The sequence below is a fragment of the Cryptomeria japonica genome, chromosome 1 (genome assembly GCF_030272615.1).
Source record: "Cryptomeria japonica chromosome 1, Sugi_1.0, whole genome shotgun sequence".
Classification (NCBI taxonomy): Eukaryota; Viridiplantae; Streptophyta; class Pinopsida; order Cupressales; family Cupressaceae; genus Cryptomeria; species Cryptomeria japonica.
The window spans coordinates 661,575,095-661,647,183 of NC_081405.1; the positions used below are offsets into that span (position 1 = coordinate 661,575,095).

Here is a 72,089-nt window from a genome sequence, read left to right on the forward strand (position 1 = left end):
CCTAAGAGTTCTATGAGGGAGAATCTGATAAAGGAGAAACACAATGGAGGATTAGCTAGACATTTTGGTATTGACAGAACAGTAGCACTGGTGAGTGAGCAGTACTATTGGCCTCAGATTCATAAGGATGTTAACAAATATGTGCAAAGTTGTAGAGTTTGTCAAGTTGCAAAGGGTAGTAGTTAGAATGTGGGATTGTATAAACCTTTGACAGTACCGATAAGACCTTGGGAGGATATAAGAATGGATTTTGTACTTGGATTGCCTAAAACACCGAGAGGGAATGATTCTATATTGTGGTAATGGATAGATTCTTGAAGATGACTTATTCATACCTTGTAAGAAGACATCAGATCATTGCATATAGTGATGAGCCTATAAATTGACCATATTATTTAATGTTGTACCTCAAGGTTGGAATATTAATTCACAACTTAGGGATTTATATCCACACTAAGCAACCCTTCATGAACTAGAATCTACATTTAATTATCAACCCAGGGACATGAACTTGAAATGAGACAACACTGTATATACACTATGGAAGCCTTCTAAGTTGTTATTTCAATTATGTATAGCAAATAAACTTAGAATAATAAACTAAATTGAAAACATGACAATGCTGGAAATAAAACTAACTACACAACACTAGTTGCAGGAAGACTGGTTATTTGCAACAATAGTGGCTGCAGGGTGACTGTTCTAAAACTAGCGAAATCAAATATGATGAAAACAAAACCTATCATAACCAACTCACTAATTAAAGTAAAACATAATGAATAAAAATCTAAACTATGATGAAATCATAATTCCTCAAGTGGCCCTTGCTTGAGTTGCTTCAATCTGTCATTAGCATTCCATCTTCAATAGACAAGCTTCAATGCTCAAATAATCTTCTTATTGCAAATCAAATATCACATGGACATGTATCACACTTGCTGATTGAAATTAGACACCATTAACAAGACTCAACACTAACTAGATACTCTCTACACTATTTTCAACACTACTTTCACAACTCAACAAAATATCACATTTATGCTTGAGGCTTGAGAGTTGAAGTAATTACAAACTCAACAACTTATTACAAATATCATTTATCCTTGATAGAAAGGAGATGGCTTATTCTACTCATGACTAATAATAAAGATTAAACTAACAAGAGTTGAGAGAGTTCTAATCTTCTTCGAACTCTACAACTATAAAGTACAGTCATGGTTGAACATGTGTACAAAACATGTTATAATTATTTATGAATCATCAAATATTATTTCCACAATATTCTCCAATATTCATTCACTTTAATAACTCCAAATACACAAACTCATAAAGAGGTAGAAGAGTCCAAGTTGAATTAGAACTCAATCCTTAACTGCTGCCTGGAAATCTGGTAGTTTGTCTCAGTCAACTTCTGGTAAATTCTTCTCCTTAACTATTGTGAATCAGCTCAAATGGTTTAAACCCTTTTTAGATCTCCTTTTATTATTTCCAGATCATTTTTAAAATCTGAATTTTGTTAAGAAATGAGTGAGATATTGCCATTTTACTTAAATGGGTCTTTTGGCTTTTTCTGCACTTTTAGTCAACTGCTACATCTATCAATTGTCAACTTGCTCCTCCTTTCTTCTAGTTGTATGAATTACTCAAACCACTCAAAAAAACACGTTAATCCTTCTTAAGTAATTTACATTCAATAATAACCATTTATTATAATATGTTACATTTATTTAACATCAACTAGCTAGACACACATATGCATATAAAACACCATTAATCCTAGTTAATGCTTCACAAAACCAAGGTAATGTTTGGAAATTAATTGAAAGGACATTATAAACATGAGGTAAAATATTAAATAATATGGTCAATTTATAGGCTCATCATGTAGCAGATCTATTTTTCAAGGAAGTAGTGAGATTGCATGGATTACCTAAGAGCATAGTTTCAGACAGAGACACCAAGTTTGTTGGCTATTTTTGGAGATCACTTTGGAAGAAGATGAAGACAAATTTGAAGTTCAGTTCCACTTTTCATCCACAAACTAATGGACAGACAAAAGTAGTTAACCAGAGCTTGGGAAACTTGTTGAGATGTTTAGTTGGAGATAAAACCAAAAGTTGAGATTTGATCCTTGCACAAGCAGAGTTTGCCTACAACAATTCAGTAAACAGGAGTACTGGAAGAACACCTTTTGAGATTGTTACTGGAGTGTATCCTAGAGGTATATTAGAATGGAGAGACATTAGCAATGAAGACCAAAGAAGTTCAGAAGTAGAATATTTTACAAGTCACATGACAGCTTTACATATTCAGGTTAAGCATCAGTTGGAAGACATGAACAACAAGTATAAGAAGAAGGTAGATGAGAAGAGGAGACATAATGAATTTGAAGTTGGTGATGAAGTGATGGTATATCTAAGAAAGGAGAGATTCCCGGTTGAAACTTATAACAAATTGTCGACCTTGTTGGTTTTACACGTTAGGTCTTGATCCCTTTTTGGGTCGACCAGATAATTGAGCATTAGAATGTATAACAATCGAAAAATGAAGTAGCTATATTAAGCATAGAAGATAGATCTTAATATTGAAGGTCTTGGTTGTGACCTATTCGATACTTTGAGCATGTTCTAGCAGGCCTGTGAGCCGATTATGTTGTAACTTGGTTGTTATTGGCTGGTTGTAATCAACTTTCTTGTTATAATACAATCTATTCTGCATTGCCTCCATCATATCTGTGTGTTTCCATTGTGTTTAATCATGTTGACCGGTTCAGATTGATCTCTTTGAGGTCCCTCCTCACCGGTGACTACTTCATAAACATCATTAGTCTTATGCTTACCATAAATTGAAATAGTCTCTCTTGCATAAATTGGTGCACCCTCCTCACCTACAAATATTACTGAACCACCATCATAATTTTTAAAATCAATGAACTTTCCTCACTGGTCATATGATTCTAACATTTAGAGTCAATTATCCATACCTTGGGCTTTGCTTTCACATGCAATGCAGTCTACTCATTCTCTAGTTTTTTAGTGTTCTTCACATCTTCCAGATTACTGGTTCTTACGTCACTCTTCTCCTCTATAGCTAAAAATAATGATTCTTCATTTGAGTCATTTCCATGTTATTCTTCAGACAAGTACATCTCCATTGAGCATATATTCTTTTTAGGTTTGTCTCTATCATCTATTATTTTATTTCTATTATTCCATCTGTGGTTATCTCCTATGGTTATCATCATCGGGTCTTCTACCATAATATTCCTTATAAGTACATCTAGACGCATAATGAACAATTCTTCCAGAATTGAAACATTTAAAGGGTAACTTAACTTTATACTTTCTACATCCTTGCTTTAGTTTTCTTACAAAGTTTGCTTCTATCACATCCATGTCATGGCTTGATTCTGGTTCATCTTCAATCTTCCTGCTATCCTTGAATGCAACATAGTTCTCTTTTCGCAAATCATCTAGCTCAATAATATCAAACGTGTACTTGTCTATATCATGGCTTTCTTCAATAGCATACTTCTTAGGTTTGTAGCATTTATGTAGTGTCAACATCACTTTTCTCGCAACTTTACTTTCTTCTAATTTATCACCAATACCCTTAATTGCGCTCACAATCTCATTTACCTAGTGTATATAGCTTTCAATATTCTCATCATCAAACATTCTTAGGTTCTCAAACTTGTTCATTAGATTTGTCAACTTAGCTTGATTTATCTTCTCATCACCTTCATATGCACTACTCAATTTTTCCCATATCTCTTTAGCAATCTTCAACCCAACAACTTTAGCAAATACTACATCAATTAAATAGCTAATGATTGGAACTTTAGCCTTCACATTATTCTCATGTGCCATAATCTCATCTAGAGTTTGAGGACCATTTGTTGTAGTAACTCATTCTTGATACTCTCCCATATTCCAGTTTGCAGAGACTCCTAGTGACATTCCACTCTTTCCTTCCAATAAGAGTAACTCGTGCCATCAAACTTTGGTGCTTTTAAATTAACATTTTATGTTATTTTAAATCTTCCTCAAGCGGTTAAGCTTCTCTAAGAGGAACTAGGCTTTGATACTGATTCTTGAACACACCATAGGACTAAGAGAGGGGGTGAATCAGTCCGAATCTCAAAACACTTTACTTCTAATCTATTGAAATTCAAACCACATTTAAATTGTTACTATAATTATAAAACATGAAAGCACAAAGCACAACATACACATAAACATTATATTTACATGGAAAATCCTAAATAGGGAAAAACTATAGTGAGAATCACACTCATGATTTGAATAATTGATTACAATATATAGGCTCAAGGCCAAGGAGCTCGCTGCCCCTGAAAGGAATTGCAAGACTAAGACACACAACCTTATGACAAGATAAAAAAGGACTTGCAGTGTTGAGACTAGCTATCTCAGGGCAAGATACAAATGAATGCGCTAACTGCTAAAAGGAACACACCTTCTTCTTATAGGTGTAGAGGATCAATGAACTAAAATGAACAAGATCTCCTTATCATGAAATTATCTTTGAACCACTATTTCAAGTGACCAATATCATGACAGACACACTTGACTTTGAACTCTATCTCAGACTCTTCACAATCTATCTTTCACAATTCTACTATACCCAATTTGCTTGTGCATCATTCATATCTACTTCACATTAATTCACATGCATCACATACTCAACTCATACATCTATACTCATATATATACAAGATAATTCATTGAAACCCTAGTTGAGGGTTGACCATACACAAAATAAACAATATTACATAAATTCAGCCACTCGAACCTAAAATATCCATTGTGGTCCACTCTAAGAGATAGAGGGGACCCACACACATCACAACAGATCCTTTCCAAATGATTCCAACAAACCACACATGCTAACACATCCTCCAAGGTTGTCAACAAATGAAACGTGTAGAGAAACAATGTAGCGCGCCAACCAGTCGGCCCAAAACCATCTTTCAATGCACAAAAATAAATGTGAATCTACACATGCCATGATGAGAATCATATCAACCTTCAAGCTCATCCACCAAAGCATATCCAAACAAAAAAGACATGATCTAGATAGGATACACCAACACAATCAACCAAAAACCATACCAATTGACAACATTGAACTCATAACATCATAACTTCACTTGCCAATCAAACCATCACCAAAAAACTAAACAAGAACAATATACAAACCAAATGAACATGTCCTCCAAGCCGCAACACTTGAATCCACAAATCAAAGATCTGCTAAGCATTCTCTAGATCAATTCTAACAAACTACCATTGTCAGAAACAACAACAACCAACTCTACCATCTAAGCAACAGAGGGCTTGTAAAATTGATAGTACAACATACACATATCATAAACATTATATCCAGAACTACACTCTATAATCTTCACATACTAGAGGAATGCAAAGCATTCTTTCATTGGGACATTAAAGACTCTTTCTTGCATATTGTAACTTCCACTACACCAACCTTCAAGAAACACCTCAGTATCTTCACCAGACCATACAACAATACTAGAACATTTATTGACGGACCATTTGCAACACATAATGACATTAATGACAACACAAGCCAGGTTGACATCAATGACAACACAACACAGCAACTCAAGTTTCCAACATGACTTTGGGGTTACAAAGTAAGATGTTGTGATGAAATTTATGTATGGGGATTTGGAAGGGGATCTATTTAACAAATAGAACACTTTTTGGTGTTGAAAAAAGGATGTGGTATGGTTTTCAATTTTTCTCTCTATGGTCTATAGTTCATTCAAAAGGTTTGATTCATATGTTCTTGGAGTTGGGATTTATGTATAGCTAATTAAATCAGTATGTTTTTCAAACATGTTAATTATCATTTACTATTCTTACACCTCATTGTTTTTTAGGAACATTATGGACCTTCCTCTTAAATCTCAAATTTTTATGTGATGTGAAGAACCTGGGAAGGCTAAGTTTTCTTGGTATGAAGATAAAGGGAGACAGTATAAAATTTGAAATTTTGTAAAGGGAAGTATGCTATCTTAGTTTTATAGAAATTCAATTTGCAACTTTGTATATCAATGTTGGCATTTCAATAGAAGGAGATTGTTGATATTCATTAAGGATATTGAGAAGGTTGTTGAAGATTATTGATATAACTGAAGAAGGATGATAACTATCTTTATAACATTATTTTGTCATTGATGTCATGACATTGATATTTTGATTCAGTATGATGTTGCCATAGCTTGAGAAGATTGATTTGAAGAGAATTAAGATGTCAGTAAAAGACACAGAAAGAATGTGATGAATAAGGGGAGAATAAGTTATTCAATGGGCAACTATTACCGAGTTAGACAATGATGAGATCATGATGTTTAGATTGTTTCGATATCCTACATATGTTGTTGATTGTAAGGTTAATACTATACTGTCACCGAGCAAAGAACCTAGTCGGTAAACCCTAAGGTTATCGATATCGGCTAATGAAGGCGGAATGTCTATCGAGTAAAGTTTAGTATTTACCGAGTTGCAACCGAGTTATAATAGATCGCATTGGATGGATAAAAGCATTATTTAATGAAGGATGTTGATGAGCTGGAGATGAATAAATGATTGGTATGCCGCACAAGAAATTTGTTAAGGATCTACAGCTTTAAAAATTCAGGAGCTAGATCTACAGCACAGATTGAACCGCAATAACCTAGCACAAGTTCCTAGGAAAGAATGCAAGTTCCAAGGTGAGGTAAAAAGTTTTCAGATCGAAGGATACATTGAACCTAGTCAAGATTGATGAACTGATGGCTAAGATTGATCATGGGAAATGTGATCGAGGAGATTAAGCGGTTAGAAATTGTTTATAAATAAGGAATTGTTGATAAACAATGCATGCGAGCAAGTGTAAGCACAAGGATGCTACATAGTGATTACCGAGCACATAAGATTGAAGACCTATTTGAATAATAGAGTAGGGAGCCCAGCAGAGGGACAAGATAAGTCCTATGACTAGACAGTGTTGAGCAAATAAGAATCTGCTTTAGCATTTTAGATGTGAAGTTGCACATATATTTTATTACTGTTGTTTATTTTGTAAGTGACAGAAAATCTCTTAATAGAGTGGACTTAATAGTCTTATTTGAAAACCCTCTAGCAAGGTAACATTCTAAATGAGTGTTTGAAATCCTTTGACAAGGTCACTTCTAAAAAAGTGCAAGACTCTAACAAGTTTGAGGAAAATCCCTTAATCGGGTCACATCTAGCAATGTGTTTGTAATCTTTAATAGAATTTTCTTTTAACCGAGCATACTCTAGAAGGGTATATTTCTTAGTGGGTCCAAAATCCCACAGTGGTTTTTCCCTATTTGGGTTTCCACGTTAAATCTGGTGTTATATGTGTTATGATGATTATGTGTTTATGAGTTAGCATGTTTGGCAGTTTTTGGTTATATTGCTGAAGTATAAGTTACCGTGGTTGAATCTGTTGATTTTATAGAAGATTAAGTTTGTATGATTCACCCCCCCCATCTCTCATCTTGTTAGCTATTGGCATTAGAACTTTACAATTGGTATCAGAGCTTAGGACTCTGGAAGAAAAGTTTAATGGTACTTGAGGCAAAGATCCGAATATGTATAAAAGGGATGCACCAAAGCTGAACAAGTCAAGTTTCTCCACATGGCAGAAAAGGATGAAGCTGCATTTATCAGGAATTGGAGAATATGCAATATATTATTTGGAGAATGATTACATACCACCAAGGACCAACCCGATGACCTTGGAAGAGATAAAGGCAAAGCAAGAACATATTCAAGCTATGATTGAAATAACATCAGCATTGACCGACTCAGAGTTTAATGATCTAGAAGGTTGTAATGATGCAAAAGCAATGTGGACCAAGCTCATATCTGTGTATGGTGGTGATGAACATGTTTAGAGAGAAAAAGTAGATAGTCTAAGAGGTCAACTTGAATCCATGAGATTGAATGAAGGTGAGAACATAACTCAATACAGTACAAGGTTAAAGGAGACTATCAATCAAATCAAAGGAGCGGGAGGAACTATTGAAGAAAAGGATGTAACAAGTTGTTGAGAACCCTTCTACCTGCTTATGTCATTCGAGTCTCTGCAATCAATGAACTAAGGTCTGTACCAAAGATGTCAGTTTCTTTGGATGCTACTATTGGTAAACTACATGCATTTGAGTTAAGTAATTTTGATAACAGTGGGTCTTCGGTAAATAAAGTTGAATCTGCATTCAGTTCTTTTCATATTGGTGAATCTGATGATTACAATGATAGAATGAGTAAGTACTCTGAAGGGAATCACAGTGGAACAAGTGAAATATTTCATAAGAACATGGAAGAAGTGCACAAACTGTATGAGGAAATCAAAAAGCAAGAAGAGTTTGAAGCATTATTAGCCAGAAGGTTACCAAGAGGAAAAGGTAAGTATAAAGGAAAGCTACCTTTAAAATGTTTTAACTGTGATAAAATAGGACATATGGCTTCTAACTACCCTGCCAAAGAATCTAATGAAAAGAGAGAATACCGAGATAAAAGGCAGAAAGACAACCAATACAGAGGACACCGAGACTTCAGAAGGAGAGACAAAAAGACATGCCTAGTAGCTGATGAGGAATCCAACGATGATAAATCTGATGAAATTGACACAAAGGAAGTTGTTTATGTGGCTATTAAGGATGGATCAGATGAAGAAAGGTATGAAGAAAAAGCCCTAATATCTCACATAAATAATCATGATCCTTGGATCATAGACAGTGGATGCTCACATCACATGACAGGTGATAAACACAATTTTGTTAAATTAGAAGGCTATGATGGAGGATATGTAAGATTTGGTAATGATGCACCATGTCTGGTGAAAGGTAAAGGATCTATAACACTTCTTGACAATGCTAAATGTGTTGATGTATACTGGGTTGAAGGTTTTAAATACAATCTGTTGAGTGTAGCACAACTAAACAACACAGGATACCGAATAGAATAGAAGGGATGTGTCAAAGTTCATGACAAGCATGGAAAGTTAGTTGCTACCGGGACACAAACAAAAGGTAATGCGTTTCATCTTGACTCAACTTGGAACAAATGTCTATATGCAAAAATAGAAGATATCTGGTTATGGCATAAAAGGTTTTGTCATGTAAATTTTGATAATCTGATCAAAATAAGTAAGAAGCACCGAGTAAGAGGTCTACAGAGTCTGGAAAAACCTGAGAATGCTATGTGTCAAGGATGCCAGATGGGTAAGATGACAAGATCAAGCTTTACAAGTAAGTCCTACACTTCTAAAGGAATTTTAGATCTTGTGCATACTGATCTTTGTGGTCCCATGAAAGTTCAAAGTTATTATGGTGATAAATATTTCATATTATTTGTGGATGATTACTCAAGGATGATGTAAGTTATGTTTTTAAAAGAAAAATCAGAAGTTTTTCAAATGTTTAAATGGTACAAGGCAAGAGTTGAAAAGGAAATAGGAAGACAACTGAAATGTCTTAGATTTGATAGAGGAGGAGAGTTCACTTCTGATGAATTTAACTTATTCTGTAATGATCATGCTATAAAAAGGCAAGTATCTGCACTGAGGACACCTTAGTAAAATGAGATAGCCAAGAGAAGAAACAGATCAATTGTAGACTGTGCCAGAACCCTAATGATAGAAAAGAGGGTACCTCAAACATTTTGGAGAGAAGCAATCAGCACTGTAGTTTACACCCTGAACCGAGTACAACTGAAGAAAGGAACTATGAAGGCAGCATATGAAATCTGGTATGACAAGAAACCTAATGTAAGTTATTTTAAAATCTTTGGAAGTAGATGTTATGTTCACAAAGATGACAGAAATGGAAAGTTTGATCAGAAAAGCGAGGAAGGAACATTTCTTGGTTATTTTTCTAGAAGTAAAGCATTTAAATGTCTAATCAAATCATCTAACAAAATAGTAGAGAGTGCAAATGTGAAAATTGATGAATTTGCAGAAAGAAATGATGAAGGAAATTCCAAAGAACCAGAAAATTATGAAGAATTTGTTTATGTTCAACCTAGAAGTCCTACCGAGAAAGTTGCTGAAGAAAATGAAGATAATGTCCAGTTACCGAGTGATGAAGAAGATCATACAGAGCCTACCGAGCCTATATTAGCCAAATATGTCAGAAGACATCATGCATCAAGTCAAATTATAGGAGATAAGGATGATCTAGTGATGACAAGGAACAAACTGAGACAAAACACATGTCTGATATCTGAATTTGAACCGAGAATAGTAAAAGAGGCATTTTACAGTGAAGATTGGGTAAATGCTATGATAGAAGAGATTGATAAAATCAAGAAGAATGACACATGGATACTGGTCCCAAGACTGAAGGACAAAAATGTAATCGGTACAAAGTGGATTTTTAGAAACAAGCTAAATGAAAAAGGTGAGGTCATTCGGAACAAAGCAAGACTAGTTTGCAAAGGTTATGCTCAAGAAGAAGAAATAGATTATGGCGAGACCTTTGCACCTGTGGCCAGACTTGAGGGAGTAAGAACATTGTTGGCATATGCTGCTTTCAAAAATTTCAAGGTATATCAAATGGATGTTAAATCTGCATTTTTGAATGGTATACTAGAAGAAGAAGTTTCTATTGAATAGCTTGAAAGATTTGTTGAAGACAAGAGTAAAGATCAGGTATGTAAATTGAACAAAGCTTTATATGGTCTGAAACAAGCACCTAGAGCATGGTATGAGAGATTGCATTCTTACTTAATCAAGATTGGTTTTATAAGAACAAGTGAAAACAACAATATGTACATGAAGAATGATGAGGACAATGGAATACTGATCTCAACCATATTTGTTGATGATATTATTTTTGTGGAAATGATTCTCTATGCAAGAACTTTGGAAATGGAATGTGCAAAGAATTTGAGATGTCATTAATTGGTGAGATAAAATATTTTATAGGTTTACAAATACTGCAAATGAAAGATGAGATTTTCATTACTCAATCCAAGTACATAAAGGAAATCTTGAAGAAATTTGGAATGGAGGATTCAAAACCAGTAAGTACTCCTATGACTACCAACTGTAAACTATCAAAGAATGATGAATCTGCATTTGTTGATGAGACACTTTACCGATCCATGATTGGAAAGTTACAATATGTTGTGCATAGTAAACCGGATATAGCACATGCAGTAGGTATTGTTGCAAGATTCTCTACAGATCCCAAAGAAACCCATATGACAGCAATCAAGAGAATTTTCAGATACCTGAGAGGCACTGAAGATTATGGCTTAGTATATGAAATGAGAAATGATTTTGATTTAAAAGTTTACACCGATGTTGATTGGGCAAGAGACATTGATGATAGGAAAAGCACAAGTGGTGGAGCTTTAGTTTTAGGAGAAAGACTAGTGAGTTGGCTTAGCAAGAAACAAAGATGTATTTCACAGTCAACAACAGAAGTTGAATATGTTGCTGCAGTATTGAATTGCACTAATATAGCATGGATAAAACAACTGTTGGAAGGTATAAATAAGAAAGTTACTGAGCAAGTAACTATATTCTGTGATAATCCGTGTGCCATTAACATTTCAAAGAATTTGGTAATGCACTCTACGACAAAACATATCTCTATAAAGTATCATTATCTTAGAGAAGAAGTTCAAGAGAAGAAAGTTGTGCTAGAATATATCAGTTCAAAGGAGCAAATAGCAGACATCTTCACAAAGCCACTGCTAAGGGACACTTTTGAGTATCTCAGAAGCAAGTTAGGGGTCCTACCCCTATCTTCTACTCACTGATAGAGTTCGGTGAAAGCATCAATTCGATGAATCTACAGAATATTATGTGTGGATTGATGTTGATTTATGCACTTTAAGAAGTTTTCTAAAAGTGTGTAGGAAAGTGACCAGGGAACAAAATACAGGAAATAGTATTGAAGGAAAGGTTGTTCTTACCGGGACTAAGATGATACATGTGTAACACAACAAAAGCAACCACTTCACAGCAGAAGAGTTCATGATTGAGTTCTTTTACTTTTTGGCATTGTTGTCAAAGGGGGAGAAGACTAAATGGTAGACTAAATAGTAAAGCCCTAAAATGAAGAAGATAACAGAAGACTAATGATAGGGGGAGAAGATTACTGAAAAAGGGAGAAGACTAAATGCAAGATAACAACTCAGAAGACTAATGAAAGAGGGGGAAAGCCTAGAAGACTTCAGAAGAAGAAAACAACTCAAGGATAACAGAAGAAGTCTCCACAACAATCTGAATTCGAATCAATTTGAATATCTTGTTGGTATTGACATCAATGCCAAAGGGGGAGATTGTTGGCATTTCAATAGAAGGAGATTGATGATATTCATTAAGGATATTGAGAAGGTTGTTGAAGATTATTGATATAACTGAAGAAGGATGATAACTATCTTTATAACATTATTTTGTCATTGATGTCATGAAATTGATATTTTGATTCAGTATGATGTTGCCATATCTTGAGAAGATTGATGTGAAGAGAATTAAGATGTCGATAAAAGACACAGAAAGAATGTGATGAATAAGGGGAGAAATAAGTTATTCAATGGGTAACTTGTTAGGATTCCCACAGATACTGAGAGGGGGGGGGGGGTGAATCAGTATCTAATCGGTGAGTAGAATTTCTTATCTTAAAACATGCAGAACATATTATAACAGTGTAATGGTATGCAAGAAATAATCCAATAAACAGAATTAAAAACATCCACATGAAAAGCACACCATGACACAAGGATTTAACGAGGAAACCCAGTGTGGGAAAAACCTCGGTGGGATTTGTGACCCATAATATCCACTTACTGGCCAATAAGAGAATATTACTTACAAGAGGGGCCTGCACATGCAAGAAGGCCAATTGCCTAGAGCTCACTGCTCAATGGGAAGTCTCACTGACTTACAATGTGGATTTATACAAATCCAATATCTTGTACTGCTTTACAATAGCATCTATAATGCCTGATTCAGTACCGGTTGTTGCTCTGCTTCTTACATAAACCCTTAAACCTATATTTCGCATAATAGGTCTGCCTTAATATTTTTCCCTTTCACTTACATCACTTTCTTAACTTACAAAATGTCTACAATGATCTCTCTTATATATAAGAGTCATTTTACAACATGCCAAGTCGGCTTACAAAGTTTTTACAATAATAAACAAAATATAATATAACAAAATCTTGTCGGTGTCTATGCCGGTATACTTCCTTTCTTTGTGTTAGTGTCGGTGTCCTGAGTGCCGGTGTAGAGTCTGATCATTGATGCTGGTGAACTATCTTGCTAGTGTAATGCCTTGCCGGTGCCATAGGATTGTAAGGTTGCCATCAATGACAAAACCTTCAATCACCTACAATGTCTCATTGGAGTGTGCATATGCCAACAATCTCCCCCTTTGGCATTGATGGCAACACTCATGAGAAATTTCAAAAGTGTATCCAAAAATGTGAAGTCCAAAAAATGTTACCAAAAATGTGTGTGCTCCCCCTGAGCATATGATTCCTGTGATGTTGAATTTTCTCATCCAACTACTCCCCCTTTGGCATCAATGACAAAGGTTTTCAAGATGTCAGTAGAGTTTGTAGTTTCAACCTTGTAACTGGGTAGTTACAATTTGAAATAGATCCGCCAAAATCAAGTTTATACTCTCCATAAACTTTTTACTATCTCTTATTGTTGTCTCTGTTCTTTTAACTATACCGGTAAGATGCTGCAAATGTTCTACCGGTGTTTTTTGTCCTTGTATCAGTGCCTCAGATATTTCCTTCCGTAATGATGCTAGATAGTCCAATCTTGGACTCAGTTTTAATCTCAGATGCTTTGCCTTATTCACTATTCCCTCCTTTTCTCTTTCCAATTTAAGTAATTCTTCCTCAAAATTTGTTATCTTTTGTTCAAAAATTGATAATGTATCAGGTGAGTTAACAAAGTTATCTGCAAGTTTATTGATTTCATCCTGTACCTTGCTCATCTTCTTATCTATATCTACAGTCAAAAATTTTGTCTTACAGTTGTCTTTGTACAGAGTTTTGTACTCTTTCAATAAGTTACACAGTTCCGATAGAAGTATGTCAAAAGCTCTGGTATACTTCTTTATCTGCTCATCAAAGAATCTTTGCTTTTCAATTTCCAATTTATCGTTCAATGTCTCTTCCTTTAATTTCTCAATGTTTTCTGTGATATATTTACACAAGGTATCAAGTTGTCCTAAAGAATCTTTATTGTCTATATTACAGTTAGGAGCAATTACCTTCAAAATTGGTATTGTGTCATCTATTGCCTTATAAGCTTGTGAACTGCAATCTGCTATCTTTTTAATTGAATCTAATAGTACTTCAGTCACATTAGTTGATTTGTAGCCTGATGATGAGGAACCTACATTCTGAGTACCGCCAATGGAAGTAACCAAGCTTGTATTGACCTCTGGTAGGTCTGTTTGTGTTTGCATTTCCTTAAGCAATGGTTTTTCTATTTCTCCAGTTGTCGGTGGCACTGTTTCCTTATGAACCTGTTCCTGTTTTTGTTGTTGTTCCTGTTCAGGAGCCTTTTGCTCTATTTGTTTCTCCAGTTGCCGGTGGCACTGTTTCCTTATGAACCTGTTCCTGTTTCTGTTGTTGTTCTTGTTCAGGAGCCTTTTTCTCTATTTGTTTCTCTGTTTGTTGCATTGTCTCAGTCTGAGCCTGAGTTTCTACCTGTTGCTCTTTGTCATCTGTCGGTTTCTCCTATGTGTTATCAGTTTGCTCAGCTACCAGTGGCTCACAAGTCATTTCAGTCTTATCAGTTGTATCTTTGTCTACCATAATGTTGATCTTTTGAGTATCAACATCCACTGTATATAAGACTTCAGGATTAGGATTGACATCCTCTACATCCATACTTTCAACTGCCGGTTGATCTTTTGTAGTTGTTGTTGTTACCGGTGGAGTAATCAAAGGAGGTGGGGGTAAGTTGTCTTTAACCTTGATACTGGGTGGTCCACCAACTTTACCCTTACCCTTGTCTCTTTCTTTCTGATATACCTTTATAGGTTCGTGGCTCATGTATTCTTCTTGTTTTTCTTTTTCGACTAGGAAAATGTCCCATGCATTTTCTATCTCCTCAATCACCTCATTAACTCTTCCAACCATTAAAGCAATGTGCCGGTGTGCAGTAGAAAATACTGACCAGTTGGCTTTAGCAATTAAGTCATCAATTTCTTTGGGTGAATTCACCGGGTATACAGCAAGTAGCTTTTCTATCTTTATTTTCTTGCCAAGTTTTACTACTGCTTGTCTCCTTGCTTCCAGTCTCTTAAATAGTTCATCTCGTACTTCATCTACTACTTCCATCAAAAATTTCTTATACATATCCATATGCAATATAACACTTTTTCTACTTGTTCTTTTTCATCAGCTGTCAAAGTGTCATATAGTTTCTCTATATTCTTCAATTTTCCTTCCTCAGTAATTTCATTCAATAGTATGTCAAGAGGGGCCAAGTCCTTGTTTGTCCTCTTCTTCTTCTTGGGTGTCAATTTCTTCTTCTTTGGTGTAGCCTTTCTTACCGGAGATCTCACTGCTTGTTGTTTTTGTCTTGTCCTCCTAGGTGAGGGTGTGGTTGCCGGTGAGGGATCTCTTTTCCTTACAACTCTTTTGAAATTTGCGGGCATGTCATTCTCTAAAAATGTGCCTACCGGTGATAGGTGAGTTTCAGGTTGTGGAGCTGCTAACTCATCCTCTGTTATACCGGTTTGTTCCATTACTTTATCCTTGATTTCCTTTGCTTGCCTAGACCCTTTTCTTACAACTACCTCAACCTTTTTCACTCTTTTCTTAGATTGTATTTGGCTTTCAATAGTTTCTGCACTACCAAATACTTCTTTCTTAGGTTCTTTAGGGGCTTCCAGAAGTGCTTTAGCATAAGTTTCAATTATATGATCATCTGTTTCGTAGCCCATCTCTGTTACCCAAACTGTCCTAGGGATGACTGCTTCCATCCAGATCTCATCCTTCTTGATTACAAAGCATATTTCATCCTTATATTTGTCAACAATCTTTTGTGATAATCTGATTCTTTTCTTCATTTTGGCCTTAAGTGCTTGAAAGAAATCATGGATATTGTTTTCCTTATCTTTTCCCATATTATTGAATAGTTATGTTAGTTGTTTACCTACCGGTATATCATATCCAAGTTCTTTGTAGCCTATACCGGGAACCTGTTTGGTTATATGTAGCATCAAACATAGTAGCAGATTTCCAAATTTAAAAGTTCCTTTCTTGTCCTTCTTAATCTTGCCTAAGTTGTCAATTAATTCATCCTTCAACCACTCACATACATCAATCTTTGCATTATTTGTGACCATGTCATAAGCACTCTTAATGCATAAACTTGAAATTGAATTGAGTCTATTTGCATGGGTAGCTTTATATCCTAATATCATGCTGATAAATCTTACATTAGTATCTTTTACATCATTGACTCTTAAGGACCTTCTGTCGGATGTTTCACTAGTTAGGTTTATAACTAGGTCATTGGAGACCTTTTTAGTCTTGTCTGGCCTTTTACCGGTGGTTGGTAACCCTGTGACAACTTTCACAGCTTCCTTGGTGATTTTGTGAATTGCATCTAACCAGAAAAATTCACCATGTACCCTGCTTAAGACTATCCTAATCACATCCTTGGGGAATTCAGGAATGCTAAGGATCTTTGTAAATCCTAGGGTTTCAATGATCTTATGTTCATCTTTTATATTACCGGATTCATCACATATGACAGATTTAAACATGGTTTTAATCTCTTCATCTCCTAGTTCCTCAATGTTGCAATGAATGTAAATTCTGGGATCTTCAGCATAAACAACTCCCTTAGGAATTTGAGAAAAAGCACCTAAAGTATCATCTTTCTTTGCTAATTCAGGAACTAATTGAAATACGGGCCTAGGTCTTTTTATAACTTTGACAACAGTAGGGTTTGCTATATATTCAAGTGTAGAGGTGGATGCCATGATAAAATACCTTTTACTGCCTTTAGGATGGATGATTGCTTGAAGTGTTCTTGCCTCTTGCTTGAAAATGCCTTAGCTCAGAATCTTCGCGCTCTTCGTAGGTTTGAAATCTCGGTGAAATGAAATGGAGCGAAAACCTCAAATTTATAGTGTCTTTTTGCCATCTACCAGATTAAATGTATGCCGATTAAGTAGTTACTTAACATTGTCTGCCGGTAATAAAGTAATTTCCAACTTCTCATCTCTAACCGAGGGAATAATAGCACATGTGTCATTAGATTTCCAAACCCTCAAGGAAACTTTCTTCAATTCAATGAAGAACTTCCTGCCGGTGGAGCACTGCTCTGTCCTGCAGGTGAAGCATCACTCTGTCCTGCCGGTGAAGCATTGGTTGGTTCTACCAATGGAGGAGTATTCCCAATATTTAGATCAGCTTTTCTAATCCATTGTTTTGAGAATTCTTGCTTAACCTCTTCAACTTTTTCTTTACCTTTCAAGCTAGAACTTTTGTTGTCTGCCAGTGATCCTTTACTTCTACAGAATTTTGCAATATGCCCAATCTTGTTACATGCATAACAAGTTACATTATTCTTCTGAATAGCTTTCCCATAACCTATGCTGGTTTGTGTTCTGCATTGATTAGATAAATGTCTAAATCTTCCACAAACATAACATCTCACATTCATTCTGCAATTTTCAGAGTTGTGACCAGCTTTGTTGCATTTAGAACATTGACCGGTGGGTGTGTTGATATTCTGATAATTTCTAGATCTACATTCATTTTCTCTATGACCATACTTATTACAGTTAAAGCATTTTCCATTGAATTTATAAGTATTAGGTTGTCTTACTAGTTTGTTGTGATCCTAAGTATTTGCAGTACCAAAGCTTTCACCAACTTCAAAGCCAATTCCAGAAGTGTCACCTTTAGGTTTTTTATTCTTCAGCAAGGTGCCAAGTTCCTCTGAGCTTTTCTTGAATTTTTCTTTATGTTGATTTGCAGTTTCTAGTTCTCTTTCTAAGACTTCTTTCTATCTCATTAGTTCATTTGAGTCATTTTGAGTGTGCATCAGACCTGTCTTCAATAAATCATTTTCATAGCTAAGTCTTGTGTTCTCATTTGTTGCATCACTTAGTCTTCTGGTCAATTCTTCTTCATTATTCTTCCTATCCTCAATTTCTTTACAAAATCTCATAGTCATATCCTACATCTCATTCTTTGTTGTCATGTTCTCCAGTTTCAGCTTGCTTATCTGATCATTAAGTGATTCCTTTTCATCATTTTCAGTTTGCATTTTTTCACAAAGTTTTCTTCTCTTATTTCTTGCAACAGTAAGATTCTCTTGAAGTGCCTGAATGATATCCTGAGCTGCCTTTAGATCATCTTCTAGTTTGATATTTTTCAATTTTTCTGTATCATAGTCTGAGAGAGCTCCTTCAAGTTGCTTCATCAAATTTTCCATCTTTATCGGTGTCAAGATCTTCCTCAAGCTATTAGGCTTCTGAAAATAGAGGACCAAGCTCTGATACCAATTGTTAGGATTCCCACAGATACTGAGAGGGGGGGTGAATTAGTATCTAACCGGTGAGTAGAATTTCTTATCTTAAAACATGCAGAACATATTATAACAGTATACCGGTATGCAAGAAATAATGCAATAAACATAATTAAAAACATCCACATGAAAAGCACACCATGACACAAGGATTTAACGAGGAAACCCGGTGTGGGAAAAACCTCGGTGGGATTTGTGACCCATAATATCCACTTATTGGCCAATAAGAGAATATTACTTACAAGAGGGGCCTGCACATGCAGGAAGGCCAATTGCCTAGAGCTCACTACTCAATGGGAAGTCTCACTGACTTACAATGTGGATTTATACAAATCCAATATCTTGTACTGCTTTACAATAGCATCTATAATGCCTGACTCAGTACCGGTTGCTGCTCTGCTTCTTACATAAACCCTTTAACCTATATTTCGCATAATAGGTCTGCCTTAATATTTTTTCCTTTCGCTTACATCACTTTCTTAACTTACAAAATGTCTACAATGATCTCTCTTATATATAAGAGTCATTTTACAACATGCCAAATCGGCTTACAAAGTTTTTACAATAATAAACAAAATATAATATAACAAAATCCTGTCAGCTTCTGTGCCGGTATACTTCCTTTCTTTGTGTCGGTGTAGAGTTTGATCGTTGATGTTGGTGAACTATCTTGCCGGTGTAATGCCTTGCCGGTGCCATAGGATTGTAAGGTTGCCATCAATGACAAAACCTTCAATCACCTACAATGTCTCATTGGAGTGTACATATGCCAACACAACTATTACCGAGTTAGACAATGATGAGATCATGATGTTTAGATTGTTTTGATATCCTACATATGTTGTTGATTGTAAGGTTAATACTATACTATGTCACCGAGCAAAGAACCTAGTCGATAAATCCTAAGGTACCTAGTCAATAAACCCTAAGGTTATCAATATCGGTTAATGAAGGCAAAATGTCTACCGAGTAAAGTTTAGTATTTACCGAGTTGCAACTGAGTTATAATAGTTCACATTGATGGATAAAAGCATTATTTAATGAAGGATGTTGATGAGCTGGAGATGATAAATGATTAGTATGCCGTGCAGGAAATTTGTTAAGGATCTATAGCTTTAAAAATTTAGGAGCTAGATCTACAACACAGATTGAACCGCAATAACCTAGCACAAGTTCCTAGGAAGGAATGCAAGTTCCAAGGCGAGGTAAAATATTTTCAGATCGAAGGATACATTGAACGTAGTCAAGATTGATGAACTAATGGCTAAGATTGATCATGAGAAATGTGATCAAGGAGATTAAGCGGTTAGAAATTTCTTATAAACAAGGAATTGTTGATAAACAATGCATGCGGGCAAGTGTAAGCACAGGTATGCTACATAGTGATTACCGAGCATAGAAGCTTGAAGACCTGTTTGAATAAAAGAGTAGGGAGCCTAGCAAAGGGACAAGATAAGTCCTATGACTAGACAGTGTTGAGCAAATAAGAATATTCTTTAGCATTTTAGATGTGAAGTTGTAGATATATTTTATTACTATTGTTTATTTTGTAAGTGACAGAAAATATCTTAACGGAGTGGACTTAACAGTCTTATTTGAAAACCCTCTAGCAAGGTAACATTCTAAATGAGTGTTTGAAATCCCTTGACAAGGTCACTTCTAACAAAGTGCAAGACTCTAACAAGTCTGAGGAAAATCCCTTAACCGGGTCACATCTAGCAATGTGTTTGTAATCTTTAACAGGATTTTCTTTTAACCGAGTATACTCTAGAAGGGTATATTTCTTAGTGGGTCCAAAATCCCACAGTGGTTTTTCCCTATTTGGGTTTCCACGTTAAATCTGGTGTTATATGTGTTATGATGATTATGTGTTTATGAGTTAGCATGTTTGGCAGTTTTTGGTTATATTGCTGAAGTATATGTTACCAAGGTTGAATCTGTTGATTTTATAGAAGATTAAGTTTGTATGATTCACCCCCCACCTCTCTCATCTTGTTAGCTATTGGCATCAGAACTTTACAATCAATAGGTGTTCTTTGAAACCAATGGAAATAAAGGATATTAACTATGTTCTTTCTGTGAATGATGTTGACTTGGACCTTTGTATTCTATGGTTAACACTAGACAAAACATTGCCCAACAAATGAGAGTCCTAGAAAGGTATATGTATCCATCTTAGAAAAGAATAATTAGAATATGATACATAAGGTATTTAAGTATTGTATACATATTTGTGTTTTGTGAATGGCAGGTTACACTCATTGTTCTAGTTATAGAGGTAGACTATATGACAATAATTTTAGTCTATTTTGGAAGAGTTTAACTTTGGCCTTTATGTTTTGATATCGAGTTTATGCAAGATATTGTTGATTCTATGGAATAGTTATTATGTCACTATTTTGGCTGATGATCTTATCTTTCATGTGTGGATGAAGTTGTTTCACTTTGTTTATGATATGATAGAGGATGAGAAAGTTTAGTCAAGATGGTGGTCACCTTGGTAGTTGTTGTAGATGCTTTGATGAAGCTAATAAGCATAGAGGAGTTTAGTTAATACACCAAAGCTACGAGTTTCTCAATGCTTAGTAGTTAGTTCAGTTTTATTTGTTTCTCTTTTACTCTTATAAGATAGACAAGTGTGAAAATATTGGGACGATGTATTATAAACATTTCAAATCCTAATGTTTTGATTATTTAATTATTATTTTGTATTATTGAATGTATCTTTATGGAAAATGTGTCTCACTTGAGGTAGCACTTTGTCTCTTGTAATATGTATTTGACAATTCGTAAGTACCACTTAATGTTATGGAAGTTGATAAATGCAACAATCACAATCATAAGATGTGTAAGAGATTTCAAGATAACAAGAGTAGAGAGAGAGAGAGAGAGAGAGAGAGAGAGAGAGAGAGAGAGAGAGAGAGAGAGAGAGAGAGAGAGAGAGATGCCAATGCATGACTATATATTTCTAATAGATGGATAGGTTCAGAATGGAGCACTCAAAATTGAATCTATGATATGTTTCTATTGTTAGCTCACCATGATTTGAGGGTGTTGGATTTTGTACCTTGATTTGGGTGTCTAATTTTCCCGAGTTCAACATGTGTTTTTGGAAATAATTTATGGTTTTGATTTTGGATCTAGTCTATATATCATGTACATGACTTGTTGGTTTCAAGTGAAACTTAGTGATGCAGGAGCATCCCTGGTCTATGAGTAATCTTCCATCAACCAAAAATATTTCCTTTCAATTTAGTTCTTGTTCAGTTCAGTGTGCAGTTTTCTATGTTTCTACCGGTAGTTGCTTACTTTTCATTGCAGATCCTATTTTTCAGTTTCCAGGCTAGTTCATGTGCTTAATTCCAAATTTTCAATCCATTTGGATTCTTTTCCGGCTAGTTATCACTCCCGGTTTGACTGTTTCTAGGTTTCGGGATAGTTCTTGAGCTTACCAATTGGTTTTCTTTCATTTCCGAAGTGGTTTCTTGACGTGTGGATCTATTTGGGGTCTTATCCGATGTTCTTTGGCATGTGGCCAACCTTCCTGTTGATCCACACTTCTTGGTTGTTATTTTCCAGAGTAATTTATTTCATTCTTAGTGCCGACCTAGTTACACGTTTCATTTTTCCTGCATTGGTAAATGCAATCTTTTGTGGTTGATCCGGATATGTTCCAGATGGTATATATAAGGTACTATGTAATCATTTGTAGGAGAGATAATAGAGATAAAAATAAGGATTTAGATTCGTGATTAGTGATCCAATTGACTCTGAGAGTTTCAGATGGATTGTATCTGGCTTGTAGCCTACATGTAACTGGATGTTCTATGATGACTGTATGATGATAATCGGTTGGTTGCCAGAGGTTCTAAGACAATAATATGATATGTTTCTATAATCTTTCTATGTTTTATTGTTGCTTTCATGGTGTTACTCTTGCTTCATAAGCCGATCAGTTCTCTTTTGAGGATTCACCGATTATGGCTGCATCAATTGGTATCAAAGCTGGTTATGAACCGGTTGGTGGAAGAGTTGTTTGCGAACTTTGAGGCATTCTTTTGGGTGGACAAATCACCGATTGGAGGCAAGTTGTGCGTGTGTTCAATAGATCGTCAAGTGAGAGGCAATTGAAACCGATAGTCAGATCACCGAGTTGAGGCAGTTCACCGGAGCAGAGGAGGAGATGTCGCCTAGAAGGACGAAACCCCAGAGGGTAGAGCAGATGATGGAGGATTTCAAGAATGAGATGAGGAACGAAATTCGGAATGCATTGGCTGGTTCGCGGAGGAATCCAGAATCTAAGGATGAGTATGAAGAAGTCGGTGGAGAGGTTGAGGTTGAAGGACCGGAAGACAGAAGCGAGGAAAGATTCCTGAGAGCAATGGCGCAAGCGAGTAAAGTTCATAAAGTGGATGTTTCAAACTTTTTCGAAATGCTGAACCCGGAGGGTCTGATTGATTGGATCAGAGAGTTGGAGGATTACTTTGAGTTTGAGGATGTCAAGGACCCACAAAGAGTCTGGTTGGTACAAACTAAGTTGAAAGGGCATGCTACCTTATGGTGGAAAGAATTGCAAAGAGATAGAGTAGAGAATGGTGAAATGAAGATCACCTAGTGGAGACAGATGGTTGCAAAATTGAAGGCCAAGTTCATACCGAGAGACTATGAGTTGGAATTGTTTAAGAAGTTGCAAAATCTGAAACAGAGAAACACGATTGTGAAAGAGTATACTGAAGAATTTTACATGGTGATGATTAGATCTGGACATAGAGAGATGTATAGAGAAAAGGTGGCAAGGTACATAAATGGACTTGCATTTAACATTCAGGATGAGATGAGTATGTTGAGGGTTTCCACAGTTGAAGAAGCTTACCAGTATGCTTTGAAGGCTGAGGAGAAGGTGAGAAGGAGATAGCCGAATAACCCTAGAGGGAATGAGAGATTCAAGCGGCAGATAAGTACAAAGAAGCAAAATATTGAAGAAGAATCAAAGCCTAAGAGGAGTAAAGAACCAGAATAGAAAACACAAAGGAAAGACAATGGCAGTTCCAACAAGGAATTTCCCGACAAATGTTTCAAGTGTGGAGAAACCGAACATAGATTTTATGAATGTAAACAGGGAATGACAAGAAGTTGTGTGGCAAATGAGGAACTAGAAGGAGAAGTTACCGGAACTGATTGTACACCGAAGCAAGGAGAATCCATTATGTTTAGAAGAGTCATGATGGAGTAGAGCAGTGAAGATATCTTACCTACTCAGAGAAAGAGTCTTTTCCGGACTGTGTGCAAATCAGGTGGTAAGTGTTGCAAGATTATTGTGGATAGTGGAAGTATTGATAATTTGGTATATGAAGAGATGGTAGTGAAGCTTGGATTGAAAAGGCTTGAGTATCCTTGTCCTTACAAGGTAATTTGATTACAAGATGATCAGAAGTTAGAAGTAAAGGAGCAGTGTTTGGTGAATTTTGATATTGGACCTTTTAGGGATGAGGTCTTGTGTGATGTTGTATCTATAAGTGTTTGTCATGTCTTGTTGGGAAGACCTTGGTAGTTTGATAGAGGAGTTATTTATGACTATATAAAAAACCTAATCACTATTCAAAAGGATGGGCAAAAGTTCACATTGACTTCTTTGGAGGAGAAAGAGAAGGAGGTGAAGAACCTGAGTCTCGAGAGAAGCGGCATTACTGAGAAACCGGTTGCAGAGGTTATACCGGAAGGAGGCATGAGTTTGCAAAAGGATCTGATAGATAAGCCTAATGGACAAATAGAACCAGATGAAAGAAAGCTTATGGTGACGCACCGGATGAAGTCTTGTGGCATAAACAAATTGAAGTTGTAGAAGAAAGAAAGCAGTAAGCAGAGATAATGTGCAAATCTGAAGCAAAGGAAGAGAAACAAAGAGAGTAAAGAGTTAGAGAATTCGGTTGAGGTTCCAGAGGAGTTAAGGAGGAGGTTTGTAGATAAGGAAGATGTTTGGATTAGAAATGAGCATGGGGTCTTTATCCCGAATCCTTTTCGATGTTCATGAGTTGTCTCTCATGGAATATCTCTTTCTACCTGGGTTGTCTGATGCAGGAGCATCCCCGGTCTATGAGCAATCTTGCATCAACCAAAAATATTTCCTTTCAGTTTAGTTCTTGTTCAGTTCAGTGTGTAGTTTTTTGTGTTCCTGTCAGTAAGTGTCGGTAGTTGCTTGTTTTTCATTGCAGATCCTATTTTTCGATTTCTAGGCTAGTTCATGTGCTTAATTCCAGATTTTCAGTCCATTTGGATTCCTTTCCGGCTAGTTATCGCTCCTGGTTTGACTGTTTCTGGGTTCTAGGATAGTTTTTGAGCTTACCGGTTGGTTTTCCTTCATTTCTGGTGCGGTTTCTTAACGTGTGGATCTATTTGGGGTCTTATCCGATGTTCTTTGGCGTGTGGCTGATTTTCCTGTTGATCCGCACTTCTTGGTTGTTATTTTCCAGAGGAATTTCTTTCATTCTTAGGGCCAACCTAGTTACATGTTTCTTTTTTCCTGCATTGGTAAATGCAATCTTTTGTGGCCGACCCAGATATGTTCCGGAGGGTATATATAGGGTATTATGTAATCATTTGTAGGAGAGAGAGTATAGATCAGAATAAGGATTTAGATTCGTGATTAGTGATCCGGTTGACTCTGAGAGCTTTGGATGGACTGTATCTAGCTTGTAGCCTGCATGTAACCAGTTGACTACCGGATGTTCTATGATGACTGTATAATGAGAACCGGTTGGTTGTTGGAGGTTCTAAGACAATAATATGATCTATTTTTGTAATCTTTCTATGTTTTATTGTTGCTTTCGTGGTGTTATTTTTGCTGCATAAGCTGATCAGTTCTCTTTTGAAGATTCACCGATTATGGTTGCATTACTTAGTATTTGCAAGGTTATGTTAGATTTCATTCACAATTGATATCTTGTTGCTTGTGTTTGTGGCATTGTAGTATGGCTATAAATGTATAATTGAATGTGGTTGTTCAAAGGCTTCAGAGCATGTGCTAAAAATGAGAGTTACGCTATTAATTTGACTCCAAAGCCTTGTGGTTGAATTTCAACTCTTTCACCTAGCAAAGAGCTAATACTTTGTGAATATATTATATGCTTTGTTGTTGAATAATAAATTAGATATGTTTAGGAGGATAAGTTTTTCCATGACAAATTTGTATCATGCATTTTTCCTTGTTATCTATCATATAGATTTGTGACCTATTGCATTATTTATTTCCTTATGTTAATTTAAGAATTGTTTGTGTTTGATTTTCATTTTATGGAAATGGTTCCTTTTATTTGTCACCAAAACACTGTCTATAAAGTTTCATTTGATGCTAGTGATGTTTAAAGCTTTATTCCTTTCAGTTTTGAAATAAAACAACATAACACTAAATTCAATACAAACATGCACTAGGTATTTGGTTAGAAATTTTCAAATTTAAATTTGATCTATGATGATAAAAAACAATTTTTTGAAAATGAGTGATAAGGGAATCAAGATATAATGATGTCATTAGCTGAATTCTTGTAAGAATATATGACATGTAAATTTGTAACCCGGTTATTGTACTTCAATCAAAGCGAACCCAAAATGTAAGGGAAAAGAAGATGAGTATTCAGTTTTCACTATTGCCTGAGTTGTCTACATTGATTACCTATGCAATCTTAACTTTTAAATTCGCTTTGCTTTTTTCTTTTTCTAAACTACTGTCTCTCTGCATTTCAGATTAGTTCTTTCATGATGTCCTCTCACTATAAAAATTGTTAGTTTGCTTTTTGGTTTTTCTCATAATGCTCAAATGTTCCCTGGTTTCTAGTTGTATCTGAAAATTTATGGAGCATATCATGACACTATCACCCCCTCTCGTATCAGGAGATTTTGGGGTCATTACCCATCACGCCTTTATGGGGATAGTATGCATTATTTTCTTAGAAAAGTATTTTTTTATAGCATGTTTCTATGCTTTGTCTAAGTCAGTGCAAGAAATGACAGTGCTGTCAAGTGTTTTGAACATCAAATGGACAAATCATGGAAAATATAAAATTTCAACGATATTTCAGGAGATGTCATTCTGAACACCAATTCATTATTCACGTTGAACCAGAAAAGTGGTCAAGTGACAGAGCATCAAGAAGTTTGGGATCTGTCTGCATCATCTGCCTTGGGACAAGCTTATCCTGGGCATCAAGGTTATTGTATATTGCAGGTGAAGTTGGGAAGGATGTGGCTGAAGTGGCGAAGGATATAAAAAGTCTATTTATAAAGAAGAGAGAGATTTTCAAATATCTATGCAGAACCATCTGGTAACCTAAGGTTAAAAAAACACTTTTAATATTAAATGAATGTTTACAGTGCATTGTGTTAAAGCTAGTTTTAGCAAAGACAGAGAAATGATTAATTGGTTGCAATATTACACAAAATACTTTTAATCTGACACCTTTGTGTTGTTCCACTTTCTTCTGCTCTACTCTTAATAATAAAATTTCATTTGTGGCTATGCAGTTATTTTAAAGTTGATAAAATGGATGTTTACCAAATTGGCCTCTTTTTAGTATCGTTTACTTTGTCATAAAATTGCCGAAGTCAAGTTTTAAGAGAATATTTTTGTTCTTTCTTTTCTTTTGGGGATAACAGCTGAACACATTAGATTGTAGAACCCAGTGCAAATAGAGGCTGCATGATGCAGATGATAACATATAACAGCAATAGCAGCAGCAGCTGTGATACAACAGCCTACAAATACGCTCAAGACAAAGGGGACTGTCATAAGAGATACAAGCACTAAGTTAACGAAAAGCTGCACATACAAACTCACATAAATAGACAGAAGTAGCAATTATACAATTGCTGCTTGAAACTCAGCCATGATACTAACATGAAGTAGCTAAGAACAAAAATTTCCTCACATAATTGTCTGCAGAATCACCACTTAAAAGTCCTCAATCACCTGTTTGGACTCCAAAGCCTGCAACTGAGATTGAACAGAAGAAATATGAATTCCTAACAAGACCAGATAATTGTTGCATCTGAAAGGCAAACAAGTAAATAAGAATCTGAAATTCCACCTCAAAGAGATAAGTAGCATGCGACGACATTGCAAGACAGTGAAGACACCAGATAAACTGAACGATGAGCTGCCAGAAATAGTCTGAAACTGCATTACAAGAAATGCAAAGTCTCAAAAACACAAATTTCCAAGTCCATTTGTGAAGGAAAATAGCTGGGAGAGCAGAGGAAAGCACAAAGCACAAACCAAAATAACTATGATCCCCCATTTGGCCCACAAATAGCTGTGAATTAGCTGAGTAAGTTCCTATAGCTATCCCAAGAAGGATGCCACCAAGAAGAGATAATATACATGTCTTGGAGTGTGTACTAATTACATCTTGCAGCCAACCAGCAATAGAAAGGAAACAATTAGATCAAAACAAAAATTTATCTTTAAGGTTCTAATAAAACCACTTTCCCATATCATAAAAGGACACAACGGACCCAAAAGAAATCCTTAGATAATGTGTAATGGTACATGGCTAACAAATTTCCACTCTAGATGAATCCATGGCGAAGGCAAAACAAGCAGTCATAAAATCTCTATTTTTGACATAGCAAGTTTAGAGCTCGACACAAAGCGATAAAGATCAATCTGTTAGGTCCAAGAGGGGCAGAAAAGATTATATTATTATTTCATATAAATTGTGCATTACAAAGGAAGATCTACATTCAAATTTATAGGCAGAGAAAACAGTTTAACTACCATAACCATCTAAACTGAAAATAAATTACAAATGTGTTAAACCCCAATGATTAAGACATTAATATCCCCCACTTAATCTAAAGGGGTTGTCATGAAACTAAGCAGTATAATTGCTCAAACATCTTCCAGCTGAGCACTTTGGTGAGGATATCTATTAACTGATCTGAAGCTTCTTCTAAAACCCTGTTATTGTGACACATATTTAAATTTGTTTGAACTGATCCTGTTACCCTGGACAGGGTTCAAATTTTGATAATAAGCTTGTTGACTTGACGGGTCTCAGATTTGAAAATAGCCTATTACTTTGACAATTCTCAAATTTTGATAACGAGTCCGTTGCTTTGACATGTCTCAAATTTTGATAATGAACCTGTTTGCTTTGACAGGCCTCAACTTCAGACTTATTTTGTCCATGGTGAATCTACATTTTCCAATCATGAATGCAGTCACTTTATTTTAATTTACAATGCTATAATTTTATGAAAATGACCAAACTTTAATGGCCAATATGAGTAGTCACCAAATATCTATCTGGGATAACTTTACATTATTGTGGGAAATAATATCTGAAATAGCACACATTGGGTGCAATCAATCAATAAGGAGGGACACATACACATCGATTGTCCACCAATAATGTCTGTAATCAACATGTTACCAAACATCATCAAATGCACCACAATATCAAGTGTAATTATCACACCAATCACAAGGTTTTAATAATCTCTTAAGTATCTACTCGAATCTGCCATACACAAGATTCTCCTTTGGCAGATGAGAGAGGAAAATGCCAACTTGGTCTCCCTGATGGAGTAAGAGTAGAGAACATATACTATACTGAATCAACAAGAGGGAACGTCTTAATCTCCATAGCCTCAAATAATTGGAATACATCAGCAGGACCAACGTCGTCATAAATATCATATCCAATATACAACACAATCCAACTGCTTAGCAAAATCATGCTTCATGGGAAGCAGATTCAATTCTTCAATCTTCTAAACAATTGGTGGCTTATCAAATATACCAAGTGGCCTCTTACAAATATCAACATTAACTGTTGTTAATGTAAGCTCAATAAGATCTACATCATCATTAGAAGAATTATAATGAGTAACAACACTATTATGAGTAGGCAAATTTTCATCATCAATAACAGGCTGAATTCTCTAATAAGATTTAGTTAACAAATCAACCTTGGATCTCCATATGGAATGATCTATCCGCCAAAATACATATGCCTCATAAACTTCAAAGGTGGATCTGATAGATAACAATGCTTGATAGAATGAGTATGTAAACCACAGGATGTACAAGGGTGTAGATCGAAGTGATTACTAGAAAGATGGCCTTGGATCTCCATATGGAATGATCTATCCAATTTCCAAACAAAATACATATGCCTCATAAACTTCGAAGGCAGATCTAGTAGATAACAATGCTTGATAGAATTAGTATGGAAACCACATGATGTACAAGGGTGTAGATCGAAGTGATTACTAGAAAGATGATCTTGGATCTTTATATGGAATGATCTATCCAAGTTCCAACCAAAATACATATGCCTCGTAAACTTCGAAGGTGGATCTGGTAGATAACAATGCTTGATAGAATGGGTATGGAAACCACATGATGTACAAGGGTGTAGGTCAAAGCAATTACTAGAAAGATGACCTTAATGTCCACAACGGGAACAAATTTGGACATTAGTGGACTTAGTACACATTGCTTTGGGATGCTTAGATTTTTGAACTATACAATAATCGCAAACAAGTGAAGACTCAACATGGCATTTATTCATATGTCCCCTTGATACAAATTTTATGAATTTAGAATATTTAGAGACACAAGTACCAACAAAACCCTTATAACCAAGACCACATTTTCCCTTATTTGTTCTTTGAGATTCCCAAACTCTCACAATGGGTTTGGATGAAGGAACAAATTTTGACTCAATGGGTTTGTGTATTTGTGACTTTGATTGGTGGCATTTTTGAGTCACAAGTTTAGACACAACATTTTGCCTATTCTTCAAGGACATTTTCATTTGACATGCTTGTTTTGTTGAAATGTTAGAAGAAGGTACATCATGCTTAGCATCTTTCTGTTGTGTCTTCTAACTGATCTTGTAAACTTTCTATCTCGTGTCATAGCAAAATATATTGAGCACAAAATTGCATAAAGGTAGGTTGAAACTGCCTCCAACACAAATATTTAATTAGCTTCTAAATTGTCAATATTAATCCATAAGATAAAAATTAAAATGCCATCTTCATATAGGGTGGATCCCAAAATGCAAAATGTAGAAACAACTCAAAGTAAAATACACAGCACTACTTGGACTCAACCAGTAATACCTGTAAGCAAAAACATGTTAGCGTTAGACCTCAAGCACATATGATCACCTTATAACTCCAATGACCTTATCACTTTAAACACTCTTTGCCATATAAATAATCTCACTTATCTCCTTATAACTACCTATTAAAATCTTATGTCTTCTTATCACTCCATAAATAATAAAAAAAAAAGAGAGAGAATATCAATGGCTGCAAAACATACTTTACAAGTCTGATTAACTTTGCAAGTAATAAAAGAACATACCATTCCACAAATATTTACAGCATAAGGCACATGCAACCTTGTATTAAGGCCACCCAAAATCACAGACCATGTAACTATCAATCTACAATTGTCAACAAAGTTCTTGTCCCTTTAACATGAAGTACTAAATTGGAATGCAACTTCTTTTATTCACACAAGAACCCTCTCTTTTGTGTTCAATCATCACGAAGAATTTTTTTCTTCAGTGTCTCTGCACTCCCCTTCCCTCGATGCACATGGTTACCCACTTCCATACATTGACTGCTTCTCATTATAGCCGTTTCTTCATGATTTTTCATCTACAAATGACCTTGACCGCCCCTAACAAGAATCAATTCTTGAAAATAAACCAGCAATATATTTACCTTTTAAAATTACTCTGATTCTCCTGCCTTCATATATTGGATTCAATTTACCTTTATTTCTTCACAACCCATTTTAATTAAAGGTTCTTTTTTAAGATTATCATGGAAAAGACACATCATGGGAGTTGCCATGCTCATCTAATGGGAGTTGTTACTGCCATTTGATAACATACTTCCAACTCAATACGACAACCTATGCTCCCCCAAGTTTCCGGGATGGGGATGGGGATAATAGGGGACGATGTGACATGTTTCCTATATGGGGTACTTTTTGGCCATTTTTAGGGGATGGCTATTAAAAAAATAAGGAAATCTATAAAATATAAAGAAATTTTAAATATTCATATGATAACATTGATATAGCATTCTTCATAGACATTATAGAACCTTTGTGAGCATGGGTAATTGAAAATTTTATGATGATTTTTATATATACATATGAGAATGAGTTAATAAAGATGCTATATACTCAAGGGACTTAGTATTAAGGTTTTCCTAAAGCCTTCAAGTTTGCATATTTTGTTCTCAAACTCATTAACAAAGAGGAATGGTTAAGTAAAAAGATAACTAATATGCTAGCTTGAACATAGATGGCATTGTTCTATGAGTTGTCTATGCAAATACATTTTTGCATTATGAAAATGTCATTTCCTACCAACTATGACTTAACTCATATTCACCAATCTAATGATTATAGCATGCCAGCTTTTTCTATGGCAATCCTTGTATACTAAACAAGTGGTCCAATGTATGAAACAAGCTAATCCTTGATTGTGGTTTTTATTGTGAAGATGTAGAGATTTGCAATAGGGGATATGTATTTTGTAGATTTTGTGATTATGATTCATCATGGGTCTATTACTTGGTTCAACCTATTGTTTGAGGGAAATGCCCCCAATAGGATCGAGGGGTAGCGCCCCTCACGGGGTCTCGAGGCAACGCCTTGGGTGCATTCCCAGTCACAATACATCATGGGGTTGAATAGAATACCACTGCTAGGCCTAGGAGGGCAGAATAGAATATATTATTATTGCATATAAATTGTATGTTACAAAGAAAGATCTACATTCAAATTTATAAGCATGGAAAACAGTTTACTGCCATAACCATCTAAATTGAAAATAAATTGCAAATGTGTCAACCACTAACTATCAACACATTAACATAATCACATCTAGAGCAGTCTCAATTTCATCCATTGAATTCTGATGAAACTAAAGACTATCATCTACAAAATGAGAGTTAATGGAATACCCCTCTTTAGGAAGAGAAATACCAGGACAAGTGTTATTATTGAAAGCCTGCTGAATAAGATAACCAAAGCAACCTATTGTAAGAACATAAAAGGCACATGAGGACACCCTTGATGAATGGAGCATTGAAGAGTAAACTAAGTAGAAACAACACCATTGACCTCCACCTTGGCTAATGCATCGAAAAATTTTTAAAATGAAGTTGCATGTTGCAGTCCAAAACTCAACCAATGAAGTATCTTACAAATAAATGGCCAACAAATGTGATCTTAAACCTTACCAAAATCAAGCTTCACCAAAAGAGCATCCTGAGTTGTTTGTTGAGCCCATTCCGCTAATTCAAATGCAAGCACCAAATCATTAAGAATAAAACCACCAGTAAGGAACCTTTTTTGCTCAGGATGAACAATCTCCTGAGAGATATGACAGATTCATAAAACAATGGACTTCGCTATAAGTTTATAAGTTGTATTGAGAAAAGCAATGGACTGCCAACCAGTCACAGAATCCTCTTTTCTGTCTTCAGAGATAAGTTTTATCAGTCCTTGACAGCAAGACAGACCAAGACAGCCCAACTCCAAAGCCTCAAGATAAAAAGAGAATAATTGCAGTGAACATAAGGTCAAAGAGCTTGTAAAAAACTCAGTTGGAAGACCATCAACAGCTGGGCTCTCATTAGCAAATTTTTTTGGTGAGGATCCAAGAACAAACTTTAACATCAGGAGACACTTTTCAGAGCACACACAAACCAACTACATTTTCAAGTTTAGGCACAAGAGGGTCAGTGGCCGAATCATTAGCAAAATGCTACCTATAATAAGAGTAGAACACCTCCAAATCTAAGCATGAGAAGATGCCAACTCATGAGCTGCACTAAACACAAAAATGACCATCTCATGCTTATGCTTGTAACATAAATACTGAAAGAAGAACTTAGAGCAACAGTCTCTGTCATTAATCCAGCGAATATGGGAATGAACTTGTGCACCATGCTCAGAATAGGCCTCAAACTACCACAACTCATGTTCAATATGATCTGGCTGCAATGCCACATTCTCAATGGTCAACAAATGGACGTGTCAGGAAGAAAGTTGGCCCTGTAGAGAATGCCGAATATGCAAATGTTGCCAAGCACAATGGTGACCTAAATTCCTCAAAAAAGGAACACAAAGAGCCCAAGACAAACCCACCAAGCAATCAAGCCAAGAGAGGAAGGATTGGTCTCCAAATTTCCAATAGCTACCAAAACCGCAATACAATGAGAATGACACAAATGGGACGAATTAAATTTAAAAGGCAAAGAGGATGACATAGGAAAAGAGGGAGAAAAATGGAAGGTACGAAAAAGACAGGTGATCAGAGAGTGTGATCAACAAATCAAGCAGAATAGGTTAGCTGGTAAGATGAGGACAGATTTTAAGGGTGGGTGAGAAATAAAATCGATCAAGACGACTAAACTTATGAGCATCGCCTTGGTGACAGTTTTGCCAAGTAAAACAATGTCGAGCTTGTTAGGTAGACGGACTTTGATGAGATAGAAAACACACAGAATTGCAAGTAAGAATCAAATTCAGACTAAGATAGTTAAAAAGAAGGCCAATTGCAATCAGAAGGGTGCCAAATCATATTAAGATTATCACTGAGAAGTGAGAACCCATTAGTTGGAGGAAGAAAAATCCACATCCAATTTCATAAAGCAACCCGATGAGCAGCAAATTTGGGTGCATAGACCAAACAAAAACCAATTAAATCACCATGGACATGAAGGGAAAGCCACACACAACATTGACTGGAATCACATACAAAACAAAATACTTAGCAAGACAAGAAATGATGCCATAACCAAACCTCCGCCATCCTTAAAGTCTGAAGTAGGTACAAGGAGAGCACTAGGCCAAAGAGACTATAGTACCACATCAAGACAGACGGTAAGACCAGAATGCTTAACGTCTTGAAGGAAAACCACAGAGGGAGGAGCAAGAAAAGAGGATGGATGAGGTAACAACTGGTCACAACAAGACTAGGGAGGGCACCTACTCTCTTCCATGATAGATTAATGACGACCAGTAGGGACGGAAGGAACAAGATAATCTGAAAAGGAAGGGGAAGGCAGACCCGATATAGATAAGAGAGTATGGGAATGTATAGTAGGAGTAAAGGTTTAGGAGCAACAACAATGGGAACCAAGGAAGCCAAAGAAGACATCACAGGAGTTGATAACGATTTAAACACTGGAGCCATAGATGTAGTAGCCCAAGGTTCCTGAACAAGGGGACCGTGAATAAGTTGACCTTCTGGCCAACAATAAAAGCATGTGTTGGGTTTCTTAAAATACTTGATGAACTGATAGAGCTCAAACCTTGAACCAATGAGCTCAATAGAATTAGGCAAAGGTAGATTGAGATCAATCTCAACACAAGCATGCGGACACACACAAAGACTTGCAAATTTATCAGAGTTGGGTTTACACCAAAGAACATACCTTAGCTGCTCAGCAATATCATGCAAACAAGGATGGAACGCCAAATTAATATTAAAAAATTATAACCACATGAGATATTTAAATTCAGTAAGACCATCAGGATGAAAATCAAGATCCTAGGCTTGGAGATAGCATGTTTGCCCACAAATATTCCAATAACCATATTGTGCAAAGCTGCTTGAATATGATGAGAGGAGAGAAATAAACAAGAAACATAACCTCGGTGAAGCTCACAGATAGCTTCAATCCCCCAGACTTGACCCTCCCAAGAGGAATCCTAAAGGAACCAAGTGCTACTAGAAGAGATCAATCTCACCCACCTGGTTAATTATAACATTTCTAGGCATACATCTTACACCATCCATAGAAGGTTTGGTATGCTCTTGAGCTTTGGTCATAAGATTAAAACCATGCAAACAAAATCTGAACATGTGATAAATATGAGGGAACTATCTTATGGGTTTTCCACAAGGGTGGTGGCATATGCCAAATTGAAGTCTGGTTTGGAATCAACCAAAAAACAATTAATCGTAGCCTTCATAACCTGCAATCTCCTGTGCCCGATGTTGAACGTTCACAGTTCAGCTATAATCTCATTCTTACACTTGAAATTTGAAAGCATGATGGAAAAAAGGAATCAAAATTCTTTAAACAAGAAACCTCGCACTAAACGAGGAAAACGGTGACTGTAGGTCTTGGTTTTCAGCCAAAAATTGTTTTTTTTCGAAATTTCACTTAGTGGGGGTTTAACCAAGGACCTCTTGGATACTCAATGCAATGTACGGTTGCAAATTAATCAATTATGATTCAATGGCATTACACATTGCGCTTACTACACAAAAAAATCCTTTAGACTGTTGTGCATATCTGCAAATATTGCACATTTGTGCATATCTGCAAATATTGCACATCTGCATTGCCAAGCATGTTCCGTTACAGGGTAATAAAATTCATCAATAATAAGGATGTTAGTCGGATAAATGTCTACAAGCAGTACTGACAGACTATACAATGCATACAACCACAAAACTGAAAAACTTTCCCGAGTGGAGTTACAGGTGATTGATAAAGCTGGTGCAATTCCACTGCCAATCTTAGTAAAATCTCTACTTGCCCCAAATTTTGTATTATGTTTCTGGGTGCTCAAATTTGCATGGAAAATCAGCAAGCTTAGTAATTAAAATAGCACAGTAGAAAAATTCAGCAGCTTATTCAAAGAACAAAGAAAAGCTACCAACAATGAATCTGTGTCAGGCAATTGATATTCCCAAAGTAAGCCAGGAGTAGAAAAACAAATGATCTTCATAAACAAGGCATTAAATTACCTCTGTATCTATACCGACCAGTAAACTGGTCACATGGTCTGCTGTCGCTACTAGATACACCACCAGCTCTGTCCTTGTTAATAGTGTACCTTCCATAAGTATAGGCACAAATATTTATAGCTTTTTTGACCAAGGACTAAGCTTCCTTGGTCCCATATATTTATAGTCTTATTGACCAGCACTGCCAGGAATGGATCAGAGACCAGAAAATTAATGGAACAGCCATTATGACACAACATGCCACTCAATTTTAATAGCTAAAATTTATTATTGAAAATTTATATACAATCAGAGCTTTTGGGGTTTAATTTAATTAATTATATTAACAAAAATTTGACAATTGGAAATGATATTGTGAATAATTAAATATTATTTTAGTGAAGTAAATGTAAGAATTTAAAATATTTAGTTTAAAAAATGAAGGGGAGAAACTATTCTAGGATGCGACTAATCTTGTTCCAAAATGGCTCACTAACCTTCGTGTTATACACTTTTTTCGAAAAATGAAAGACAGCTAGTTCTGTCGAGCATGACCAAGATCTGTAATTTTCAACTAACCTTCCTGTTATGTGGAAATCGTGACTTTTTGGAGCCAGTTTAGCCGTAGCCATATTCTATGCTACGTTCTACATTGCTTGTCAAGGGGTGGCAACATTTAAAGATATTATTGGATCACAAGGGTCATGTTCTTATAAGTCAATCTTCTTGATTAGAAAAGTTTTATGGTCATGAAAATGATCGAAGACAAATGTCCAAGAATGATGATGTAGAATTAATTTATTTTATAGTAGGACTCAAATTGAAAGATTCTTAGGATAATTTATCCTTGAGATGCAGATGACAATTGATAATGTGTAATAGTTGTCCCTTGATTACTATTATTTTTCCATATAGTGTAGATTTGTCATGTGATCCATAAAGCTAACATGAGAAATTACACATTTACTATTTGATTCACCAAATTATATGTTCTATGTTGCTTGTCAAGGACTAGCATATATTTAAAAATACCGTGAAGAGATTATTGGATCACAAGGGTCATTTTTTTAAAGTCAACCTTCTTGATTAGAAAAGTTTTATGGTCATGAAAATGATCAAAGACAAAACTCATTAGTCATGCAAATGTTTTAGAATGATGTAGAATTAATTTATTTTTAGTAGTCCAAATTGAAAGATTCTTAAAATGATTTATCCTTGAGGTCCAAATGACAATTGATAATGTGAAATAGGTGCCTAACGCAGTCAAGGCAGGGAGATCCAATGAAGGACGGCCCAACCTTGCAGCTAAACACATAAATCACACAAAACATATCGGTAACCGGTAACAAGATGCCAAATATAGCAGAAAGAATAACCGGTAACATAACAGAACACATAACCGGTAAATAGTTTGAATAAATCTTATAACAGTTTGAAGAATTACACATGCCACATGTTGGATCGCAGTCTAGGATACAAATAATGCTTACAACACAATTACAAGATCTGCAGATCATCCATATATCATATCAGCTTCGGGGAACAGTCTATCGATTCTACACTAATCCGGACCTCTGCCTTCCGGCCTTAGTCCACCAGTTCAAAATCCTGTCGGATCTACATCTTCGCACGATTTCAAAACTCTATCTTCTATCTTATAACTTCTATATTCTCAAATGATTCGCAAGCTTCCATTTATACCGTCCGCAAATAATTACAACTCAATCAAGTCAGCCCAAAGACCAACCGATTCATGAAACGTGCAACGGTAACCTGTCGACTCAAATCACAAAGAACAAACACAAAACATAAAACGATGTGCGGACCTCTGGGAATACCGGCCAAGGCCCAAAGCAACATCTCCAATGATCCACAAGTCACCAAGGTTAACCACAACCTGATCCAACTTCGCTCAACACACTACCAGACTAACCGGTAAGAACATATCAACCGGGCCAAAACTGGAATCGATAACTCACTGGGAACAAAGCCAAATGCCATGAAACTCAAACATGAAAAAGACCATGAACATAAGGGAATAAACCCAAAACCACAACACTAAACACTCAAACAAGAAGAAATGCCACGCTCTTAAGCAATTGCATTGAAAACCGCCCAACCGGTAAGAACTAGACCGGTGCTCCTGGATCAGACTCTCGTGTTTAATTGAAAAGTGAGTCCCGTCACTTGATCTGGTTCAGCGATCTGACTACAACTTTTGGTTGCCTGTCCATGGCGATCTACCGGTCCAAACTGTAGCCTGCCTCAATCGGCGATCAATTCAAGTCTCCACCCACTAAACGCCTCAAGTTCAAGTTCTAGGATCGACGGTCTACCTGCAAACCTTGCTCTGCCTCACGTTCAACAATCTAAACAAGTCCACAAGTTGCCTCAATTTTCTCTCCAACCAACCGGTGCACAAACAACACTCTGTCCAACAATAGGTTCACAAAGCAGCTCTGATACCATTTGACATAGTCAAGGCAGACAGATCCAATGAAGGACAGACCAACCTTGCAGCTAAACACATAAATCATGCAAAACATATTGGTAACCGGTAACAAGATGCGAGATACAACAGAAAGAACAACCGGTAACATAACATAGCACATAATCAGTAAACAGTTTGAATAAATCTTATAACAATTTGAAGAATTACACATGCCACATGCTCGATCACAGTCTAGGATACAAATAATGCTTACAACACAATTACAAGATCCGCAGATCATCCACATATCATATCAGCTTCCGGGAACAGTCTGTCAGTTGTACCCTAATTTGGACCTTAGCCTTCCGGCCTCAGTCCATCGGTTTAGAATCCTGTCGGATCTACATCTTTGCACGATTTCAAAACTTTGTCTTCTATCTTCTAACTTCTATATTCTCAAATGATTCACAAGCTTCCATTTATACCGTCCACAAATAATTACAACTCAATCAAGTCGGCCCAAAGACCAACCGGTTCATGAAACGTGCAATGGTAACCTGTCGGCTCAAATCACTAAGAACAAACACAAAACATAAAATGATGCGTGGACCTTCGGGAATACCGGCCAAGGCCCAAAGCAACATCTCCAACGATCAACAAGTCACAGAGGTCAACCGCAACCCGATCCAACTTCACTCAACACACTGGCAGACTAACCGGTAAGAACATATCAACTGGGCTAAAACCAGAATCAATAACTCGCCGGGAACAAAGCCAAATGCCATGAAACTCGAACATGACAAAGACCACAAACATAAGGGAATAAACCCAAAACCACAACATGAAACACTCAAAAAAGAAGAAATGCCACACTCTTAAGCAATTCCACTGAAAACTGCCCAACCGATAAGAACTAGATCAGTGCTCCTACATCAGACTCTCGAGGTTAATTGAAAAGTGAGTCCCATCACTTGATTTGGTTTGACGATCTGTTTGTAGGTACTTGCAACTGCCTCAAGGGGTTCGGTGATTTGACTACAGCTTCTAGTTGCCTCTCCATGGCGATCTACTGGTCCAAACTGCAGCCTGCCTCAATTGACGATCAATTCAAGTCTCCACCCACTAACTGCCTCAAGCTCAAGCTCTAGGATCGACAGTCTACCTGCAAACCTTTCTCTGCCTCACGTTCAGCAATCTAAACAGGTCCACAAGTTGCCTCAATTTTCTCTCCAACCAACCGATGCACAAACAACACTCTGCCCAACAACAGGTTCACAAACTAGCTCTGATACCATTTGACACAATCAAGGCAGGGAGATCCAATGAAGGACGGCCCAACCTTGCAACTAAACACATAAATCATGCAAAACATATCGGTAACTGGTAACAAGATGCCAGATATAACAGAAAGAACAACCGGTAACATAACATGACACATAACTGATAAACAGTTTGAAGAATTACACATGCCACATGTTGGATCGCAGTCCATGATACAAATAATGCTTACAACACAATTACAAGATCCACAGATCATCTACATATCATATCGGCTTTTGGGAACAGTCTGTCGGTTCTACCCTAATCCGAACCTCAGCCTTCCGGCCTTAGTCCACCGATTCATAATCCTGTCAGATCTACATCTTCGCACGATTTCACAACTCTATCTTCTAACTTCTATGTTCTCAAATGATTCACAAGCTTCCATTTATATTGTCCGCAAATAATTACAACTCAATGAAGTCGGCCCAAAGACCAACCGGTTCATGAAATGTGCAACGGTAACCTATCGACTCAAATCACTAAGAACAAACACAAAACATAAAATGATGTGCAGACCTTCGGGAATACCAGCCAAGTCCCAAATCAACATCTCCAATGATCCACAAGTCACAAAGGTCAACCGCAACCCGATCCAACTTTGTTCAACACACTGCTAGACTAACCAGTAAGAACATATCAACCGGGCCAAAACTGGAATCGATAACTCATCGGGAACAAAGCCAAATGCCATGAAACGCGAACATGACAAAGAACACGAACATAAGGGAATAAAACCAGAACCACAACACTAAACACTCAAACAAGAAGAAATGCCACGCTCTCAAGCAATTCCACTGAAAATTGCCCAACCGGTAAGAACTAGACCGATGCTCCTGCATCAGTGCCCCTTGGTTATTACTATTTCTTTAATATCTAGAGCTAACTTAATCAACCAAACATATTTCATTTAATTTAGAAGTGTCAACTTCATAAATTTACCAATCATAGGGTTGAAGTAGGACAAAGAACCTGATCAAAGGTTTTGGTGGTCCTGAGAACCACATGAAGCTTGATGGTGCATGTGTTTGCCTTTGTTGAGATTAAGGTATCTCAATCTTTGTAAATCTAAACATTGATTATTACATTTATTTGTTATATTATTTATTAGTTTAATTAATTATTTATCTACAAATATCTAGTCACTTAGTGGGACCCATAGACTAGGTGGCATCCTACTTGGTAGTGACTGTATGACACACATGTTACACATGTGGAAGTAAGCATTCCATTTTGAAGAACATGAAAAAAGCATATGTGGGTGACAAATGTCATGTTATGACAGATTTTATGATAGGATATATGACACTCTTAATATGATAACTTATGACAACCTATGATAGATTCTATGATAGAAGATACCTTTTGCATGGAGAAGGTAGGCGCCCAAATTAGGTTATGCAAGACTGTAAGAGAATGTGCTATTTATGGTCAATTTTGATAGATCCTTAGATTACAATTGTAAGTGTTGTAAGTTATGACAACATTTATGATAGATTTGTATTACAACTATAAGATGTGCAAGAACATTTATCATACCTCAAGATAGTAAATTTTGGGCAACCAACCTAGGAGGTTTGGATAAGGAGTCATTTGGAGATTCAGATGTGTCGTTTGCATGCTTTTAGGTGGTTGTAAAATTGTACCATTGTGTTTTGCACAAGCCCATATTCTTTCTTCATCTAGAAGCTTCCTTCTTTGTTGAATTTCTCCATATAAGGTGGACTTGGAGAGTATTAATTATGTTATATTTTGTACGTGAAACATGTTATGTTGTCGAAATTGATTTAGAGTGTTGTTGGATTTATTGTTGAAGACTTCTTTTGAAGAAGTAATGTACTGCTATTGTATTGTAACTATAGTTTTAGTAATACAAAGTACTATGCTTTTGGAGTGTTAGGTTCTTCTCCCAAAAGGGTTTTCCCCACAATGTATCTTGTGTTTATCTATTTCCATGTTGTAAATTTTCTTCTATATGTGTTTCTTATTCTATATTAGTTTAAAATTTGTAAGAAATTTGCATTATCTCCCCCACTAGATTGGTGTTAATAAGTGTAATTGTTTTTTCACACCTTAGCTTCCTTTCAGGTGGTATCAAAGCCGACCCATTTTTGGTTCCATTGTAGCAATTGTTTTGTACCAATGTTAGTTCAAGAGTGGGAGCTTTTGTAGAGAATTTTCTAAATCTTATTGTGGGAAGAAGATGGCAAGCACATCTGCAAAAATTGATATGGAGAAACTTAGTGGCATCAACTTTGAACCGTGGAAGTTAAAGATGGAGGATATGCTCATAGATCAAGATATGTGCGCTACAATATATGGGAAAAAACTTCAAACTACAACACAAGATGTTTGGAATATGATGGATTGAAAAGCTAAGGGCCTCATAATGCTTTGTTTAGCATACTCTATTTTGTTAAAAGTCCATGAAGAGAAGGTTGCAAAATATCTTTGGAGAATCTTGGAGATGTTTATCAAGCTAAATACTTGGTAAACAATATTTTCCTGAGAAAGAAGATGTATTCTCTAAAGTTGGAAGATGGAGGATCTGTTGCTAATCATCTCAATGCATTCAACATGATTTTTTCTCAGTTGGGTTTTGTTGGTGACAAGATCAAGGAGAAGGATCATTGCACGCTTTTGTTGTGTTCTTTTCATGACTTGTAGGACCACCTTATTATGACTATTGGGATTAGAACCACCAAGTTCAAGATGAATGAGGTGGTAGCATCATTACTTTTTGAAGAGATGCAGAGGAATACTTTTGAGTGAGCTAAGGAGGCTCTTTGTGGTTTGTGGTAGATCAAAAGAGAAAGGTAAGAAGAAGGACAATAAAGATTAAAGAGGCGGATCCAAATCCCATGGGAGATCTAAGTCTCCTAGAAAGTCCAAGGCGAAGTGTTGGAATTGCGAAAACTCAATTACTTTCAGAAAAAAATGTAAGGAGGAGAAGAAAAAGAAACCCTTTGATTTAGATTTAGACAAATCCTTTTAGGATGATCGTGAAGCATTTGTTGCATCCTTGGCAATGTATGCATCAAAAGATGTATGGTTGATATATTTGGGTGCATCTTTTCACAAGACCTCACATTAGGGTTGGTTTTCAAAGTATGAAGAATATTATGGTGGGAAGGTGATCTTAGTGATGAATCTCATCTAAAGATTGTTGGCCATGGAAGAGTCAAGATTAGATTCCCTACTAGCAAAGTGAAGGGGGTTGATGGTGTAATGCACATCTTGGGTTTGTACATAATCTACTCTTTGTAAGTAAACTAGGTGATGTGAGTGTGCACGTTGTTTTATTACAAGGAGGATGTAAGATGATTAGAGGTTCTATGGTTCTTGCTAACGGTGTTCAAATTGGCACCTTGTTTAAGCTAGATGCATGCATGGTTTAGTGCAATAGTGCTTTTGTGGAGTCTAAGAAGAGGGCTCTAGATTCTTCATCCTCACCATCATATTGAGTTGTGAAGAGGGTTGTTGCTTCTACATCTGATGGTCTTGTTTCCTAGGGACCTAAGGCGTGCCAAGGATTTGAAGATGAAATTCTCAATGGAGAAGACAATGTTATGGCACCAAAGACTTAGGTCACATTTGTGAGAAGGGTCTCAAAAACTTAAAAAATAAAGGTCTTGTTGAGGGGCTTGACAGTTGTAATCTTGAGTTTGATTTTTGTGAACATTGCATATATTGTAAACAAAATCATGTTCAGTTTTTCTCTAGTTCCCACAAGTCTTCTGGGTTGTTGGACTTGATACATTATGATTTTTTTCCACTTAGGTCCTCTTAATGTTCCTTCAATTTCAAAATCTGTGTATTTTGTTTCATTCATTGATGACTACTGTAGAAGGACATTTGTTTATTTTCTCAAAAATAAATCTAAAATCTTTAGTTAGTAAAAGGAGTTTAAGGCTCTTGTTGAGAATTAGACTAGTAGAAAGATTAAGTGTTTAAGGACTAACAATGGTGGTGAGTTTTTCTTGGTAGATTTTGATAGGTTTTGTAAGGACCATGGGATTTAGGCATAAGACAACTCCATACACCCCTCAATATAATAGAATTGCAGAGAGGATGAACATGACGTTGATAGAGAGGGCTAGGAGTATGCTTAGTTGTATTCCAAGTTGATGCTAATAAAATATAAGGTAAAATATGTATATTTAGCTCAACTGATATAAAACACTATTGTCAATAACATTACATCCATTTGAATATCATGTAAAGATATACACTCAACAAAATTAGTACATCTAGATAATGTGATAATAAAATTATTTCCTTCTACTCACTATTATTGCAAGATATCACATGATGTGCAAGATATATACTAAATTCATTTTATTTTATAGGGTAGCCCATAAAGAAGGTACTTATCTTTGATGTGTCTAATGAAACCTTAACACAATCCCACATATCACAACTTTAATTCTTAAAGATCTATTTCCAATTCCAAGTGAAAACTTAAGTTAACCCAGACATTACTATAAACATCACTATCTCTATGTCCAAAATATTTTGTCACACATGAATAAATTATTACTAGTTAACACATCTTAAAGAAAAAGACAACACATTTAATAGTAAATGGTCAGGTGTCTATGTCATATCCTCACTTTATCACAATAATTGTAAAAGAGAAATCAACTTAAATCTAATAAACATAGTCTAATATCCAAAACTTTGAGAAGTAAAGCACAAACCAATTTGGTCCCATGATATTAAAGATTTCATCTATATCCAAACATAAAATAAGTTCTTAATAATAAAAAAGAATATAAAAATGTTAACCAATTCAATGAAGATCATATTAGAAATGCAATAATAGAAAACCAAAGATGCAATAGTACGAAAGCTCTATCAAATTCTATGGTACAATTGAACATGGTATTTTGAAACTCGCCTCAACAAGATTCCAATTCATAAAGCTCATCTACATTAACATGTACTGTCCCTCTCCATTTAACAATTGGAGCAACGAGTACCTTTCACTCTCATGAATGAAAGCGGCTAAACTCTACACAAAATGACATGTCATAAAATATCCAAAAATTGCAAAACACAACAGATTTCTCCAAAATTTTCGTATTTTACATCCCCGTTACTATTAAACCACAAAAAATCCGAAAAACAAAAAATTTTGCATCTCCAAAATTTTCATATTTTGCATCCCCATTACCATTAAACCATTTTATATGAAGATTAGCTTGTAACCTCATCAATCCCTCCATCAACTCTGCAACTCTTCATCCCTCAACTTACGTATCTCATCGTGAAGTTTGAGTTATGTAACCTTCTTTTCATACTCTATTCTTATCTTTTCTCCAGCCTTAAATTCACCGTAAAACTTTTTCTCTCACACCTTTTGTTTTTGTCTGATCTTGATGAATGGCTTCCACAATCCTCGTCAAATGCAATGATAATACTTTCAATCATTGTCAACAAATTTATCTGGTTTTGAAGAATGGTTGTCCCACAAGCAAGGAATCGCCATTCTTATCCACTCCACTGATAGAAATCGTCTATTCTTTATGCCTCCATCAGGTGTCCATGTCTGTACCTTGTCTCTGTGTCTCCTTCTATGTTATCTTATTTGTTATTTTGTCATGCTGGCCCCATATGTAGGCCTCCTTCCACAAGGGCTATGACATAATGCTTGCATGTAAGATGATGCACATTATTCAGCCTTTAAAGACTAGCAGATAACAATAAATGGCATGGAACATGCACCAAAATGTTAATTGTGATGTGGAGAATGAATGTTTTGATAGGGCGAGGCAAAATTTTAACTGTTAAAGTTAAATTATGGGAATTAAGGGAAGCATATTAGTAGTCGTTATAGCTAATTTTGCGCACTCACGGATTTTATATTCATACATCGAATTTCGATGATTTCTTTTGGGTTATTTTCATTTGCAACTCAACTGCTTATAGCTATTGGTTTGGCTTCTGGGCAGTAATGACACACACTGTGGGATTCATTATGTGTGCAAGGGTCAAAAAGTGGTCATTTCAAAGTGTTGTCCAATACCTACTTTAAGATGCCCCAATAAATGTGCACTACAACCACCTAAAAATTGGTCAATACTTAAGCACAATTTTTTGAGTAGTCATGCACTATGGGTACCAATAAAGGTTCACAACTTTTCCAATTGAAGTCCAAATATTCTAATTATTGAGGGGCAAAGTGGGCAAATATTAGTACATGTGAAATTTATTAATGGACTTTTAGTTATTATTTTTATGTTTCTTTAACGTTAATAATTGCGGGGTTGGGTGAGCAAGGAGTGAATGGTAATTGGAACATAGGCGGTATTTGGTGCTCTTCCCCTAGGATTTATTTGATGGTTAATTTTGTTTTTCTAAGTTAAATTTTGATTATAGTTATCTATTTAGAGTTATTTTTTAAATAGCAAGATATGGTTTAATTTAGACTATTGATAGATAAATATAATTCTTAGACATTTTAATGATTTGTTTAAAATCTTTCCATTCAAGTGATATTGTCTTCTTAAAATTTTAATTATATTTTATAGTTAATTTGTTTGAAAACTATCACATGGTCATCAAATTTAGCTTTGATGGTAATAAATGTAGATATAGGTATTACAAAATTAAATGTATAGGGATGGTGGATTGGTGAATGAATCCAACTTTGTACAAGGTTGTGTAATTTGTCAATATGTGATTGTTTTGATCTACATGGGTATTGCCAATTTCACGATTAAATTTTTCCTCCACTTTGAATTGTATGTGAATCCTAACATGAATATGTATTTCAAAGAAAATGAGCAATCACAAACATACATATAAAGTATATATTCAAACATAAAATAATATTAAGGTCCATATAAAAATGAACCCCACTAGATCTCATTATGTGTGTTCATTCTTTGGCATGCATGTTCTTAGAAACATGTAAAATATGGAGAATATGAACAATGAGTAGCTTCTACCATGCAAGTAAGGATAACCACTTGAGTGCAAATTAACTTTTTTTTGTCGATAATAATGAGAGAGAAAAAGAAAGAGTAGCTCGATTGCAATTTATTTTTGTACATATGAAAATAGGTGTTATCATATTAGGCAATACCACTAGTGTGTGACAATGATTTATCTAAGCACAACAATAAGTCTCTTTATTGTTGTTATGAAAATTTTCAAGCATATTTCCAAAATTTCACATCTTTCATCTTAGCCAACTTATCTCAAGCATTTCCTAAGTCATTAAGTTACTAGTTTTAGATTCACAATTCAAATATTAAGTCTAGATATACTAGAGACTTATTGTTGTTATGAAAATTTTCAAGCATATTTCCAAAATTTCACATCTTTCATCTCAGCCAACTTATCTCAAGCATTTCCTAAGTCATTAAGTTACTAGGTTTAGATTCACAATTCAAATATTAAGTCTAGATATACTATGCAATTTAAGTCTTAATGTCAAAATGCTCAAGTATCTAATTGGTCCTAGGGAATAGAGATCAAGAGATATCCTTCTTGAGGTGAGTATTTTCCAAAATAAAATTGTGATATATAAATGGAATAGGAACCTTGGGAAAAATTATCTCTTGCTGTCTTTTACATACAATTTTATAGTAACATGTTAGCAAAATTAGTTTAGAAATTTAATTTATGTTTGTGCAATAACTTTATATAAGATAAACAAAAAAATAAAGAATATTTAAAATAAAAAACAATGCAACATTTCATATTATTTGAAATAGATTTAAAAGAACAACTACATGACATCATTGATCTAATATTTTTTCTCTATTCTTCACCTTTTTGAATTTGGCAAGTTGTTTTCCTTTTTTCATATTTTCATAATAGTCATATATAAATGGTGACATTATTCTTATACCTTTCAATGACTTTAAACATGATATAACTACATTTATCAATCCTATTCTTTTATTTTATTCTATATCAATATCGGCTTTTGAAAGAGTTAAGTCTTTTGATTTGTGTATTGTTAAGGCCCAAGTTATTTGTAAGGGTATTTGATTTATGCATTCACTTTTATTGGTATAATTGGAATTGTGTGTGGTTTTGTCTTCAAATGGTATCCCCAAATAATTATCAGATTCAACCATGAAATATGTTGGTGATTTTGGTGGTCCACTTCCATGTTTGTACATTATATTTTGAACATGCACTAGAGGTCCATTTATAAGATCAACTTTTATCCAAATATTAGAGGTCAACATGACCCTTGTGTTGGAACCTTTGCAATTACTACCTACTTTTGTTTAATGCTATGTGCAATAGGTCTTTTTGATGAATACATTTTTTTCTATTTTAACTATACATATTATCATTTATATAAAAAAAATGAACACAATTGTCAAATTCTGCATTAGTTGCTAAATATGTACCAACATTAGTTCATGTCATTAGTAATTTCTAATCGTTAATAGCTGGATTTTCATGTTTAATATTTTTAAGAAGTTAGTGAAACCTTTGTTGGTCATTTCTATCTCCTTCATATCTAAATATATCATTCAAAGTAAAAAATATATTATATCTTCCCATGTTAGTTTAGTACAATTGTTACTATCGTAAGGTAGTTTATCATTTATATGGATCAACTGTTGGTGGTTAATTGTTCAACTCTTCTGACCATTCTTTGTTTTTAATTGCTTACAATTTAAAGCCAACATTGTTTTTTCTCTTAGTAGGTGGATATTGCTTTGTACCTTTGATGTATTTTGCATATTGGGTGAATTACTTCCATATGTCTTTATGCAAAAATTTCTCTTTCAATTTATTATGGGGATTTCCTCTTTGTTGAAAAAAAGAATCCACTTCATCAAATGGGCCCCAAATTGAGTGGGAATCATCATGGTATAAAAATTTCACCGTTAAAATTCTCCCCCACTTTGAGTTGCATGTGAATCGTAACATGAGCATGTATTTCAAAGTAAATAAGAACTCACAAACATGCATGTAAACTAAATATTTAAAACATAAAATGATATTGAGGTCCATATGAACAATGAACCCCACTAGATCTCATCATGCATGTTCATTCTTTGGCATGCATGTTCCTTAGGAACATGTAAAATAGGGAAAATATGGACAATAAGTAGCTTTTTTGTGAATGATCATGAGAGATAAAGAAAGACTGAAAGGAAACTTGCAACCACATAATTAAAATTTCTACATAACCCATATAAAGAAATCAATGAAAACAGGTATTCATAAATTATGCAACCCACAAGTCAAGTTTATTAAAATATTTAGGGTTTTTTTTAATTAGACTTATAAATTTAAGTAATTTAAATACATAAATGACATATTTCGTAAATGATTGCAAATATGAATTAATGAAATACATACAAATCAGATCTAAAATTGAAAACTATAATTTAATGCAATCACTATGTCTAGTTCATAAAAAATGTAACAATTGGATGAAAATAGGGTTCACAAGTTTATGCATGCAAACTAGGAATTAAACCTATTTCCAATTGTTACATTTGGGAGGAGAATGGATTCAATTGGCTCAACCTCCAATTTCATGGGAAAGAGGTTGAGCACAAGGTGAATTTAGTAGTCCTTGAGATGAGTTGAAAATGGGATTTGGAAAAGATGTGAATTAAATGCAAGAACTAGGGTTGATGATAAAAAATTAATAGAGATCAACATATGTAGAAAGTTTCAAAACAAATATGTAGACAATGAGAGTAGATTTGGAAATGGGAAGCAAAGAAGAACCCATGGTTGAAATTTAGGTTAAAAAATCTAGGAGAATGATGCTAGGTGTCCCTGTCCAAGACTGTTAGATGTAGAAAAATAAGATATTTTCAAAATCGGGATGTTTCTCTAAGTATCCCCCTAAAAATTTGTCAAAAACATGTTGGACATTACTCATCGATTGCCAATGTATAGGGTTTTTTGGTCCTTCAAAATCAGGTCATGTGTGTCTCAGTCTCCTCTTCTTAGATCTATGATTGTTGTCATCATATCTTGTCACCTACAAATAAAAGAGGGAAACATGATGCTGGGTTGATAGGGACTTTATTAGGTCAAACCTCAGGTTTCGAATTAACCCTACAATGAATTGAAATGAAATCAAAAGTGTGCCTTGAAAGAGAAGAGGCTAGATTTAAAATTGAAATGTTGAGTCAGAATGTTTATACCTTTATGTTCATCTTGCTTTGAAGTCTTCATGAAAAGGTTGATGTTGTCATGTAGGAATTCATGGACGTCTTCATAACAACCTGATCATGAATGCCATCTTGGATGCCTGAAATATGAATACTTGACCTCTCCTTCATTGCTCCAGTGATGCTTGATTGCTTGCTCACTTGAATTTAAAAAAGTACATAATTTAAAAGTTGTGGAGAGATGTTTCAAATGGGAGTGTAAGACTTCCTATATACCTCACCCCATGAAACATGTTTGAAATTATGAAGAAGAATGACATTGAAAATATATTCTTGCCCAATTTTTTTTGATCATTAGAGGGTCTAAAATAGGGCCCTTTTGGTTTGGACAAGGGTGATAGGTGCCCCTGTCCAAGAGAACAAGGGAAGTATGCATCCTTTTCTAGTCCATCGAGGCTAAATCAAAGACCAGAGAGTGGCGTAAAGATTGAGGATTGCAAATATGATGTTGGTGTGAGAAGATTAAGATACTTGATTAGGACATAGAAGGCATAAACACCAAAGTGAGGCCCAAGTGAATATGAAATTATATGTATACAATTTACGATGCTACAGATATATAATCATGCAAGAAAAATATCTTAAGACAATGGACAATAGAATTCGTATAATTGTTAACCTTTTAATGTTTCTAAGATATGTACTTCTAATAGAGAGGTGATCTTTCCCTATCTTTTACGAATAATTTATAATGAAAAAAAAACTTGTGAAAATATTCTACAATTATAAACCATTATAAAAAATGAAAGATGAACAAAATTTGAGATAAAAAATAGAAGATTATCTATTAATTTTGGAGATAAAGTTAATTTCAAAGTCTAAATGGAATAATTTTGACCACCATGTTCTTTTTTGACAAAATACATGGTAAAAGAGGGTTGTATGACCTAATATTTTCTTGTATGACCTAATATTTTCTTGTATGACCTTAAAACCCATTAAATAAATAGTTAAAAAGTGATTATATAATTTACTAATTCACACTTCTCCTAAAATTGAGCTACTAATCTCTATTGGAACAAAATTTGCCTCCCCAAAGTAGGGACCTTTTTCTTGGCTTGACTCCCACAATAAAAGTCTAACAAGGTACAAAAGATTTCAAGTAAAATGAGAATCTTGATACCCTTTAAATGTGTTTTCTATGGAAGAGAGGAGGAAGACCTTTGAAACATCGTGTTTAAATATTTTCTAGTTTTGTCATCTCTTTTTAAAAAGTTCTCTTATTTTTGATAAGTGGGTCTCTCAATTCTCACTTGAAACATGTGGTTTATTTTAGCAATGTGAGTTTAGTGTTGTCATTTATGCCAACCTAATAGGCGTGGATTGTTGCTTGACATGCAAATTTTTGAAAATAAGTGTCCAGATGTTCTTACAATGTCTAGTGGTGATATCGAGTGAGTGTGTGGTGTTTCTAGAGGGTGATAGTATTGGAAGCTAAAATATGCAAGAAAGAGTATTTAAAGTCTTTATGAGAGAATGCTCCACATTCCTCTACTTTTGAAGATGATCTATGAATGTTGTACTATTATATTTTCAGGTCCTTAATAGTTTAGCTGTTGAAGTTGGTTGTTGCAATTTGCTAATAGTTAGGTTATTTGTCAGGTTTGGTTTGAAGAATGCTTCACATTGTTCCTAGTGTTGTTTCATGTGTTGCGACTTGGAGGATACATTCATATTTCTCATGTAGTGTTCCAATTCAAAATTCAAGTGTTGTTTTTCTCAACAAGTGAAGTTATGTTGTTTGACGTTATCATTTGTATTGGTCTCTAGCCGACTCAATTAGTTCATCTTATATGGATCATACTCTTTTGGTCTAGATATGCATTGGAGGTTGAGTTAAGGTGTTGTTATGGGTATTACCATAGCATGTGAAGATCCACATTAAGTAGTTCGCATTAGATAATTTTTTTAAGCCGACTAGTTAAAGTGCTTTATTGTTTATCTACACATTTTGTTTGATGGCAACTTTTGAGGATGTGTTGTTGTGTTCAATTAATTGGAATTAACCTAGGAAGACATATTGTGATGTATTTGGGTCTCGTTTATCTTTTAGAATGTATCACATTTAGCACAATTTCTCATGGTAGATGAATTGGTGTAAATTATGTTTAATATATTTGTGGCCAAGCTAGTTGAGAGTTTTGGTGAATAAGTTGATATAAATAAATGTGAGGATATGTGAATTGGGTGTATATTGAGTGAAGGTGATGCAAAAGTATAGGTGGGAAGTAGAAGTGCAAATATTAGTTTGTGATGAGCTTTAGTGATCATATCTTTTAGTATGACAGAGTTTTGAGGCAGTGAATGTTTGTGTTGTATTTGCCATGTAATATTGGTCACTTGAATCATAAGTTCAAGGACAGTTTCATGATCAAGAGATCTTATTCAACAATTTATGATTCATCTATGCTTGCCAGAAGACAATGAGTCATTTTGGTAGCTTGTGTAGATTTGTATCTTGCCCAAAGTTGTGTGTCTTAACTTGCAAGTCCAAATCAGGAGTAGTGAGCTTCCTTGGCCCTATACCTAGAAGATCATATTCAGTTATTAATATAGTGAGTGTGACTCTCACTATGTTTTTTCCCATATTGTGTTTTCCATGCAAAATCTGGTGTTCATGTGTTTGGTGCTTGTTGATTCATCTTTCATTGAGTGTTTAGTTAATTAAAGATAATTGATAAGTGTTTTTTGTGTTTAGTTAATTAAAGATAATTAATAAGTGTTTGTGATGAAAAAAAGTAAGGATTTGTTCAAGATTGATTCAACCTCCTCTCAGTCTTGTGGCGTGTTCAACAATTTAAACATAAATATATATATTTTAAAATCAATCACCAAATTTAAAGTTATGATAAGTAAAATCCAAAGAACAATTTCTAAAACATTCATATCACATATTACTAAATAAGACTGAATTACTAAAATAATAACAAACCATCTATTTTTGATAAGTGAGTCTCTTAATTCTTTGTTGAAATCTGTGATTTAAAAATAATTATATATAATTTTTTAAGTCAATCACCAAATTTGAAGTTGTGATAAATAAAATTGAAAGAGCAATATGGATTTGTTCAAGATTGATTCAACCTCCTCTCAGTCTTGTGGTGTGTTCAACAATTTAAACATATATATATCTATATATATATATATTTTAAAATCAATCACCAAATTTAAAGTTATGATAAGTAAAATTGAAAGAACAATTTCTAAAACATTCATATCATATATCACTAAATAAGACTGAATTACTAAAATAATGACAAGCCAACTATTTTTTATAAATGAGTCTCTTAATTCTTTGTTGAAATATGTGATTTAAATATATATATATATATATTAAGCCAATCACCAAATTTGAAGTTGTGATAAATAAAATTGAAAGAGTGATCTCTAAAACATTTATATAAATTATGATAAATAAGATTCCAAATTACTTAAATAATGGAAAACCATTGGATCTCTCAATTCTCACTTGAAATATGTGGTTTGTACATTCATATCAATTTTCACTAAATAAGACTCTGAATTACTAAAATAATGGCAAGTCACCTCTGATGAAATATGACTGATTCCGGGAAGACAATTGGGGGGGGGGGGGGGGGTGTGAATCCGTTGTCTCACAAACTTGCACAAATTGAACTTATTCTCAGATCTGATTAATAATCATGAGAGCAAAAATCAACAATACAACATTAACACACATAACACCAAGATTTTTGACGTGGAAAACCCAGTCAAGGGAAAATCCACGGTGGGAACCTACCCACAATATGATGATACTCTATTAGAAGTATATGAAATATTACAATGGAGAATGCACATGCATTCGGGCACACTATCTAGATCTCACTGCTCAGAAACAACAAAGGGCTACAACCCAGGGAAGAATCACTTGTTAAAGTTGTGAAATACAACCTCAGAGAACCCGGTGAACACTTGTATGCAAATAACCTATCACAACAATGGAAGATTCGTAAAACACAAAGATTGCTTTGAAAAACCTAGAGCAAAAGAATGCAATAATAATAATCAGATCAGTTAAGGATTACAAAGGGATCAATCCTTATAAAAGAAGATCAAACCTAAAAAGGAAAAACCCTAAAAGCAATTAAAAATTAATAATAAATTAATTATTAATATTCCTAAGTTTAGCTTAAGTGAAATAGAGAAAATGTGACTTAAATATTAAATCAACGTGATTTAATTAATTAGGTAAACCAACACCTTTTACTCTAACACCCCCCCTTAAGATGAAGTTAGGGAGAAGCTATAAAAACTAAGAACTAGATGCTAGAAAGCTAAAAATGGGTCCCGACAACAAGGCCTGATGAGGTGCCCAAGTACAATGAAATCTCTGTAAAATGGAGAAAAAGGAGAAAAACTTGTGGGAACAAAACTTCTCTCCAAGAAGAGATGAAAGCTCAATTGAAGGACTAAGAAGCCTCCAAACAAGAATGTTCCAGAAGTTAGGAACAAAAGAAGAGCATGAAGAATCACTGAAGCATGAAGAAGCTACAAACTTTGTCGTAGAAAGGCTACTAAGATGCTGAAATAAGAACCTCCTCTGAAGAAAAAGATGATCAAGATCAAGAAGACATGAATCTGCATGAGTGCCCTCAATGACACTACTCGAATCTGAATCAGATGGCAAACACGGGCAAAACATCGGGAACTCGAAGATACAAATGACATAAGTACCAATAATCTAAAGAACTGATCAAATGAAAAAATGGAAGGTTGCCTCTGAAAATAGGAATGCAAGAGTGTCCATATGGTAAGTGTTCCATCTCATCAAAATGCATGGGTAACCAGCCGTTACATCTGCCTAGTACATAGGAACAAATACTGAACACATAGCTCACTCCAATGTGAAACCAAGGAAGCATTAGCATCAACAGTAGAAACCCCCCCATAATGCTGACAAGGGAGAGGTATGATAGGTACATTGAATCAAAAAGCTATAATGTAGTGCATGAAGAAGAGCCAAGAACATATGACCATGTAGACACAATGTCACGAACCATTTTTTCAATAATTATGCTATTAGGAAAATAATGTATGCTTTTTGTTTATGAAATAAAATTGCAATGGAGATGAACTTTTATTGTGATGATAATGCGGTCAGTATACAAATGTTACGAAATGATTTATATTACTTTACTCATGCGAATGCAATTACATGGCTAGTGTTATTTTTACTAAATTGGGGATCGTCATTACTAATAAGTTATTGAGTGCAAGTGATGCAGGGACTGGTGAACGTAAATGAAGGCAATAAAAGGGCTCAGGTAGAGTTGTCTTAGCTCATGGACTTTGATAGATTAGAGGAATCTCACACACTGCAGTAGAAAAGTTATGTTTGTGCAATTGTGATTTTATCGATGCATGATTTTGAATTAGAAATGAAATGTTATGAGCAAATGGTATTTATTTCGTCTATAAGGGTGAAAATTAGATTGATATTTTGAAAAAAAGTTAGTAATTTAACGATTTAACGTTCCTTATGTAGGATGATTTAATGTTCCTAGTATAAGAGAACGTAAATGTAATTTCATTAATGATCATTTTGTTTACAATTATATGAATTTCTTATGCATGTTATTTCGATAATTGTGATTTGATTGATATATATATATATATATATAAAGTGACTTTGAATTATGTGTATTTATTCTAATGTATGCTTGAGTGATTATTTTATCATTATATAATCTTGTCAATTCAAAAAAATGTATTTATAAATACGCATATGCAAAATTTAGATTATATATCTATTTTTAATAGATTTTTTTAATATAACATGTAATATATAATAGTCATGTATTATATATATATTTATATATTTAATATTACTAAAAAGGTGGCGGGTTTTAAGTTATTGATAGTTAGTAAAGCCAGTGGATGATGGTCGAGCCGATTAAACTGGTCGACCTAGCACCCCACGACTGCAGTGAAGGGCAGAAGGTGGTCAATCGAGAGACTTGGCAGGTCGATGGTCGAAGGACTGAGAGACGTGGAAATGAAGGCAATGAACCCCATGAGGTAGGTGGATCTGTAGTAATATCTAGCACCTGCTGTTAAGATAAACATTAGCTAAGTCAGAGAAGTTAGTTAGATGTGGAACAAAGGTAAACAATCTTGTCAAATGTTTAAAACAATAGATGCAAGCTTAGTCGACATGTATGTGTTTATGATGAAAATGGTGGTATGGAGCCCTTATCGGGATTGTGAGGAGTGGGAGGATGATGCAGTGGAGCTTCCATATGTGTTCAGGAGTGGGTATCTGATCGGTCAGACACCATATATTATTGAGCGATAGTTGATTAATAGGGTATGCAAACCGTTCTGTAGGATACATTGGATGCCACGGGGGTCAAGGATGTATGCACAAACGATGAGGGATCATGCTCATTTGGGTCCGTTATTGTCTTATGATCAGGCTCATTTGGGTCCGTTATTATCTTATGATCAGGTAGTTACATAGATGCAGGAGATGGTTTTGATGCCTTGGGATATTTGGGCAGATGTGGAGGATGTAGGAATGGATGCAGAGTACAATGCATATTGGGTAGAGCATCCATTTCCACGGCTGACGAATCCAGGGGAGTTGATAGAGGGTGATGGTGGAGATGATAGTGGAGATGGTGGAGGCAGAGGGCGATGGTGGAGGCAAGGTGCAGTGGCAAAGAGGAGAGTGGTTCAGAGAAGAGATGGAGGAGAGGAGAGACAGGTGCATGTAGTTAGGGGTAGGGGTGGATTGTCGTTACAGGTGCCAACAACACAGGTTCCTATATAGGTACAAGGATAGGGATAGGGATAGGAGCAGCTATAGGAGCAACCATAGGGACAGGGTGAGGGGAGAGGGGAGGAGGAGGGTGAACTACTATCCTTGAGGGAGATCTTCCAGGGACAGGAAGATGAGATCCAAGATCTGGAGAGGGATGGGGCCAAGCTCACGAGACAGCTGAGGGACACTGAGGGGGAGAGAGATCAAGCTATTCAACGCTATACGAAAGCTGAGACAACACTGAGGGCAGGCAGGCAAGAAACAAAGGACACAGGAGCCGGATACACCTATGTTCTTTGTGCAGGGGAGGATATAGCCTACTAGAGAGACTTGTACTATGGAGTGGTGTCACTAGATCAGCAGGCTAGGAGCTTCCGGAGATCATCATGGACTACGATGACCCCTGGAGGGAGAGACAGGAGACATGCATCTAGTGGTGGGGTCATGGGTCCTCCACCACCACCAGATAGAGGGGGCAGGAGAGATGATCTTGGGGCAGGGGCATCTAGGGCTCAAACTTCGTCGAGGCTAGCTGGCTCTGAGGGAGGGAGTTCATCATAGCCTTAGAGGGCTCCCTATGTAGCAGTTTTGTACCATTTTTTTAGACACCTTTGGGTGATTGTGTAGCCATATGTATTTTGACATCATTGTATCATGACACTCATGATTTTTTGAGATATATATATATGAGATGATTCATCCTTGCGGCAGCTATATGCATGTGTACCTATGTGATGCTTATAATATGGATGCAAATATGTACATGATGAAATGCAATATATTTTTGTTCTTTTATGTTTTATATGTTATGCAAATGTAAATGTGAATGTATGGAATGCAAATGAATATCATAATGCAAATAACTATTTACATGATAAAAATGTAAAATGTGCTAAGATGTGTTGTGTGCAGGATATGGTGCAATTGTGATATCTATATGTATGTATGAAATGAGATATGATAACATGTGATGATGCAGGTGCAAACTATATGAAATGCAAATATTTTTGGTGTGTCATTATACTCAGTCATGTGATAGCAGGCTACATGGACTCAAGAAGGACGATGGAGGTCAATCAAGAAAGGGGGATGAAAGATAGAAGATATGGAAGTGAAAGAGATTCTTGTGCTATTATCATCATTGAGCTTTATTATGGCAAATAGGTTATGACAATCCAGATATATGTTCGACCCAGAAAGTCATTGTATCTGTTTGCATGGAGATTAGACAGTCGCAAACAAGGAATGGCCCAGTTCACACTAGACTCACAGTGTCCTCATATCCTTGGACAAGTCATAGCATTACTAAGAGACAATCCATAGACAACAAAGAAAAATAGGTGATGATACCCCATCCTCGCCTTTCTAGTCAAAGACATCCTGGAGATAAAATCTCTAGTCCGAGACATCTCGAAAAAGCTAAAAGACATGTCACCAAAAGATAAATTCAAAAGAAAATCAAGACTCGACACCAACATCCACTGTAGTCCTCAAGTTTAGTTTCTCTTATCACTTGTATAAGTCTATTTGATTGTGGTCACAATGTTTTCGTTCACAAAAGGATAGATAGCATTGAACCATAATGTTGTCTGACTCTATTGAAAGATTTGATTTGTTGAAGCCCATTGTTGTTGTTGTGTCTCATCTGAAACTGACTGAATCCATGAAACTGATACTTTATTGCGGAGAAGATGAAACTTTATTGCGGATTGGCGATGCAAGTGTTGCTTTATTGTGAATTATGCGCAGATAGACTGAAGAAAACTGGAAGAAACTGTACTCAGAATGTGTGATGCTTTCAGTTCCACACCCATCACTAGACTTAGGATTTGTCATAGCCATAAATAGGAGTTGATTTATTATGGATGGAAAGGGGTGAAAAGAAGGGACTAATATGAATGGCTAACCAATCCTAGGTAGATCAATAACAAGCCATGATGGGAATGGGTAAGTTTATTATGGATGGATAGGTTGTGAGTGTGTGCAAAGTGAAGGGATGAGATTGAATCTTGAAGGAGGGAGGAGCAATGTCTCTACACATGGCGTCGGTGACCCGGTTTTCACCATGGTACTTGCCCAGGGCACCATTGAAGTGGTTTTCACTGTTGGACGAATTTATTTCTCTTTTTTTTATTTTTTTATTTTTTTGTGTCACAAGGCACCTGTTTGCTAGGTTTTCACCAAGTAACGATTTTTTATTTTTATGATTTTTTTGTATTTTTGATATTTTATTTTTATTTTTTTGTATATTTGAATTTTTTTTATTTTTTTTGTATTTTTGAATTTTTTGATTTTTTTTTTGTATTTTTTTGAATTAGGATATGCTGAAGAGCTATGTGTAAAACCTGCGGAGGTGCATGTTGTTGATTGGATCTTCCAAAGGTTCTCCATCTAGTGTTGAGAGATAATATGCACCTGATCCATAGATTGTTGTAATGATGTAAGGACCAAGCCAATTTGGTTCGAACTTGCCCTTCTTCTCTCTGTCTTGCTGATTTTTAGGATTTTCCTTGAGAACCAGGCCACCCACTGCAAATGTGTGAGGCTTTACCTTGTGATTGTACTATGATTCATTCGTTGTTGATAAGCCTTGAGATGATTAAAAGCAGTTTGTCTTCGTTCATCCAATAGTTCTAGTTCTTGTAAGCAAGAGACCCTATAGTCTTCATCGCTAATAATGTTGTGCAAAGAGACTTGTAAAGATGGTAACTCGACCTCAATAGGCATGATAGATTCAACGCTATAGACTAGTGAATAAGGTGTGGCTCTTGTAGGTGTACAAACACTTGTGCGATAAGCCCAAAGTGCGGGATTAAGTTGGATATGCCAATTTCGGCCAGCATCATTAGTTGTCTTTTTGAGGATTTTGAGAATGGTTTTATTAGATGCCTCAACTTGACCATTACCTTGGGGGTAATAGGGAGTGGAGAAACAATGGGTAATATGGAAGCAATCACAAATTTCACGAACATCTTGGTTTTTGAAGGGACATCCATTGTTGGTGATGATGGAAAGAGGAATACTGTACCGACAAATGATATAGTTAAGAATGAATGTAGCAATCTGTTTTCCAGTGACTTGTGTAAGAGGCACAACTTCAATACATTTTGTGAAATACTCCATGGTAGTGATAATGAATTGGTGGCCATTGGAAGAAGGAGGGTGAATCTTGCCTATGGGATCGAGTCCCCACTGACAAAAGGGCCAAGGAGTCGCAATCGGTTGAAGTTCTTGTGCTCGCACATGAATAAGGTCTCCATGAATTTGACATTTCTTACATTTCTTGACAAACTGATATGAATCTTTTTCCATACTAGGCCAGTAATATCCAGTCTTGATGAGTTTCTTGGCTAAGGTAGGACCACCAGAATGTGGACCACATATACCTTCATGAACTTCACGTAACATAATTTGAGCTTCATCCCTTTCTAAACATCTAAGAAGGGTGCCATATAGACCTCGACAGTATAGGATATCGACTAAAATGACGTATCGGGAAGATTGGCGAATGAAAGTGCGGCATTGGTTGTTGGATAAGTCAGGAGGAAGGGTGTTGTTATGAAGGTCTGTGAAAATGGAACCGTATAATGGGGAATTAGGACCAATGACACATATCATCTCAGTAGGAGTAATCTCATACGAGGGAACCAAAAGGTTATCCACCAAGAACTCATAGCGGGCTTCATTCTGCAGTAGATCAATCAGTGAGGCAATAGTAGCCATGGCATCTGCGGCTCGATTCTTCTCTCTTGCTATCTACTCAAAGGTTATCTCTATGAAATATTGCTTGAAGTCATCTACCATTTACTTGTAAGGCATTAATTTTTCATCGTTTGTTTGGTAGTCATCGGTTGCTTGATGAATTACAAGTTGAGAGTGCCCAAAAACATGAAGTTCCTGGATCTTCCACTGAACTGCAATTCATAATCAAGTTGTTAATTCCTCATATTTTGCTATGTTATTAATGCAAGGAAATAACAATCGATATGATTTTGGAATGGAATCCCCTTAAGGTGTGATAAAGAGGATGCCAACTCCTACACCATGTTGTGTGTACGAGCTGTCAAAGTACATTTGCCAAGGCTTCGTGTGTGACACCGCTAAGATGGATTCATCTAGAAATTTTGAAATTAGAGGAGCATCATCTATCATGGGTGCATCTGCTAGCTAATCTACGATAGCTTGTCCCTTTATTGCTTTTATGTCCACACATTCAATGTCGAATTCACTCAAGATCATCACCCATTTGGCTAGTCTTCCAGTAAGCATCACCTTATTGAGAAGATACTTCAATGGATTGATCCTTGCGACCAACTTAGTTTTATGAGTTAGCATGTAATGTCATAATTTCTGCGAAGCAAAAACCACAGCGAGACACACACGCTCAATTGGTGTGTATTTTAGCTCATAACCAACCAAAGCACGAATGATGTAATATACTGCCTTTTCTTTGCCTTCAACATCGTGTTGCACCAAGAGTGCCACCAGTGTTGTTGGTGTAGTGCACATGTAGAGTAACAGGGGTTGTTCTGGGACTGGTGGCATCAAGACTGGTGGATTCAAAAGATAATCTTTGAGTATCTGAAAAACCTATTGACAGTTATCATCCCATTTGAATTTGATGTTTTTGTGTAGCAAGTGCTGAAAAGGATGACATTTATTCGCAAGTTGTGCTATGAATCTTCGTATGGACTGGAGTATTCCTTGTAAAGATCGAAGTTGACTGATATTTTTGGGAGGTGGCATTTCTAATCTCTCTTTGACTTTTGCTGGATTGGCTTCAATTCCTCTTTTTGAAACTATGTATCCAAGGAGCTTCCCGAAGGTTACTCCAAAAACACATTTCTTGGGATTTAGTCTCACTTTGTATTTTTCCAACTGATTAAAAATGATTGAAAGGATGTCCAAATGTGTGTCTCTATCTACTGATTTTCCCAAGAGGTCATCAACATAATCTTCTATAGTTATGTGCATAAGATCATGAAAGATAGTAGTCATGACTCGTTGGTATGTAGCGCCAACATTCTTTAGCCCGAAGGGCATGACATTCTAGTAGAAAGTTCCCCAGGGACAAGTAAATGCTGTTTTGTGTTGATCTTCACTTTTAGATGCAATTTTTATTTGATTGTAGCCAGAGAATCTATCCATCAAAGATAACATCACATGACCTGTTGTGAGATCTACGATCAGGTCGATGTTTGGCAATGGAAAGTCATCCTTAAGACAAGCTTTATTGATGTCTCTAAAATCTGTACATATTTTGATGTTGCAATTTGGCTTACTAACTGGTACTAAGTTGGAGATCCATTCAGGATAATCAATTGGTCGTATGAATCCAGCATCCAACAATTTTTCAAGCTCCACCTTTACTAATAATGCCACTTGTTGATGCATCTTTCTTAATTTTTGTTTCACTAGATTTGCTCCTGGTTTAACTGTTAGATGATGCATTACTAAATTCGGATCCAGTCCAGGCATATCGGTATATGACCATGCAAAATTGATTTGTCACTCTGTGAAGAAATTTATGAACTTGGGTCTTTCTCTCTGTTAGAGATTGTGCTAGAAATATGTTATGTGGAATCTCTTCTTTACTGATGTTTGTTTTGATGGTCTCCTCTACTAACATGGATGATTTTTCTTCATATGATGCTGGGAGAATGTCGAGCCTTTCATCTTCGGGCACCTTGGAGAGGTTTTCACCCTCATATATGTCCTTTGTTTTTACTTTTTTCGGGTCAGACAATGCCACAATGTGGTTTTCACCGTAAAACCCATGATTTATTTTTATTTTTACATTTTTGCAACTGGAAGGCCCAACACCCTCACCAAAATATGCCACGTTGTTGAGTTATATAGTGTATCCCCCCTTATGGTCCCCAAGCAGAAGATCATCTCGTATTCCTAAATAGTCGATGAAGGCCTCATCATTTTGGAATGTGTCAAATTGTACAGGTCCTTCATGGTCCCAATCAATGAGTTGGCAGTGAACAAGGGGAAGGCCTTCAATGTTTTCAAAGTTAGCAGGTGTTAGGGTGAAGATAGAGTTATATTCAGGTATGTCAAGGTAGTTGTCAAGGTCATCGCTGGCAATCTTCTCATCTATCTCGATCGTGAATGAGTCCACATTGTCATCACTAAAAGCGCATTCTCGAATGGGTGTCCTCATTCTTCATGATTTCAACCTAGAACCTAAAAACAAAGACTGTGTGGGATCCTCAGGGGTTGTTTCTTGACCAACTCTAAATTTTCTATGAAATTCCTCTTCTTTTGTGGGTTCACCTGGTTCTCGAAATGTCTCGGTGAGTTCATAATCACTGGAGGATTTATCCGAACCCCATTCCCATTCACTAGAGTTGGTGGAATAACGGTTCTCTTGTTGATCATTGGAAATCATGATTTGCAATGCTTCTTCTAATTTTTGAGTGTTTACCCTGGAAGATATGAAACCAAGCCCTTTTGAGCGTTGATTTTTAAATGTCAATTCTAGTTGCAAAGGTTGAGTGATACCTTCTTTTCTTAAGCCAAGAGGAGTTTTACCATCGTACCCAAACTTTTGTAGGATCTTGAATCCTTTGCCATATTTTTCAAATGGTATCTTGATGTGATCTTGTGTATCATCTTCAGGGTCTTTGTAAAGCATTTTGTATAAGTCTTCTTCTTCCATTTCACCCCACTTTTGGAATATAGTAGGATCCCATTTTAACGTAATGATAGATACCCATTTAGAAGGATGTGGTTGTCCATATTATTTTGGTGAACTCATAACTTGCCGTAAGTACATGGTTTGATTTAGAGTGTATTCACCCATGCCTTTGTCCTGATATTTCCCTTTAAGCTCACCTTGCTTTTATGTTGAAGGTTTTAATGATTCAGGGTCAATACATGCAGAATATGGGATAGCCTCTCTATTAATTGAAATTATTGTTTCAGCTTTTGGCCTCAAATTATTGCAGTATATAAATGGATTAGGATCACCATTAACTGTTACTTCAACTCCATTATGAGGAAACTTAATGCATTGATGGTATGTAGATGGGACTGCTCTCATCTCATGAATCCATGGACGTCCTAGCAATATGTTGTATGTGAGATCGAGGTCTAGGACTTGACAAACCACATCCTTTGTAACTGACCCTACTTTGAGAGGTAAAGTGAATGTGCCTTTGGATGAAGTCTCTTCATCATCATATGCCTTGATGGTAATTTTTTTTGTAGCATTTACAACTTTATCTGAATATCCCAATTGTATTATTGTGTTTAAAGTACATATATTAAGACCAGCTCCTCCATCTATCAAGATTTGTTTTATTTGATGTTTTTGGAGGAAGGCTTCAATGTGTAAAGGTGCATTATGTGGTTGGATTATGAAGGTGTCGTTAGCTTCAGTGAATGAAAGAGAACATGAAATGGAAAGGTATCCCACCATGGCTTGAAACTGGTCCATGTTTAGATTAGTGGGGACAAAAGTTTCTCTCAAAGTGTTATCAAGGATGGCTTTATGTGCGGAGGATATGCATAAAAGCTCAAGGATGGAGATAAGTGCGGGCATCCTCCCTAACTGTTCTACTAGGTCGTACTCAGATTTGGTTGTTGAGGAAGTGGTGGTTTTAGCTGGAGCACCTTGCAGGGTGACTTTACCTCGACGAGTTGTGACATTACATTCAGAGGTGGATTCAGAAGAAGATCCAATTCCTTTTAGGATAACTTTGGGTCTTTGGGTAGAATTTTCAAGTGTTTTGTCCTTTATGATAATAGTAGAGACATAATTGTCCATTGAAATGTGATTAATAATTGAATCATAGTTATAGGATGCTGTGGTATAGCTGGCTTGCTCATCTGTGGCTTTGGATTTTTCCTTGTCATGTTTAGGGAATGGTTCCTTAAACATCTCATGTTCTTGATTGGATGAATGTCCTTCGATCTCAATGTCACCTCTATCAATAAGATCTTGTATAATGTTCTTCAACCGATGGCAATTTCTTGTTTTATGTCCCTTGCTCTTGTGATATTCGTAGTACTCATCATCATTCCACCAGTTTGGTTTGACTTTTGGCTCATATGGAGGATTGTCTAGAATTGTTATTATCTTGTTTGCCACTAGCTTCTTGAAAACTGATTCAAGTGGTTCTTCCAATGGGGTGTATTTCCTTTGTGGTTTTGAAGTTGCTTGAGTATTCACTTGGTTGTTTGTAGAACTTGATCTAGAAAGAATGATTTTGGGTCTCACTGTGCTAGCATCGACAATGCCATAATTTACTGTGTTCTTGTTCTTGTTCCAAAATTGTGGCTTGTCTTTTCCTTTAAAGTCCTCTTTATTTTATTTGAATATCATAATGACTCCTTTCTCAATTAAGACCTTCTTTGTTGCTAAGCCTTTCTCAACGACGTCCTTAAAAGTGGACAAACAAGCTTTCCTCAAGTCATAACCAATTTTTCTATTGACATTCAAGGTGAACATCTCTACCATTTGTTTTTGTGGAATTTCACAAGAGCATCTGCTAGATAAATTCCTCCATCTTTGTAGGAATGATGAAAATGACTCCCCATCTTTTTGTTTGGTGTTGCACAAAGTGGTAACTGATATGTGTGTCTCTATGTTGTATGAGAAATGTTGGATAAAATCTTCTGCTAGATCACCCCATGACTTAATTCCAGGTGGAAGTTGGGAGAACCATTCCATAGCTTGATCACCTAAGCTTTGAGGGAACAATCTCATCAAGTATGTTTCTTCTGCTGCTACCTCAATGCAAGCTGTGAAAAATTGTCTTATATGTTCCTTAGGGTCTCCTTTGCCTCTATACTTATCAAACTTTGGTGTTACAAAATGTGTAGGGAAAGGAGGCATTGGAATGCTTTTATCAAATGGATAGGGACATATATCTCTCATTGTGTAAGTTGGCTTTGGTGTATTTATGTCCTCCATTTTATTTTGTAAGTCCTTTATTTGCTTTTACAAATTGTTCTTAGGTGGAGACCGACTTCTTGGACCATACCCCATGATTGAGCCACCAGGTGGAGGAGGAGGATACTGCATATATTGATGGTATTGATCATAAACATGTTCATATGGAGCAGGTCTATAATGATACTGCGTATAGGGACCACTTGGTATAGAGTCATAATGAGGAATGGAATATCTGATTTGTCCATGCATATCATATTCTATAGGCATGTCATGAGTTTGTTCATATGTAGTGCCCCCAAATTTTACACGGGGTTTTCTTGTGTCCAAATTTTGAGCATGCCTCTAGATATCGAATTATTTTGGAGGTTGGTCCTTAGCATTGGTATGCAAATGAGTGTATTTATCTACATAAGACTTCCACAATGGTTTGTGTAGACAGAGTTGTTCATGAGATGCTCTTTCATGAGTATCATAAGCTTGACCATGTGTATTTGGGACCTCAGGTTTTTGAAACAAAGATGATGGTGACTTAGGCTTGAAACGTGGTCCTCTAGTACCTCCACTATTAGGCCTCCTTTGATCCATGTTGAATTGATTTTCTTGCATAGGTCGATTTTCTACTATTTGAGACATGTCAGAATCATGACGTATCTTAGTTCCACTTTGTGCCATCACTTGTAGAAAATATTGTCTATCTCTTCTCATAATTTCCTCAACCAATCTATTAAAATGGGGATCCATAATAGAGTCTTCCACTTCTGCTGAATATACTGAAATCTTGTCCACATTGTCATTGTGTGTATCATTGTTGTTTGTTGTAGTGTCCGCCCTTGATTTGACTTATTTTGACTAGAGTTGACTTTTATATTATGCTTGATAGACTTATCTAAACTACATTTTGTTGATTTGGATGATGATTACTCATGTGCTTCAGTGACTTATGATTGATGTTAGACAATATTGGACATATGCTATTTTGATTATCTATATGGATGTTGGTACTATCATGATTGATCATGTGATTTGATGAGATATATACTCGATGGATTTTGTATGCTCACTATGTGATGGATTATTGATTGATTAGATTTATCATGGTTTTGATGATGATTATGATTATGCTAACCCTACTTCATGATTACATATGATGAGATGTTTATGAGATGTGTTTGACTATTGTTTGACTGCCTTCATGATAGAGATGATTCCACATCACTCATTGCAAGTGGGATGTGTCGTAACGATTCTCTATCACTTGCTTGTTCTATATATGTATATGTATTTTGTGGTTGTAGGATTTTGCAGGTACCAGCCATCGACTCCACCTGGCTTCATAGGTCTGAGCGTGTCTTTAGTTCCAATGGCTTATGTGGTTTGGAGATGGCATGAGTTTCCCCTCACATACTCTAGGTCTAAGTTGTTCACTATGTGTAGTCAACATATTGGCATAATTCGCCATGTCAGTTAGTAAGCTTGGTCTTTTGGTATTGTGAGTTCAGTTTATGTCAGTTGATTTACTTGTTTATGTTAGAGTAATTATGTGGCTCTTGATGTGTAGTTCTATATTTGGTAATGTTCATTTTAGTGTATTTAATTTATAAATTTTGAATATTTAATTATTTGATATTTATATTTTTTTGGATAATTAACGTTTATTGATTTTATGATTATTTATTTGATAAGCCTTATTGATGTTTAATATTTATTTAATATTTGTGATTTAATCTTTAATGGTATTTGATTATTTAATTATTTATTTGACCTTCTACGATTTGATATTTATTTGATATAGTAGAGTTACTTGGTTCTTTAATTTATTTTATTCGCTTTTGGTTTATTTGATTTTAATCCCCATTTGGATTATTTATTTACAACTTATATTTATTTAATAGTTTGACTTTTATTCTTAAGTGGGGTGTATGAACACATTAAATTAAATAAAGAAATAAAACATTTCCCACTTAGCTAGATAAGTATATTTTATTTATTTTACCTACCCTTCACTCTCATTGGTCGAATTTAAAATGGGTGAATAAATTATATCATATGGTGGGTTGGTAAAATATACTCTAAAATGGAATATTTTGATTGGTCGTGATTGAGGCTAGGGTTTTGGATTATTGTTGCTTTTTATTTTCTTTTCCCGTGAAATTTTTTGGGTTGGTTTTTGGCTCTTCTCTGGAAAAAAATTCAGCAAGCTTCTTCCTTGGTTCTGGTTTTCTTCTCTCTTGGTTTGGTTGGAGCTTGGATTGGATTTGGTTTGGCTTGTGGGAGCTCTTCTTTATCTTCATTCTCATTACTTCAAGTTGCAGGTTGGAGTTCTTCACTTTGTATTTTGTTTTCAATGGCTTCTCTGTGTGTGCATTGTGTCTGCAGTGTTTTTGGGTATTGGGTTGAAATATTCTTACTCTATAGTTTTAATATTGTTGAAGGAAATATTTGGGGAGAAACTTTATATTATTTGGGTTTTGTATAGTTGCTGGAATATCTGTTTTTAGTTTCCTGTGTATGACATTCCACGGCCTTGTGAGAAATGGTTCTGAAGTATTTGATTTAAATCTTGGTTTATAGGTAGAGTTGTTTTATTGTGTTTATACCCAAGTATTACTTGTTTCTGGGTGTTTCTTTTCATATGTTTTTCGAGCCTTTTTCGTTAAGTGTAATTTATTATTTTACCTGAAAGTTATCTGAGTTTTCTATAAGTTTTGTGCAAAAGTGTTGTTCTATATTGCATTTGCGCTGCTCTGCGCAGCAAAAACGCTATCTTAGGATGCATAAGCGTGAATCTGGAAACATAAGCATTGTTTCAGAATGCATATGCGTGATTCTGGAATGCAAAAGCATTGTCCTATGTTGCATTTGCATTGTTCTTTGTGGCATAAGCGTTGTCCTGCGGGGCAACAACGCTAACCTGACTGTGATTTGTATTTTCCCAATTTTGATCAGTTTTGAAGTATTTTCCCAAAATGATTTTTGTACCAGAGGTTTTAGTTGAGGTCTGTTAATATTTCCCAGTTTTGGGTTTGACCATTTTTGATAGTTTTGAGTATATTTGTTCTTCTATGCATTGCGAGTATTTTAGACTCTCTTCCATGTGGATAAGCCATGGATAATTGAGATATTTTCTATGTTGTTTTGGACCAGCAAGTGAGTAGGCCTTACTGTGATGTTATTCTTTAGTTGATGGCAGCATTTGATGGCTTGATATGCCTTTGTTATTGCGCGCCAAGAGGCTCATTTTTCTATATTGGTGTTGTATATGTTGTTGTAGCCTTGTTTATGTTGTAAGAGTATGTGTGGAAGTCATTGGTTGCTTTGATTATATTTTCATGTAATTATGTTGGTTGAGTCTCTTGTGATTTATTGTTGGGCCATTTTAGGAGGAGTGGGCTTCCTTGTGATGACTAGGGGTCACGAGAGATAGGCTTGCATGAGGTTACTTGTAAGGATGGATGAAGTCTAGATCCCCAGGGCACATTGAAGCTTTCCATGATTTGTAAATAAGTGATAACCTAATAATTGATGGGATGGGTAGTTAGATTAATTAATAAGATGATAAATTGATTTGTACCTCATGACTTAGTCCTAGGGAGGATGTTTTAGGATAAGCATGAGAAGGTCGTGAAGACGGTAAGCTAATCTCCCTTAGTCTCTCATAGGTAGAGATGGCTCTGCATGTCCATCAGGATAGTGCCTTGTGTTATTATGCTATTATGTTATGAGGATGGCATGTGCTGACACTCCACTCCTACATGTGTTTCCCCTTTATGATTTATGATTATGTTTATTGGATGCATTTATGTCTTGATGAGTTTTATGCCTCCGGGAGTTCATTCTTGTTGTATGTGCGAGTTCTTGCTTGGGACTCCTTGTGTGGTTAGTCTCCTTGGTTATAGGTGCCAGCTTAGGTTTAGAGTATGTGTTGGGACCTTGTGTCATCTCCTAGCATAGGGGGTGGTTCCTTTGGTTCCACATGGTCGGGAGGTTGGTGCTTTTTAGCCATTGGGACATTCTCTTGGATTCTTCTTGCATGGATGTGGATTCTTCTTCATGATGTACTACGGATGTACCTTGTAGCGGATTTATGTAATGGATAAGATGGAATATATGTAGTGTAACATCTTTGTATATAGTAGATGGAATCATTTAGTAGAAAGAGCTATGCTCATGATGTATTTAATGTACTTATATTTGTAAGGTGAATTGTAGTTGGAAATTGGAATTTAGGCATATTTTTTATTGGTACTATTGTAGAGATGTGATTCTATGATTCATGGAAATAAAGTGGATTATAGTTGGAATAGAATGAAATTGCATTGTGGATTAGTCGTATTATTTCATGAAATGTTTATATGCTAGCTAGAATGTTAAATAATCTTGAAAGTGGAATATTTGTGGATTAATGAGTGAATATGTTAGAAGAGGTTAATTGGATCTAGTAAATAGGAATGATTCACATAGATGAATTGGTAGAAAAGAAATTATGCATATCATGAGGGAAAAGTAATGTTGTAGGTTGCATATCTCATGGTTAAAGAATTAGAATATGATGCATTAATGAAGGTGAAATATACCTATTGTGTGTGTAGTATGTTATGGTGGAAATGAATTAAGTAATGATGTTAAAGTACCCTAGAGAAAGATTATTAATGTTGTGTTATTTCCGCTTGTGTTATTTGATGAAATGAGCAATGATGTATGTTCATTTTGGTTAATTGGTTAATGAATGTAAATAGATGGACATGTTATAGGTTGCATTAGTTGTTATTAGATGTTAATTAAGAATTTTTTTTAATCTCCATTTGTATATTATTGTTTAGTTTCTTTAGGGTATTTTGGCGGCCATTACAACTTGGTATCAGAGCCCAAGTTCAACACTTGGTACTCTGGTTTCGATTGAGCCCATTGTGCATTTTAGCATTTGGCATGGGGTAGCCCAACGGTTTTATCCCTGCTATTTATTTTTCCTTGTTATAGTTCCCTTAGATGTTTAGCTTATAGTTTCCTTTGCATTTGCTTAGATAAGATACCTGTTAGGGCTCAAGATCGTCATTTTTTGGGTCGCATGGGTACTCATAGGAACCCTCACCCTGAGGTTTCTGAAGAGTCACATCAAGAGGAACATGAGAAGGAGTAGCCTAGAGATGATCTGATTCCACAATTGGTGAACATGCTTCAAGAGATTCTTGGTCACCTAGGACCGAGATAGGAGGAGAACCAGTAGGAGGGATCTCATCATTCAGAGCATCAAGAGAGAGAGCGTTCGCTTTCTCCTGGGAGAATGGAGGTGGATCAGGAGGCACTTACAGCTAGTCACATCAGAGATCTGAATAGGACTCACCCTCCTACCTTTGATGGCTTAGGCAGTGGCATGGAGGTAGAGACTTGGTTATTGGACTTGGGTAGGTTTTTTTCTAGTAGTAACACCAAGGCGAGATGTGTGATTTTGCATCTTCATGATTTTGTGACGACATGGTGGCACATGGAGGAATAGAAGCTACATTTGGACATAGCGACGATAACATGGGAGTTATTCTTGGAGCAGTTTCATGCTAGATTTATTTCAGATCATTGGAGGCAGAGGAAGGCCAATGAGTTCCATGATTTGAGACAACAGAGGATGACTGTGGAGCAGTATGAGCACAAATTCTTCAGGCTTAGATAGTATGCTAGTTATGCAGATGATGAGTCGATGTTGATTCAACACTTTGTTAGAGGTCTCAATGATCGTATTAGTGGAGAGGTTCAAATGCACAGACCTAAGACCTTAGAGGCAGCTGTGAAGAAGGCGAGGCTAGCAGAGGAGAATCTTTCATTAGCATCAGGAGGAGTGATTGGAGGACAGACAATTAGTGCACCTATTATAGGATCTATAGTGAGAGGACCAAAACAACAGTCTTCAAGATATGCTAGGAGCCATCCTTCTTCTTTTTGTAGTGGTCAGCTATTTAAGAAGAGGTTTTCTCCTGGGAAGAGCTTTTCTCAAGGTGCCAGATTTCAGGTTGATAGGAGTCACAATCATCAGCATGACAAGAAACCTACTCCTTCTTAGCCAATACAGAGTTTGCAGCTAGCTTCTAGTAGAGGCAGTGTTCAATAGTCGAGTACA

At 35.8% G+C, this 72,089-nt stretch overlaps 1 protein-coding gene across 8 annotated transcripts; it reads right to left on the reverse strand.

Moving 5' to 3' along the window:
• Positions 1–27,104: 27,104 nt before the first annotated feature.
• On the reverse strand, positions 27,105–36,597 carry LOC131071987 (uncharacterized). 8 transcript variants are annotated; one of them, XR_009372498.1, is made up of 5 exons: positions 36,390–36,597; positions 27,860–27,991; positions 27,672–27,760; positions 27,513–27,577; positions 27,106–27,366 (listed from the first exon to the last, which is right to left on the reverse strand). XR_009372498.1 is itself a non-coding variant. In XM_058007987.2 (4 exons), exons 1-4 carry the CDS (start codon positions 36,368–36,370, stop codon positions 27,536–27,538), a joined length of 315 nt encoding a protein of 104 aa, XP_057863970.1. In that variant the 5' UTR covers positions 36,371–36,597; the 3' UTR covers positions 27,105–27,535. The 8 variants fall into 8 exon arrangements, 2 of the variants coding, with proteins under 2 accessions (XP_057863970.1, XP_057863968.1); XR_009372497.1 differs by having other exon boundaries at positions 27,105–27,577; positions 27,860–27,981; XR_009112641.2 differs by lacking the exon at positions 36,390–36,597 and adding an exon at positions 32,863–36,296 and having other exon boundaries at positions 27,105–27,577.
• Positions 36,598–72,089: the final 35,492 nt, after the last annotated feature.

Coding starts and splice junctions, on each gene's coding strand:
- LOC131071987 (XM_058007985.2), bottom strand. CDS start 36,370: ATGAAGATCATTTGTTTTTCTACTCCTGGCTTACTTTGGGAATATCAA. Junction 27,761..27,859: donor GGGGGATCATAGTTATTTTG/GTTTGTGCTTTG, acceptor CTTGTAATGCAG/TTTCAGACTATTTCTGGCAG. Junction 27,578..27,671: donor ATGCTACTTATCTCTTTGAG/GTGGAATTTCAG, acceptor GTTCAATCTCAG/TTGCAGGCTTTGGAGTCCAA.